We start from the raw sequence: 72,089 nt of genomic DNA, 5'->3' as shown, positions 1-72,089 counted from the left end.
GTGTTGCAAGGCATTCCAGCCGTTAGGCAGAGTCAATCTGTGACTGGTGAGGTTCAGACTGTTGCAGTAGCAGTGGACCTTGCCAGAGAAGCTGAGCAGAGTGTTACAGCTGCAGGCTTCTCCGAGACCACCAACGACGATATCCTGGAGGTGATAAGGGATCCTGATGTGACTACCGACGAGATGGTAGATGATGATGACGTCAGTGAAGAGGCAGGTGGTGCGTCATCCCAAAAAGAACAACACTTATCCCATAGTAATGTTAGGGGTGCCATCGAGTGTGTCGAGAAAGTCAAGCTCCTCCTTTCCGACGACCCTGACGCAAACAGGTATGAAATCTTCACTACCCAGCTGTTGCAGACTATGGAGCCCTACTTCAAGGTTTTTCACGACAACATAAACACCAGCCGTCAGCAAAGCATAACAGAGTTCTTCGCCCGCAACCCACCACAGCCAGCCCAAGCCAGTGATAGTGACAGAGGTAGAGACAGTGATGATGACTTTGAGGGATTTGTCAGGGAGGCCCTGACAAGTGTGGATGACAGTGATGGTGACTCACCTGAGGGCCAGTAGCCTGCCCTCTGCCTCGGAACCAGCCTCCATCCCCGTACGCCGACCCATCTCTTCTACTAACGTAAGTGTTAACCCCAACATTTATTTTTCCTAACTTAACCTTTATTTTTCCTAACCTAACCTTTATTTTTCCAAACCTAACCTCTTCTATATTAATTGTGTGTGCATACCATCATAAAGTTAAGATAATAATTTTACTACAACATAGTTGTGTGTCGTCAAAAAGTGGAGTTTGGGGGTGGGCCCGGTCTCTATTTCAATTAATCCCATATGTTATGTTGTTCACTTTACGCGTTTCTCACTTTCCGCGGTACCCTGTGGGTTGAATTAACCACGTAAAGTGAGGGTTTACTGTATAATAATGCAGGTAATAATAATAATGATACTACAGTAATAATAATAATTATTCATAGTAAATAAATTTTTTAATAAAAAATACACAAAAATATAATAAGAATGATAACAATAATAAAAATAATAATAATAATAATAATAATAATAATAATAATAATAATAATAATAATAATAATAATAACAATAATACTGTAATAATGAAATAATAATAATAATAAAGAAATACAAGAATGAAAAAAGATCAAAAGTGAGAAACATGACCTAGACTTATGAATTATTATTATTATTATTATTATTATTATTATTATTATTATTATTATTATTATTATTATGATTATGATTATGATTATGATTATGATTATTATTATTATTATTATTATTATTATTATTATTATTATGATGATGATGATGATGATGATGATGATGATGATGATGATGATGATGATGATGATGATGATGATGATGATGATGATGATGATGATGATGATGATGATGATGATGATGATGATGATGATGATGATGATGATGATGATGATGATGATGATGATGATGATGATGATGATGATGATGATGATGATGATGATGATGATGATGATGATGATGATGATGATGATGATGATGATGATGATGATGATGATGATGATGATGATGATGATGATGATGATGATGATGATGATGATGATGATGATGATGATGATGATGATGATGATGATGATGATGATGATGATGATGATGATGATGATGATGATGATGATGATGATGATGATGATGATGATGATGATGATGATGATGATGATGATGATGATGATGATGATGATGATGATGATGATGATGATGATGATGATGATGATGATGATGATGATGATGATGATGATGATGATGATGATGATGATGATGATGATGATGATGATGATGATGATGATGATGATGATGATGATGATGATGATGATGATGATGATGATGATGATGATGATGATGATGATGATGATGATGATGATGATGATGATGATGATGATGATGATGATGATGATGATGATGATGATGATGATGATGATGATGATGATGATGATGATGATGATGATGATGATGATGATGATGATGATGATGATGATGATGATGATGATTTTTTTTTGGGCTAATGTGAGTCAGTGACCTGCTCTGCGGGTGGGCTGGTCCCTGTAAAAAAAAAATCTCTGAAATCCGAAAAATTCCAAAATGCATCTGATCCCAAGGATTTCAGATAAGGGATTGTCAACCTGTATCAGTATTTATTATTAAATCCTTAATCCCAAGTTCTCCCACAGACATGACCGATCACCCAAGCGGCTAACGAGCCGATCAGTGGTGAAGAGGATAAAAGTAAAAAAAAAGGTCAGGTTAACAGGTCAAAACCTAAACAAGTCAATAAAAATATGAACATTTCTTTACTTATTCCCACCACCACACATCAAGCAAAACAAATCACAGTAGTCAAATGCAACTCCCAAAACACCAGAGAGAGGGTATACTAGTTAACTTAAGACAGCTGTGCTTAGACTGACTACCGACTACCAGCTGGTCACCAATGTCACCTCTACTGCCAAATACAGTTGTACCCCACTTAACGCGGTCAATAGAACCCAGAGGGTCCTGTGTTAAGTGAAATCCGCGTTAAGTGAACAACAGAACATATGGGATTAATTCCAATAGAAACCAGCCCGACCCCCAAACTCCACTTTTTGAAGACACATAACTATGTTGTAGTAAAAATAACATCTTAATTTTATGATGGTACATGCACACAATTAATACTTAAGAGAAATAGAGAAATACAGTCGCCAAGTTAATGTCCATTCAAATAATGGACTCAACTCCCTCCCCCTCTTCTCACACTACACTGCTGGCTCTTCCCTCTCTGGGGAAAACCACTAAATTTTAATAAATAATACCTCAAACTAAAGTTAGGATAATACAATTGACATTGCTGGATTCCTTGTAAGACCAGGAATATTTTGAATATAAATGTCATATATTTTGCACAAAAGATAACATATTTACTAGAGAAAACATTTTATCTAAAATTTGTATGTCTAATGCAAAATATATGATGTTTATATTCAAAATGATCACCAAATTATAAGAATTCCAGCAATGTAAATTATATTCTGGCCGGGTAATTTGTATGAATTTTATGAGCTAAAACAAATATCTTCAGTTAATAAAAAAAAAATATTCTTCAGGACACTATCTGTCAATCAAAGTACCCTACCTTGCCTCCCCCCCTCTTCCAACTGCGCGGTCAGTCCCAACCCTCCCCCCCACCCCCCACCAATCCTCCCTTCAAGAGAAGAGTGGGTGAAAAAAATAAATTTTAACATTTTGTATTAAATAATACCTCAGATTAAAGTTAGGATAATATAATTGACATTGCTGGATTCCTAGTAAGACCAGGAATATTTTGAATATAAATGTCATATATTTTGCACAAAAGATAACATATTTACTAGAGAAAACATTTTATCTAAAATTTGTATGTCTAATGCAAAATATATGATGTTTATATTAAAAACGATCATCAAATTATAAGAATTCCAGCAATGTAAATTATATTCTGACCGGGTAATTTGTATGAATTTTATGAGCTAAAACAAATATCTTCAGTTAATAAAAAAAAAAATTATTCTTCACGGGGTAACAGATGGTCGGTCGGTCCCTCCCTCCCCCCCCCACCCCCCACCAACCATCCCAAGGAGATGTGTGGGAAAACCACTAAATTTTAATAAATAATACCTCAAACTAAAGTTAGGATAATATAATTGACATTGCTGGATTCCTTGTAAGACCAGGAATATTTTGAATATAAATGTCATATATTTTGCACAAAAGATAACATATTTACTAGAGAAAACATTTTATCTAAAATTTGTATGTCTAATGCAAAATATATGATGTTTATATTCAAAATGATCACCAAATTATAAGAATTCCAGCAATGTAAATTATATTCTGGCCGGGTAATTTGTATGAATTTTATGAGCTAAAACAGGCAGTCAGGCAGGGTGGCGGGTGGCGGGTGGGGCAAATCTAAAAATAGCGTCTCGAGCCGGACACTCACCGCGTATATGTGGAAAAAATCCGTGTTAAGTGAAAGTTCAGCTCTGGCGAGGCACCGCGTATATGATAAAACGCGTTAAGTGAAACAGCGTTAGGCGGGGTAATACTGTACTGAAGTAACATGTCCTGATTGGCTAAAACATAAACTTTATATAAATTATCCTACTGACATTATTTCTGCTTATCTAACCTATATATACAAACCTAATATAATAAAAAAATACAATAAAACATAATACAATGTAATAAACAAAGTTAATACTTAAATAAGGGCTCGGTGTGGGCGAGTAGTGAGCGAAGTTGCCTGAGACACCCACACACCATTCGAAACAACGAATTTTATATAAAGAACAGAAACTAATGGCAGACACTCGTAACATCAACGAATCACAAGAGAAGGAGAAATCAGCTGAGATCGACGCACATAATAGTAGTCTGTTCGTAAACAAAAGATGGAAGGACCTTCTGTAAAGAAGAGGCGATCAAATGTCAGCAAGGTGGAAGTGCTTACCATGTGTGAAATCACCAAAAGAAAGAAAATAATCTTAGGGAAGTTGGACTCGAGATATACAGTCAAACTGAAGAATCATGCTCGGCAAGAGGTTGTGCAAGAAGTAAATATTGTTGCTAGAATCCCCCGCAATGTCAGAGAAGTAAGGCGGAAGTTTACTGATTTTCGTGTAAGCATTAAGAAGAAGGCAGCACAGGATAAGAAATATGTACTATATTGGTGGAACAGGCAAGTTCTAATATTGTTAGACTGGAGGCTGATTTCCGCTCTGTCAAATCAACTCGATGCTGTTTTTTTGAGGCTTGCTACGATTTGAAATACAGTGGTCCCTTGGTTAACGAACACAAGTCGTTCCAGAAGGTCGTTCGTTAACCGAAAATTTTGTTAAACGAAACCATTGTTTCAATGGGATTTTGGGCAATTGGTTCCAGCTCACTGAAAATTACATACAAACTAAAAATAAATGCAGTAAAGTACACTTACTTTGAGGTGTGCATGTAGAAGGCTCCTGATTGATGATGATGATGATTGGAATTTGAAGTGGGGGTGGAGGAGAATGGAGAAGAGAAGGAAGTGGGGGTGGAAGAGAAATCACCCCATGCTTCATGCTGCCATGTCACCCATAAAATTTTAAGTTCACTAGGTGTAATTCAAGATTATTGTCTTTAAATCAACACTGCACTGCTCTATATATTGTTAATATGTAAAATAAATTTTAGAATGACCAATAACTGTACTGTAAAAATGTAAAAATAGTTTATGTTCAAGAGAGTCTCAAGTAAGATGTTACCTCCACTGAGCAGAGACACAAACTGACGCCTGCTGGGTGAGTCAAGTGGCTGTTTGGCGAACAAAAAACTAGTTTCCTGTACTTCAATTATGTTCAATAATTGTTAAAATGACTAAAAATTTTAATATAGAACTTTTAAAATTATTGAATAGTACAACCTTCTTGATATTTACTCAAATGGGAACGAATTTAAGCCCTAGAACCGATTACTGTTGTTACGACCGTGTCGTATTTTTTTGTTATTTCTTTATAATATGCCTCCATGTTGTTCCATATTATTCCTGTAATGATGTGTTATACTGTATTTACTTTTATATAATCAAGTCACCTTACCCTGTGCTGTTAAAGTTTTAACTGTTATTATTTGTTCAAGCCCATCTTATTTCTTCATTTAGTATTGTAACAAGCATTTTTTGTTTCTCTAACGACATCTGCATCGTTAAACGACCCATGTTTCACCGGCGGGTCGCATTGGCGGGAGCCGACCCTATATATAGCACTCCACTAGCAGACGGAGTTCAGTCCAGTCCTCTTGTCATTCAGTTCACGTTCTTTTGAGTGTCACCTGTTACTCATACTTATTTTATTTCTGAGTTGTTCCTGTCGCCACCAATGTGGTATATCTATGTGAGTACCTATTCATGTTTCTTATGTGTCCATCACTGCTTACTAAGTTACATTTAAGTAATTCAGTGTTGTTTCACGATAGTTAATTTCAGTGTTAGTTATTTTATATGTTTATGCAGTGTTAACGTAATCCAATGCTTTATTTTTATTCTTTTGATGTTTCGATGTTTTAGTATCATTTGTGTCTTAAAGGCTTCGATAGTGAATCAATTTGTTGTGAAAGCTTACGAGGCTCTTTATTGTGTTAGTATTTTATTTAATTAAATTCTTAAAGGTTTACTTTATTTATTTTTATTCCCTTTTGATTTACTTCACTTTTCTTTTTGTTTGGTTACTCCTAGAACCTGGATATTAAAGTAAATTAAGAGACGGCGTAACATTGTATTGGTGGACTAATATTCCAGCTGGTGAGCAAGCGAAAACATGTTGAGAAGAATTCTTAAGGAAATCGTTAACCGAATTTTTTTCGTTAACCGAATTGAAGATTCTTATGGTGGGTAATTCGTGAACCGAAATTTCGTTAACCGAAGCGTTCGTTAACGAGTGCCTCGGTTAACGAGATTTCGGTTAACAATTTACCTTCCATAAGATTCTTAACTTCGGTTAACGAGCAATCCCTCGATCAACGAGTTTTTTACGAGCCGACCTCAACATGTTTTCGCGGTCCACCAGCTGTAGTATTAGTCCAACAATACAGTAATCGGTTTTAGGGCTTAAATTCCTTACTATTTTAGTAAATATCAAAAAGTTTATACTACTACAGTATTCAATAATTTTAAAAGTTTAACATTAAATTTTTTAGTCATTTTAACAATTATTGAACATAATTGAAGGTAAGGAAACTAGTTTTATGAGCGCCATCCAACCTGGCAACACACCAAACAAGCGTCAGTCTCTCTGTCTTTTCAGTGGAGGTAACATCTTGCTTGAGACTCTCTTCAACTAAACGATTTTTTCTGTGTTTGCAAGCAAATTATTGGTCATTTAGAAATTTATGTTATATATTGACAATATATAATGCAGTGCAGTGTTGATTTAAAGAAAATAATCTTGAATTACACAAAGAGAACTAAAATTTTATGGGTGAAATGGCGCCATGGGGTGACTTCTCTTCCACCCCAATGCCTTCTCTTCTTCCTTCTCCTACACCCCCATTCTAATTCCCATCATCATCATTCATCATCATCCAGGAGCCTTCTATATACACACCTCAAAGTAAGTGTACTTTTCTACCTGTTTTGTTGAATTTAGGCAAATTTCGGTGAGCTGGAACCAAATACCTAAAAACCCATTGAAACAATGGTTTCGGTTAACGAGTTTTTCGGTTACCGAGCAACCTGCTGGAACGGATTGTGCTCGTTTACCGATGGACCACTGTACAATAGTTGTAAACTCAAGAAAGTACTGTACGGAGGCCTATCATGTTATCATAACCCATATACTGTACATAAGAAAATAGGCGTAGGTTATTGGTTGAGTATGCTAAGAGAAGGTGAAGTCTAGGCAAAAATGTTTACTTGACTTCATAGTTGGTTTTCATTAATGATGGATATCTATGGCAATACCACATTAATAAGGTCTATCTGCAAGTTTACTCAGTCATAAAAGAATATTTGTACAGTCGGGGTCAAAAGTCTTGAACACTTAGCAATATCTATGTCACATGACGGCCCACACCACTGTCTATGATTGGCTAATTAGGTGATACACTAATAAGTTTTCCAATGTCTTAATTTACAATGTTTTTATATCAGTGTTATTTAGTTTGGGTTGTTAAAGCATTATGTAAGAGCCATATTCTGTTTTATAGGGTATAAGGTGTAAAACTTTTAATGTACGTATTATATTAGGATTAGTTGGCAACCGAGCCATATTTGTGTGATGGTGGTGATGGTCACGGCAGAGCAGCGTCAGCCACGGACTGAACCGGACAGCAATAAGAACCAGGAACTCCAGGCCCGGTATACACATGCCGACATGGGGTACAAGATAGCCGCCGAGTTGTGCGTGAAGTAATTGGATATATTTGGACATGAAAACTTGCTCTGTGAATGTAAATAGTGTAATATAGGTAATTTTTACACGCCGAGTTTCCATAAGCCCTTCCTCTTGGTCTGAAAGTCCCGTGACAACTGACAACCTGGCATCTCTTCTGAGTTATACATATATGATTGGGATATACTAATAACACTACTTGTCATCACATACTGTATTATGCCTGAACCACAAAATGGGATAAAACTCTCCTTAATACCTAAGATCTTTGGGTACTTACATGCCAAATACTGTACTGTCAAGTGTTCAAGACTTTTGACCCCGACTGTACAATAAATGTTGACAATGCAAACCTTCTATTTTGGTAAAAATTACTTGAAAAGTTGTAAGAATACAAAAAATGTGTCTCTTCCATTCCACGACAAATATAAACACACTCAAGCCTCTTCTTCTCATAAAAATAATTAACTAAAAAGACAAACTGTAATATCGTATTTTAGTATGTTGATGTACAAAACATTTTCTTCATTATTCTATGATAAAACAAATCTAACACGCTTTATTACAACAGTGGGGTATGCTATAACGAACGGATTCCACTACGAATATTCCTATAACGAACGGTTTTACCTATAAAATTGAGAATGCTATAACGAACGCAACTCCTACAACGAACGCGGATGAATACGGGACTATTTCGTCTGGCACATGAATACAGTGTATTGTTATACCTCGACCCACAACAAGAGCGTCAGGCTCCATCTTTGTCTCATTGTGTAGCCAGTGTACCACTGTTATTGTTGAATTTCGTCTTTTGATGTGGAAATACGAGTTATTTGTATAAATATTTTGTTATACTAGTGTACAATTGTAACAATGAATCGTCCAAAGCGAGTGAGAAAGCTCATAACTCTTGAAACTAAGAAAGAAATCATAAAGAAACGTGAGAATGGAACAAGCATTGCGAAACTTAGTGATGAGTATGGGATGGCTAAATCGACTATATGTACGATTTTGAAGAATAAAGAGGAGTTGAAAACTGTGCAAGTGGCTAAGGGAATCTCTAGACTTAGCAAAGTAAGGTGTAATGTGATTGAGGAGACGGAAAATTTACTCTTAGTGTGGATAAAGGTGAAAGAAATGGCAGGTGATAGCATTAGTGAAGCTATAATTTGTGAGAAGGCCAGACAATTGTTTGAGGACCTTAAAGCCAAGACTCCCAGTGGAAGTGATAGTGATGTGCCAGTGTTTAGGGGTACCAAGGGGTGGTTTACTGGTTTCAGAAGAAGAAATAAATTACACAGTGTTGTGAGACATGGTAATGCTGCTAGTGCAGATAAGGAAGCAGCTAAGGAACACCATGACATTTTTTTGAATGCAATTAAAGAGGGAGGCTTTGTTTCTCAGCAGGTATTCAACTGTGATGAAACTGGACTTTTTTGAAAAAAATGCCTCGCCGTACATACATTACAAGGGAGGAAACTTCTGTCCCTGGCCATAAGCCAATGAAAGACAGGCTTACCCTCCTTCTTTGTGCTAATGCTTCTGGTGACTGCAAGATAATACCACTCCTTGTGTACCATGCAGAAAACCCCAGAGCTTTCAAAAACATTAGGAAGAAGCGCCTTGGTGTTATGTGGCAGTCAAACCCAAAGGCTTGGGTGACCAGGAGTCTTTTCTCTGAGTGGGTGATTGAGGTGTTTGGACCCAGTGTTCGGGAATACCTCAGGGAGAATAATCTTCCACTGAAAGCTTTGTTGATGATGGACAATGCACCAGCCCACCCTCCTAATTTGATGGTTGAATTGCCAGAGGAATTCAACTTCATCACTGTGCACTTCTTGCCACCCAACACAACACCTCTCATCCAGCCCATGGATCAACAGGTAATTTCTAACTTTAAGAAGCTGTACACAAAGGCACTGTTTAGAAAATGTTTTGCATCCACTTCTTCCAGTGATGTTAGTTTGAAGGAATTTTGGAAGAGTCACTTCAATATAGCAGACGCTGTGTTTTTAATTGCGTCAGCCTGGAAAGAGGTTACTATGAGGTGTCTTTGTGCTGCTTGAAGGCCATTGTGGCCTGAATGTGTGCTTCAAAGAGACTTTGAAGGCTTCGAAGAGTTAGAGGAAGAGGCTGTTGTACATGAAATTGTGTCTCTGGACATTTCCATGGGCCTGGAAGTGGATGTTGATGATGTTGAGGAGTTGGTGGAAGAGCACAGTAAGGAGCTGTCCACTGAGGAGCTGCTTGAGCTTCACAAAAAAGAAAATGAGACACTGAAGCGGAACCTAACTTCTGAGGAGTCAGTGTGAGGGGCGGGTCTAGGCCTATCACCAAATGTGAGGACGCGGGTTCCCTCTCTGTATCTACCCCACCCTCGTCTTTACTTACTTCTCTTAGTCTTACTATGTTCCGTCACCTATTCTTTTGGTAGCCTGGACATTCTTTTGGTAGCATGAACATTCTTTTGGTAGCATGGTCGAGGGTCGAGGCACATGGGTATAGTAATTCTGATATCAAGTCACTTGGATGGAAATAAAGGTAAGATACTGTGGGAGAAATGAATACACCTAAAGTATTCTAAAAACAAGTTTATTAATATGCAATCAATGGGGAAAGATATTGTATTAATCATATAACTACCAGGCTCAACTCCTGGGCTTAGTGCAAACTCAGTCCCTTCTTCTTTACTCTTACTCACAACATTACTGGTGTTACATTAAATGGCACTCATTGTAGATTATTCAACATATACGTAAATAATGATACTACTATATACAGGGGTCCACTACCCAACATGGGATAATTATTTCCATCTAATTATCCCTAACATACATGTTACAACACTCTCTGTGGACATATACTTCCAAGGAGTAACCCAGGGTAGAGCACTGGGGCTGTTGTTATTGCGGGGTAGCCAGACACATGGCGGGTCTGGGGTCTGGCCCAACGAAGCCGTGGGGCACATTAATCAGGCCGCATTGGTGCCATCGTTTCGTATATGATCCCCGCTGGTTATTTACTACATCCGAGGCCGTTGTTGAATGGTTGTAAGAATCACAATGGGATCTGGAGACAAACGGGAAGCAGCGCCAGGGAACTGGGGAAACATGACAACACAAACAAACTCTCTTGTCTAGACGACAGACGTATTTACGTTATATTACTTCTACACTGGGTGAATGACAATTCAACTGTTAAATCATGAACACTGGTGAACACTGATATTCACTACAATTGACTGAATTAACTGAATGGCTACACAAAACATACCTGGAGACAAACGGGAAGCAGCGTCAGGGGACGCTGTCGATACGATACGAAGTCTTTAGTTAAGAGGTGAAAGAAGATTATTAGGAGTTGAAGGAAAAGTGGTGAAACTGAAATACAGTAGGAGTAGAAAGAATCTGGGCTCAACCAGATCGCTTCATCTTTGACGCTGTCTCTCCCTTACCAGTAGTATATATACCCCTGAGTTGCCAGTGATCGCTACTCACGCAATGACAATAATTACAAACAAACTAACTATTACTCAATCAAAGATGACCCTCAGTTGACAAAGGTCTGGCGAATTACTTGAGTTGATTTACACAGACTAATTCAAGATTGAGCTTCCCAGGAGAAAGTGGAATAAACCATGCATTGACAACTGTGTTCGAAGGCTGGACTTACTGGGAGGGATCACGAGTGTTGCTTCTGGGGAAAAAACACGTCTTCTCAGGGGTCGCTAACTCACTCATGTTTTGCGGGCGTGGAGTTTAATAAGAATCATTAGTTAAGTAGATCAGCAGTCAACGTGACCATGACATCAGGGGAGGATAAGGACAAGTAGGAAAGCCGCATCATTCCAGCCAAAGATCTCAAGGATGTGTTCTTTTGCTGGAGCAAACTGTCTAAGCTTGCGGAGGAATATCATCCTGATGTTGGTGCTGTGGAAAAGGGCATCAGTGTGTTTAATGACAATGTTATGAACTACTTTTGGAAGGTCCAGAAATCAAGGTTGAAGCAGCCAACCTTGGATTCCTTCTTTAAAAAAGTAGCAAAAGACCCTACAGACAAAGTGCCTGTAAGACAGTCACCAAAGAGGGCTAGGTAGGATGACTCCTCTCCTTCCACCTCTTCTCCATAATTCTCTCCTCCCGCTCCTCCTCTGCCTCCTGTCCTGCATGCTGAACAACACTAAGGTAAGATAAAGTACCGTATTTTTTACATTTTCCACAGAAAATTTTCAGTGTTAAGTGGTTGTATTTGGGGGCCTGGTACAGATTAATCCTATAACGAATGAGGTTCTAGAACCAATTAGATTCGTTATAGCATACCCCACTGTATATATATTCTGGATTTACGCGGTTTTTTACGCGTTTTGTCATTTACGCATTGCCTTGCCAGAATTGAAATGCTTGAATTACGCGGTAAATTTGGTCATTTACTCGGGTGAAGTATGATTTCTTTATTTACTGAAGATATTTGTTTTAGCTCATAAACTTCATACAAATTACCCGGCCAGAATGTAATTTACATTGCTGGAATTCTTATAAGATTGTGATTATTTTAAATATAAACATCATGGAATTTGCATTAGACATACCGGTACAAATTTTATATCGAATGTAACAATTTTCATGAGAAAGAGCCAAAATTTTATCTTTTGTGCAAAATATATGACATTTATATTCAAAATATTCCTGGTCTTGCAAGGAATCCAGCAATGTCAATTATATTATCTTAACTTTAGTCTGAGGTATTATTTATTACTAAACATGTAAGCCTAGTGTTATTTCCCAAACTTTCCTCAGAGAGGGAGGAGCCAGCAGCGTGGGAAGAGGGGGGGGGGGGGTCGGGAGTTGAGTCCATTATTTGAATGGATATTAACCTGTGGCTGTATTTCTCTTAAATATTAATTGTGTGTGCATACCATCATGAAATTAAGATGTTATTTTTACTACAACGTAGTAAGTTGAGTTTTGGGGTCGGCCCAGTCTCTTTTCAATTAATCCCATATGTTCTGTTATTTCATTTATGCGTTTCTCGTTTTATGTGGTACTCCGCGGGTTCAATTGACCGTGTAAATGATGGCCCAACTGTATATAAATACATATATGTACACAGTAGAAAATATTTCAAACAGGATGAAAATTGGACAATTAATGAGTGAAATGATAATTCTCGGCTTGCAAAAAAAAAAAAACTCGGAGGTAATTATTTCTGATACCAGAGGAAGTCAAAGGAAAACCAATTCCAAAGAGAACATTGATGGCTTATTGACCACAACCTACTCCAAGAGTCCAGGAACAGGTAGCCTATGACAAAGGATATCAACAAGTCGTAAAAAAAATGGAAAGAAGTTGACTATGATATTATGGAATATATAATTGATAATGCAGAGTAACAAACACCAATTAATTGGAAAATTTTATAGATACCAACATGGCAGACAATACTGTACCTCCCAGGATGGGGGTCTTAGTCTTGTAATCACTAATTTGGTTCAGAACTTGTCTATTATATAAATTATTGGGATTCATAGTAACTAATGAACAAATAGATTATATAGATTAACTACGCAAAGGTGAAAGCCATATACATGTCTTATGATAATCTATCTTAAATAAACCACAGCACTTTATTTACCAAACAGATTAATCAATTACAACACCATAAAGTATGTTGATCAACTCCACAACCTCGGATAAACAACAAAAATCAGCAGCCTACAGGTTCAAACTACATCAATCTGCTCATCAGCTTAAAAGGATCAAACCACAGCGGAACTATGCTAGACCCATTGGTGACAAAGTTACATAAAGCAAGATATAAATAATGTGTCAAAGATAATAGTGACCTAAATATGGATGATAGTGTTGTTCCTCTTCAGGCAGTGGCACCCACTGCTGTGTGGCATCCTGGGAAAAAGAGAAATAACAATACATAAGACATATGTAAGGCAACATAAAAAAAAGCAACATATAAAAAATTTAACAGTAAAAACATATAGCAACTCAATCAGTGTGATCCTTGTAACGTTCTGAGAAATGATTAACTCTTGTATGAGCAGTAATTAATACCCACAAAGCCAGCAATAAACACACCTTCAAAACACCAGAAGAAGAAGATAGCTTACAAGCACACAAAAGACATATACCTGGAATATGAGATCAGCAAATAGTTCAGCTCAATGAAACATCTAGAAGCCCAAATGGAAAATTTAAAAAAAAAAAATGAAGATTTGCAGTCGGTGAGGATTATGACATAGACCTTCCGAATAATGTAACAACAGACTAACAACAGAAAATGGAGTGCTGCAAGGGTTAGCCAAAATTTCCTACAATTTTTCTTTACTATATTACGCACAACTGCATCTTCATTGTACTGCACACATCATTGTCATTCCTAAAAACCCCATTTAATTCATATTACGCTACATAACATTCAAATCCACCGCTCTTGTAGAATCTCAGAGAACGGGTCATTGATAAAGACTAACTCACCTAATGAATGTCACGGAATTATTTGATGAATTGTACCCAGCTACGGGTTTATAATAGTAATTGTATGTACTCATAGCATTAAGGAGAACTCAAGGTACCTATAGGAGGGTTGTGAGAGTCCAATTGATCTGGGCTAGTGTACTATCCGGGCTAGTGTAGATCGTGGTTTGAAGGTCATACTATTTACATCTGTGAATGTTTAGTGAACATAACTTCCGCAGATATCAGATGAAAATACATGAGTGGGTAGCTGGTTAGCTATCCCTAAGAAGAGACGTGTTTTTCCCATGCAATGTTTACACTCAGGATCCCTCCCAGTAAGTCCCGCCTTCGAACACAGTTGTCAATATGCGTTTATTCCACTTTCTCCTAGCAAACTCAATCTTGAATTAGTTATGTAGATCAACTCAAGTATTCGCCAGACCTTTGTCAACTGAGGGTCATCTTTGAATGTGTAACAGTTGGTTTGTTTGTAATTTCTGTAATTGCGTGAGATAGCCACATCTGGCAACTCAGGGGTATATAACCCACAGGCTGGGAGGATCAACCCTCCCGTGACGCCCTCCAACTTTGTCCTGCAGGTATGTTCTGTGTTCCCTAGCCATTCAGTTTGATTCAGTCAATTGTAGTGAATATCAGTGTTCATGTTGTGAGAGTGTAATTGTTATTCACCCAATGTGAGAAGAAATAAAAAAGTGAATGTCGTCTGACGCTGCGAGACGAAGGATTTGTTGTGATTGTGTTGTCCATGCTTCTCTCCCGTGACGCCCTCCAACTTTGTCCTGCAGGTACAGTGGGGGCTTAATTGAAACCCACAGGTCGCTTGGAGCCGGTGGATATTCAGCAGTGATCAATATATGAGCGATGGCGCTGATTCGGCATGATTAATCGGCTCCATTCTACCTCGTGGAGCCAGACCCCAGACTCGCCATATGTCTAGCTACCACCGATCACAGCCACAGTCCTGAGCTCCAGTGTCCTACCCTGGGATGCTTCCAAGAAGTTATATGTCCACAGTGTTGTTGTATGTGTATGGGGCGTAATTCTGGAATAAGTATCCCATGTTGGGTAGTGGACCCATGTATGAGTTGGTTTCAGTAATAACATGTTGTGTTGTGAGTGCATCTCATATGCACTACCAACAGTTAGTGAAATATCATATGGAAGTTGTAATGTCTGTAATGAAATGTAATTTGCAGTTGAGTAAAGCCTAGGAGTTGCCTTGGAGTTATATGTTAATAATCTATTTTTCCCCACATTGAATCCATTTTAATAAACATTTTCTAGAGTATATCAGGGGTATTCATTTCCCGCAGTAACACCTTTATTTCTGTCCAAGGGACCTGATATCAGGATTGCAATACCCATGTGCCTAAACCCTCGACATGCTACCAAAAAGAACTGAGGTTAGGTAGTAACCAATGAACTGAAGTAAGTAGAAAGAACAATTGAAAGAACTAAGACATATTATGGTTTCACCCTTCTTTCCCTTTATCGATCTGGTCAATGAAAAACCTAACCCAATGCCTAGTCCACTCTGCCCGCTACCTAACGAGCTACATACTGCCCAGAGGGGGTCTGGTGGCAGCAACCCTTAGAAATTAAGAATAGAGTTACGTTATTCCCCTTAGAATTAGTGACCCCCAGATCTGGCAGTATATCATTACTGAAAGCAAAAAAAAAAATGATACGGTACACTCTAAACTTATTGTAATCACATATAACCTACTGTGGATTAAAAGGAAGGAATTGTTTCCGTTATTTTTCGCAAAATTAAGTGAACTAGCTCGCTAAATAGAGATTAATTAAGATAATATGCTCAAACAGGAGGAGGAACCGCAGAAAAATGAGACAGTAAAACTTACTTCGTCATACAGTGAATTTACTACATGATATGTATAAATAAGATAATTAATGATATAACAAACACAATTTAAGATTAACCAAACATTTTAGTAGGAAGTATTTTGAAAACAGTTACAAGTAACATAATGTACACTAAAAATATAAAATTGAAAGTATTTGTACATAGTGATGTTCTTGGAATCGAGTACAGGAAGATAATGGTTTACTTTTACTTAATTTTTTATGTAGTACTTGTACACAAATATGGCCTCTTGTAATTGAACCAAAGTCAGATATATACATACGAATGATGGACAAGATTCAAAATTAGATTAATTATTATGCAGTGCATAAAATAATAAAAAATTGGCAATACAGATTTTAAAAGATGAAGAGAATAATTATACTGCCAACTTGTTGCGACATGAACCCGACAAGGTGTACTTGAAGCCAACAAGGTGTAGTTTGCTTTCGTGCAGCCAATTGTATCACAGGTCAAGAGTCAACAAAAGGTTTAAATTGGACCAGTGTACAGTGCACAAACTGATGGCAGACTTGATGTCCCTCTACCAGTTCAACCTCTACACACTCATGATGCTACACACATTCTCCACGTGGGAAGCTGTGACAAAATTTGGATGTAAGCTAATTTGGATATTATGGTGTTTTGACGGTGAATTAATCATTATCAAATTAGTTAATTTTTTCACATTATTATTATTATTATTATTATTATTATTATTATTTTTACAGTAAGTTCTAGCTGTATGTCGGGGTTAGATTGATGAAAAAGAGACGTTATACTGCCATGATCGTAATGACGGCTAACCTGTTAAACTAATGATCCATATTACGCTTACACGTCCACAAAACCTTCTGAGTCTTCCAGTGGAAATGTCTGCCGTTCTCTCTGCTTCTTTGATGACGTCATCGAGTTGTCGTGAGTTTGTTGACCGAAGTTGTAAACTCTTTCTGCTACCGAGCCCCTGTAAACCTTTTTTTTCACCTATGATTAGTAGAGACTCTGATAATCAAAGTGAAATTGTGGTAGGGAGGTTAACTGAGGAATTAGTTAATATTCTGAAGGGAACCTTTTGAATCTGCTCCTCGCGTTTGTAGCAAGGCGCTGCATGTTGGGACCTGTTGCCATCCAACCTTTTGTAATCAATTTAATTCTTGCTTTTGATAGCTCAGTCAGATCATTGTTTGTGAAGATAACAGTGTACTGCGCACATCATTGTCATCCCTAAAAATCCCATCTAATTCATATTACGCTTCATAACATTCAAATGCACAGCGCTTGTAGAACCCCAGAAAACGGGAAACATTGAGAAAGGACAACTCACCTACTCAAGGTTCCTAGACCAGGTGTGGTATTGTACCCAGGTATAATTATATCATATCAAGTGTATGTATTCATAGCATTAAGGATCACTCAGGGTAGGCATAAGATGAATGTTAAAGTCCAGTTGAGCCGGACTAGGGTACTGTAAGACTAAGTGTGGAGCAGGGTTTGAAGGTCCTACTATTTACGTCTGTGAGCGTGTAGCGAACCTAACTCCAACAGATATCATATGAAAATACATGAGAACAATGATCTGGAAAAAGGATAAATGTATCAGGACTATGTGAGGTGTTGACAGTGATCTAGAAACTATACTGGAAAGGAAATATCGTGTATGCGTCGGTATGAATTTAATACACCTCGTAGCCTCACGTGACATATACCCACGACAGGTACAGTGATCAGAGAACCTTATGTCTGTGTTCAAATAGTGCACTGTGTGAGAGGAGGATCCCTCATTACAGTTTTTAAGTGAAGTTGATACACCCCCGCCATGATCATTCGGCTTTTGTTTCAAGGCGCGTCATGTACCCGCCTCAGATGCCCGTTGATATTAAAATCCCAGGCATTTAACCAAGCACTAGCAAACCAAGACCTGACCTTAGTGTGTAATTTAGGATTAATATATGTGTTTATAAGAAATGAGTGACAATATACCGTAAAGTGTTCAGGTGAGAACCATAAGAAACAAAAGTGTAAATTGAGGATTGGAAACGGTAGGCCTATGTGACGAGAAGCGGCGGGAAGCCGGCCTTAGTCTTTCCCGTTCTGCCGTCACCACAGGTCAGTGCCCTAGCGGGCTATATCCCGCCCTACAATTAAGGTTGATAAATAACAGTTACTACAGTTTAAAGCTTTGCCGGATATATAAGTGTGATAGGGATGTGTTAAGGGATGGGATAACCGCCCGTCAGGCATTATTGCTTAGTCTTTCCCGTTCTGCCGTCACCACAGGTGCCACGTGGTTGGGGTATCTTGCCGCCCGGCCGCCATTGTCTCCTGGAGCGCCACACCAGGTGGGGAATTACTCCCCACTATACCAGTCCACTATGAACCGGTGGATTCCCAGCGCACCACTCCACATGAATAGTCACAACTAAGGAGACCGTGAGAAACTGCGGTCGTCACTTGGAGCGACCTATAATACCAGGCGTAGAAATAGTGCTGGTATGTCTCTGAGGGCGGTGTGCGAACGAGGGGCCCGTTGTGTATACCTAAAAGTCACAAGGAGTCACATACTTGCAGGTATGGAGTGTAACAGGTGTGTTGCGATGGTGTTACTAGGTATGATAACCGACGGTGCTACAAGCCACACCAGTGGAGCAGTCTGATGTGTTAAGGGATATTGTAAGAAGGAACGACCGAGATACGGCGTTCACCGATTGTTGTGCAATAAGTGGGTGGATGACCCGCCAGTAATGTAGGAGTCTGGGGCCCAGTTGGGTAACCAAAATTCCGTTGTTCTTCTGAGGAAGGCCAATTCATGTATGTTTTTTTTACCAGTGTGTTTTATAAGAAATAAATCAATGAAGACATGTTATGGTTTCACCCTTCTTTACCCTTATCGATCTGATCAATGGAAAACCTAACCCAATGCCTAGTCCGCTCTGCCCGCTACCTAACGAGCTACATGCTGTCCAGAGGGGGTCTGGTGGCAGCGACCCTTAGACATTAAGATTAGAGTTAAGTTATCCCCTTAGATTTAGTGACCCCAGTCTGGCAGTATAACAGTAGGGAATGAAACTGAGTTCGTAGTCTCAGTTTCAAACGTCAGTGTTACAGTAACGTAATTCAGTGAAATGGTTGAGTAGGTGTAATCCGTGACTTTAGCGTGGGTGGAAGGCGGCGGGCAGCTCAACTGTCAGTGAGCCGCCACGCTTCCCACCCACAGGTAGGTCATTCCACCTTCTCCGTGTTGTCATTCGCCATTTTTAAGTGATTTGACCTAATTAATAGTTTGATTGCAAGTGTTACAGTAACGTAGTTAATGTGCTTTGAGTGAAGTATTTTACATCCTTAATGTATGTCCCTTTGAAACGTTGAGGTTCGTTATAAACCGTGAGTGAGCCGCCAAGCTTCCCACCCACAGGTCCCTATCGCAGTCTCGGCCGTGTCTGTAGCGTGGATGACGCATCCACTAGTCGGGGGAGATGTCTGAGGTCCAGTGGAGTCGGGTGTCCCCGTGAACCTCGACCGTCAGAGGCTCCACTACCACCTATGGGCCCCATAGCGGGCCTGTATTCCCCTAACGCCATGCCCACGTGGTGAACCCGGATCGTCAAGCCCCGCAAACAACTGCCAGCCCCATCATGGGTGGATGAGTACAGTACATAGCTCAATAGGGCTATTTGTGTGGTGGTGTTAGTCCACCGGAATTATCTGAGTTTGTTGTAAGGTGTCACTTGGTGATGAGACTCCCTTGGCGGCTGCTGGAGTATTGCCCCTGGGGTATTGAGTGTTGTACTGGCAGGTGCCACTGGTTTTATTGGTACTAAGGTGCTGTAAGAGTTTGTGTGTTTTGGTGTGTGTACACCCAGTAGTGGTGTAAGTAAATTGAGCCTGAGGGCATGGTGCCAGGAGTTCCTATTTTGGGTGCTTACAGAGTCTTTTCTGTAACCATTTTTGTGTTTCAATAAACATTGTATTTGTATGTGGGTCTATGATTCACCTATAGTATTCACCGTTGTTCTTTCCCTAATACTCGATACTATAATTACATGGACCCATGGGCCTTCCTCTCACGTCATGCTACCAGGGCAGAGTATTACGTAAGTTGTTGTAAGAGTGCCAAGCCCTTACAGGGGGGCAGCTTGTGGTGAGCTCTCTTACAAATGGTGGCCTCGGTGGCTCAGCAGTAAGTAGTAGCAGCCTCTGCTCTTATAATACGAAACAACGTTAAGCGGATACATTTTCCCCATAAGAATTAGATAATATACAGGAGTTACATTCTTGAGCAACCATTTGCCCATTGAAATACATTACACATACAGAAAATAAACCATCCTTGTGTGATGCATTACTATAGTCACATTCATTGAGATGAATAAGAGAAAAAATTATAACTCATCTACATGACAGAGAAATAAACAACATAAGGTAACCTAAGTTCGAGAGCGGGCTGGCGACAACTATCATAATACATCACCTACCCCTACGAAATTCCACTAGCATTGGAGGTTGTTTAGGCTTAAAGTTATTGTCTTATAAAAACGGCACAGACTACAGTTTACTGAATATACAAATTGCATTGCTGGAATGCTTGCAAGACAGCGAATACACCTTTTCACATATCCGTTGAGACATTGTTACATAACTATTTGACAAATTTCATAACCGAATGACAGAACACATATCGAATGACAAATCTAAAATAATTATTGGTGGTATGTCATTCTCCAATTGTTACATTCTCAAACTATATGTAGACTGTCGGTTTATTGTTCACGTCTGTCAACTTCATAACTTATGTCAATCACTAACGTTAGCATGAACGAACAGTTATTTTAGATTGTCATTCGATATGTGTTCTGTCATTCGGTTATGAAATTTGTCAAATAGTTATGTAACAATGTCTCAACGGATCTGTGAAAAGGTGTAATATGATATAGACATCATATACTTTGAACAAGAGGTAAAAATTTTAGTCCCTGAGCTACATTTAAGTTATGTACATGTTTCTCAACTGATTTTGCAGTACAAATAATAACTTTCATTTATTTTTACTCATTTACATGCACACACCATCATAAATACATATGGTGAAACAAGGGAAATTAAATATTTGTCCTAGGAGAGAGGGTCATGCGCTGTAAAAAGTAGTCATTGACAACTCAAACAAATTAGTAATGAGCCAACGGGATGTTAAAATTTTTTTGAGTCTTTTAATGTTTAGCAACATAGCACAGCAAATTAATTAAGAGGGCCAACGTTAAACGAGAACTTAATGTATTATATTTTCGTAATTATCATTACTTTTATTAAAGATCTACACTTTAGTCATTTATTTATTAGGTGAACGATGAAAAAAAAAAAACTACTGTTGCAAGCAGTGAACTTGGGTGTGCAGTTTAACAATGAAGTGCCACAGAGAAGTAACGCCTCCATAGAACGGGTGTTTTCACAGATGAACATCATTAAGAATAAGATAAGAAAAGGAATTAAACAGAAAAATTTGGAAAACACCCTACATGTCCATGCATTGATGCAAAGACAAAACATATGTTGCAATAGGTTTGCTCCTACACAGACAATGTTGTAAATGTTAACTCACAACATTTATTAAAAAGATCTTGATGATGATGATGACACTGAATAGGATGACTTAATTGATGCATAAAAATATGCTAATTGGCATACAGTAATTAAATTTCGATTTTTCTTAATAAAATATTATATAACAATAATAATACGTAGTATAATAGTGTATGCATGTATGTTTATTTTAGTGATTAAATTATAGGTTTCCCTTTTTTTCTACCTTTAAGAACATAAGAATGGAGGAAATTGCAGCGGGTCTATTGGCCCATACTGGGCAGTCCCGTTTACACCCAACCCCTATTGCTCATATAAGCATCCAACCTATGTTTGAAGCTATTCAGCGTATTCGAGTTAATGATGATATTTGGTAACTTGTTCCATTCATCCACTACTCTGTTTCCAAACCATTGCTTACCTATTTCACGCCTAAATCTAAATTTGTCTAATTTAAAACCATTGTTACGAGTTCGCTCCTGGTTGGATAGTTTGAGTACCTTTGTAATGTCCCCTTTGTTTAGCCCTGACTTCCAATTATACACCTCTATCAGGTCGCCCCTCGCTCTACGTCTCTCGAGGGAGTGCAAATTAAGATGCTTTAACCTGTCTCTATATTCAAGGTTCCTAATGCCCGGGATTGGTCTTGTCATTCTCCTCTGAATTCTTTCCAAGGATTCTAAATCCAATCTGTAATACTCTGACCAGAACTGAACTGCGTAATCCAGGTGTGGTCTCACAAACGCAAGATACAGTTTTAGGATGACCTCGCTAGTCTTGTAACTAACACTCCTTTGTATGAACCCAAGTACTTTATTAGCTTTGTTACGAGCAAAAACACATTGTTTACTTGGCTTCAGGTTCCTACTTATCATTGCTCCTAAATCTCTCTCGCAGTCAGATTCCACAATGGCATCGTTGTTCATTTGATAACTGGTTTCCCTGTTTACATCTCCTATACTGAGTACTTTACATTTATCCACATTGAATTTCATCTGCCATTTTTCCGACCATTCGAAAAATTTCTTTAGATCTTCCTTTAGTTTTGCAGAGTCCTCGTCTGATTTAATTACACGTCCTATTTTAGTGTCATCAGCAAATTTACTTATGTTGCTGTCTATGCCGATATCTATGTCGTTTATGTATATAATAAATAATAATGGTCCAAGTACTTGTGACGTTGCCCCAATGGGACTTAGTGCCGTTAATGCTCACTCCCTGTTTCCTGTCCTGTAACCACGCCCTAATCCATTTAAGGATGTTTCCTTTGATGCCATGTGCTTCTACCTTTCTAATTAGTCTTTCGTGGGGGACTCTGTCGAAGGCTTTGCTAAAGTCGAGATATACCACATCATAATTGTGCCCCTCGTCCACCTATTCGAAAACTGATGAAAAGAATGTTAATAGATTAGTTAGACAAGAACGTCCGCTTGTGAATCCATGCTGGGAATCATTGATCAATCTGTGCTTCTCCAGGTGATTTCGAATAGAGTTTGAAATGATTGCTTCCAGTAATTTGCCTACTATTGATGTTAGACTGATTGGGCGGTAGTTAGAGGATAGTGATCTATCCCCCTTCTTGAAAATCGGTATTACATTCGCTATCCTCCAGGATTCTGGTACTACACCTGTTTTTAAGGACATGTTAAACAACTTTGCTAAGGGCATACTAAGCTCTTCCTTACATTCCTTTAATACTCTGGCAAATATCTCATCGGGACCAGGTGACTTATTAAGCTTTAGTTTGTCTATTTGCTTACTAACATCGTTACTAGTCACTACTATCTCGCTTAATTTGTTTTCTTCACTATCTCTGAATAGAGTCGGTGCCTCTGGTATCATGTTTAAATTTTCGGTGGTGAAAACTGTTGAAAAATATTTATTCAGATTATTGCTCATTTCTCCGTCGTTATCGGTTAGCTCGCCGGTATCTGACCGTATTGGTCCAATCTTTTCTCGTGTTTTAGTTTGATACATTTGGTAGAATCCTCTGGGGTTTGTCTTCGCCTCCCTTGCTATCCTTACCTCTTTATTCCTCTTGGCTTTCCTTATCTCGGTTTTAACCCCACTCGCCAATATCTTATAATAATCCTGGAGGTAAATTTCGCCACGCTTTATCCTTCTACCTATAGCCTTCCTTTGGCCAATGATGTTCTTTAAATAATTATTTATCCATTTAGGGTCATTGTTGTCTGATCTGAGGTTTTTGTATGGTATGTTCTGCCTTTGTGCATTAAGTAACTCATTATATAAATTGTCGTGGAACTCTGCAATCTCAGATCTCGTTATCAGGTCCGAGTCATCTGTCAGGTTCACGGCCAAGCGCGACACCCCCTCTCTCAGCTGCCTCTTTAAACTGTCAAAGCTTGCCCTTCTGAAATCTGGTACTTTAGAGGAATTTTCCTTACTTCTGCCCTGAAAGTCTAACTGGAATCTAATTTCTTTGTGATCGCTGTTTGCAAGTTCGTTCCCTACCTCGACATTGCTAATGAGGTTTACTCTGTTCCACAGAACTAAATCGAGTATATTATTACCCCGTGTGGGTTCGGTTATATGTTGACTTAGGAAACAGTCCTGGATCGTCTCGAGAAAATCCTCTTATTCTGAGTTACCCGTAAGGTCAGTTCAATCTATTTGGCCAAGGTTAAAGTGGCCGACTATACAGACTTTGTTGTGAATGGAAGCCCTGCGCATTTCATCCCAGATAAGTCGCTCATTGACTCTATCAAGATTGGGAGGTCAATATATTACTCCTGTGATTAATTTTTCCCTACAGTCGCTTAATTCTATCCAAATTGTTTCTGTATTCCGCTCAGTTTTTATTTCCTTATTTATTTCACACTTCAGATTTTCCCTAATATAGATTGCTACTCCGCCTCCTTTCCTGGTCTGCCTATGGGTATGGAACAATTTGTAACCCGCAATTTGGTATTCGACCAGCAACTCACGTGAGTCTAGGTTGATCCATGTTTCAGTGAATGCTATTATATCGATTTTTCCGGTACATACCAAAGCCCTAATATCATCCATTTTGTTTCTCATACTTCTACTGTTCGCGTCGTAGACATTTAAGTTAGTTGTGTTCTGAGTCCTCCCTTTACCGCGTTTAGTTTTAAACTCCCTGTTTAATTTAGCTTTGTCATCATTCCTAACACTATTTCCCTGTAATCTTTTACTTTGTTTACCCGCTCCCACTGCAGTTTCCCCCACCCCCGTGCCCATATGTTCCCCTAGCAATTTAAAGACTTCGATATCCTTTGAACTGCCCCCTCTAGAGACCCAGCCGGGGTTGCCACCCCATCCCGAGACAGGTGCACTCCATCCCTAGCATAAAGGTCCCTTCTGCCGTAGAAGTTGTCCCAGTTGTCAATGAATGGGACCGATATTGACTTGCAATATCTGTCAAGACGGTCGTTGACACCAACCGCCCTTGACAACCATTCACGGCCAACTCTCCTTCGAGGCAGGACACCGCATATGATAGGGATCGCTCCCTTAGGCCTAATACGATCTATAGCTGCCTTGAACTTATCAAGAAGCTCCTCGCTCCTACACCGGCCAATATCATTGCCTCCTGCACTGAGGCAGATAATGGGTTTGTTCCCATTACCAGAATCACATGGCGTAGTAATTCCCTCACGGATGGTGTTATGAGGGGCATCACGTGGTGTTGTAATTCCCTCACAGATGGTGTATGAGGCGCCTGATGATGTAGTAATTCCCTCTCAGATGGTGTTATGAAGGGCATCACGTGGTGTAGTAATTCCCTCACAGATGGTGTATGAGGGGCCTGGTGTGGTGTAGTAATTCCCTCACAGATGGTGTATGAGGGGCCTGGTGTGGTGTAGTAATTCCTTCACAGATGGTTTATGAGGGGCCTGGTGTGGTGTAATAATTCCCTCACAGATGGTGTTATGAGGGGCATCACATGGCGTAGTAATTCCCTCACATGATGCTGTAGCAACTCATTCACTACGTGGTGTCGTAGCATCATGGGGACACCACGTGGTCTGTTGTCACAGGACCTCACTCAATCAAGTGGGTGAGGTGTGGTCCCAGGCCTCTCTATCGTGCAGTCTCAGGGGAATTATCACTGGGTGGGACCTCACTGTGTGAAGGTTAGCTTGGGTAAGACTCAACTGTATCTGCCGAGTAGTTTTTCACTGTGTGTGTAATAATAATAATAATAATAATAATAATAATAATAATAATAATAATAATAATAATAATAATAATAATAATAATAATAAACGGTTTATTAATAGAGTTGCAGCCGGTTGCTGAAAATTTACAGACTTACATTTGTTTGTGTTTGTGTGTGTGTGTGTGTGTGTGTGTGTGTGTGTGTGTGTGTGTGTGTGTGATAGATATACAGTATATGTGTCAAGTATGTGCCCTCTCACATAAGTGTACCCCCAACGCCACTGATCAACCATAGATATGCATACATGGAAATTATAATTCATTAATTGATATTTCATTTAAATTCAACTCATATATAAAACGGCGTAAGAGAAGGGTTTGTAGTAATATGAATCAATTAAAAGTGGCAGATCAGTAGGCTTCAAACCACATCTGGCAGATGTGGGACAAGTTAAAACTGTCGGTATACAGTATTCGTTAGAAAACTGTTGTGGTTTGACAATTTATCACTTTATAAAAAATATTAATACGATTTATATTGAAATGCATATACCCTGTAGTAATCTTCATTACAACTTACAACAAACTTTTTATCTGAATAAGTAGAAATCTAGTTACGAAGAACGTGATGATTCTACATCAGATTTCTTGGCTTGACTCAGCATAGCCAGGGAAAACACAATAAAGAATAACTTGCAGTTTTCCTCCCGCTTTCTACTGAGTATGTGCTCTTTGAAGACCACTTGAACAACACTGGAGCTGATTCAGATACATTCAGGAGCCAGTGCATGCCCAGTACTTGTCATTGGCGAAGAAGATAAAGGTAAAGTAAAGGCTGGGTTAGTACTAAGTTTGACACGTCATTTACACGTGTCGTTCCTCCTCAACCAGCACCACTACACTGTTACCTTCTACTACACTGTTACCTTCTGCTACACTGTCACCCTCTACTATTATTATTATTATTATTATTATTATTATTATTATTATTATTAATATTATTATTATTATTATTATTAAATTTTCGCCTCCCAGGCCCCGATGTGGGTCAGCGACCTGTACCCGGGTAGACGTGCACGGCAGCGTCTGTGTTTGTTACTATTTATAGGTTCGGCGTTCAGAAACAAACGACACTATTTCCTTCATGGTGCAGTTACGTGCAGAGCCGACTCCATTCACGCAATACACCACTGTTCGGGAATCGAAGATACACTGTGAGTATTACACGTTTGCCTGTACCACTATATTACCAATGTTTCTAAATTATCAACGATGATGACAGTGCAGCACAGGGTGACAATGTAGCAGGCGAGTGTAGCGGAAGGTGACAGTGGCAGGTAACAGTGTATCAGGAGACAGTGTAGCAGTTGATGAAGGCAGTGTATCAGGTGACAGTGTAGCAGGTGAGTGTAGTAGAAGGTGACAGAGTAGCAGAAGGTAACAGTGTAGTATAGTGTGACAGTGTAGCAGGTGACAGAGTAGCTGGTGAGTGTACAATAAGGTGACAATGTAGCAGAAGGTGATAATGTAGAGGAAGGTAACAGTGTAATAGAAGGTGACAGTGTAGTAGAAGGTGACAGTGTGGTAGAAGGCGACAGTGTAGTAGAAGGTGACAGTGTAGTAGAAGGTGACAGTGTAGTAGAGGGTGACAGTGTAGTGAAAGGTGACAGTGTAGTAGAAGGTGACAGTGTAGTAGAGGGTGACAGAGTAGTAGAAGGTGACAGTGAAATAGAAGGCTACAGTGTAGTAGAAGTTGACAGTGTAGTAGAGGGTGACAGTGTAGTAGAAGTTGACAGTGTAGTAGAAGGTGACAGTGTAGTAGAGGGTGACAGTGTAGTAGAGGGTGACAGTGTAGTAGAAGGTAACAGTGTAGTAGAAGGTGACAGTGCAGTAGAAGGTGACAGTGTAGTAGAGGGTAACAGTGTAGTTGAAGGTGACAGTGTAGTGGAGGGTGACAGTGTAGTAGAAGGTAACAGTGTAGTAGAAGTTGACAGTGTAGCAGAGGGAAACAGTGTAGTAGAGGGTAACAGTGCAGTAGAAGGCGACAGTGTAGTAGAGGGTAGCAGTGCAGTAGAAGGCGACAGTGTAGTAGAAAGTAACAGTGTAGTAAAAGATAACAGTGTAGTAGAAGGTGACAGTGTGGTAGAAGGTCACTGTGTAGTAGAAGGTAATAGTGTAGTAGAAGTTGACAGTGTAGTAGAGGGAAACAGTGTAGTAGAGGGTGACAGTGTAGTAGAAGGTGACAGTGTACCAGAAGATGAAAGCAGTGTAGCAGATGACACAGTGTAGCAGAATATGACACAGTGTAGCAGAAGACGACAGTGTAGCAAAAGACGACACTGTAGCAGAAGGTGACAGTGTAGCAGAAGATGATGACAGTGTAGCATAAAATGATGGCAGTGTAGAAAAAGATGACAGTTGGCAGTGTAACAGAAGATGACAGTTGACAGTGTATCAGAAAGTGACAGTGTAGCAGAAAATGATGCATTGTAGCAGAAAATGATGACAGTGTGGGAGATGACGACAGTTTGGCAGAAGATGATGACAGTGTGGCAGATGACAGTGTAGCAGAAGGTGATGACAGTGTAGCAGACGATGGTGACAGTTTAGCAGATGATGACACTGTAGCACATGACAGTGTACCAAATGATGATGACAGTGTAGCAGACGATGGTGAGAGTTTAGCAGATGATGACAGTGGAGCAGATGATGACAGTGTAGCAAAAGATGATGACAGTGTAGCAGAAGATGATGACAGTGTAGCAGAAGATGACAGTATCACAGAAGATGATAAGAGTGTAGCAGAAGATGAGGACAGTGTAGCAGAAGATGATGACAGTCAAGCAGATGATGATAGTGTAGGAGATGACGACAGTGTAGCAGAAGATGACGACAGTGTAGCAGAATATGATGACAGTGTAGCATAAGATGATGACAATCTAGCAGATGATGACAGTGTAGCAGAAGATAATGACATTGTAGCAGAAGATGATGACAGTGGAGCAGATGATGATGAGAGTATAGCAGAAGATGATGACAGTGTAGCAGAACATGACAGTGTAGCAGAAGATGATGACAGTAGCAGATGATGATGACAGTATAGCAGAAGATGATGACAGTGTAGCAGAATATGATGACAGAGAAGCAGAAAGCGAAAATGTAGGTGACAGTGTAGCAGAAGGTGACAGTGTAGCAGAAGATAGTGCCATTGTAGTAGAAGGTTATGACAGTGTAGCAGACGATGATGACAGTGTAGCAAAAGGTAATAGTGTAACAGAAGGTGATAGTGTAGTAGAAGATGGTGACAGTGTAGCAGAAGATGATGACAGTGTAGCAGATGATAACAGTGTAGCAGGTGATAGTGTAGCAGAAGATGATGACTTTGTAGCAGAAGATGATGACAGTGTAGCAGAAGATGATGACAGTGTAGCAGATGATGACAGTGTAGCAGAAGATGAGTAGAAGATGATGACAGCAGAAGATGATGACAGTGTAGCAGAAGATGTAGAAGATGATGACAGTGTGATGATGGTAACAGTGTAGCAGAAGATGATGACAGTAGCAGATGATGGCAGTGTAGCAGAAGATGATGATAGTGTAGCAGAAGATGATGACAGTGTAGCAGAAGATGATAACAGTGTAGCAGAAGATGATGACAGTGTAGCAGATGATGGCAGTGTAGCAGAAGAGGATGACAGTGTAGCAGATGACAGTATCGCAAAAGATGATGATAGTGTAGCAGAAGATAATGACAGTGTAGCGGAATATGAAGGCAGTGTGGCAGAAGATGATGACAGAATAGCAGATGACACAGTGTAGCAGAAGTTGATAGTGTAGCAGGAGATGATGGCAGTGTAGCTGATGACATAGTGTAGCAGAAAGTGACAGTGTAGCAGAAGACAATGGGAGTGTAGCAGACAATATAGTGTAGCAGAAGATGACAGTGTGGCAGATACCTGTAACAGTGTTAGCAGATGATGTCATTGTAGCAGAAGATGTTGACAGTGTAGCAGATGAGAAACAGTAAAGCAGAAGATGATGACAGTGCAGCTGAAGATGACAGTGTAGCAGAAGATGACAGTGTAGCAGAAGATGATGACAGTGTAGCAGAATATGATGACAGAGTAGCAGAAGGCGAAAATTTTGGAGGTGAAAGTGTAGCAGAAGGTGACAGTGTCGCAGAAGGTGACAGTGTAATAGAAGATGGTGCCATTGTATATGAATGTGATGACAGTGTAGCAGACGATGATGACAGTGTAGCAGAAGGTGATAATGTAGCAGAAGGTGATAGTGTAGCAGAAGATGGTGACAGTGTAGGAGAACATGATGACAGTGTAGCAGATGATGGCAGTGTAGCAGAAAATGATGACAGAGTAGCAGAAGATGATGACAGTGTAGCAGAAGATGATGACAGTGTATCATATGATAGCAGTGTAGCAGAAGATGATGACAGTGAAGCAGAAGATTATGACAGTGTAGCAGATAATGGCAGTGTAGGAGAAAATGATGAGAGAGTAGCAGAAGATGATGACAGTGTAGCAGAAGATGATTACAGTGTAGCAGATGATAGCAGTGTAGCACAAGATGATGACAGTGTAGCAGATGATGGCAGTGTAACAGAGGATGATGACAGTGTAGCAGAGGATAACGAGAGTGAAGCAGAAGATTATGACAGTGTAGCAGAAGATGATGACAGTGTAGGAGAAGATGTTGACAGCATAGCAGATGATGACAGTGTAGAAAAAGATAATGACAGTGCAGCAGAAGATGATGACAATGTAGCAAAAGATAATGACAGTGTAGCAGATGATGGTGACAGTGTAGCAGAAGATGATGACAGTGTAGCAGAATATGATGACAGAGTAGAAGGCGAAAATGTAGGAGGTAACAGTGTAGCAGAAGGTGACAGTGCAGCAGAAGGTGACAGTGTAGCAGAAGATTCTGACATTGTAGTAGAAGGGTTATGACAGTGTAGCAGACGATGATGACAGTGTAGCAGAAGATGATAGTGTAGCAGAAGGTGATATTTTAGGAGGTGGTGACAGTGTAGCAGAAGATGGTGACGTTGTAGCAGAAGATGATGGCAGTGTAGAAGAAAATGATGACAGTGTAGCAGAAGATGATGACAGTATAGCAGAAGATAATGACAGTGTAGCAGATGATGGCAGTGTAGCAGAAGATGATGACAGTGTAGCAGAAGATGAGGATAATGTAGCAGAAGATGATGACAGTGTAGCAGATGATGACAGTGTAGCAGAAGATAGTGACGTTGTAGCAGAAGATGATGGCAATGTAGCAGAAAATGATGACAGTGTAGCAGAAGATGATGACAGTGTAGTAGAAAATGATGGCAGTGCAGCAGAAGATGATGACAGTGTAGCAGAAGATGATGACAGTGTAGCAGATGATGACAGTGTAGCAGAAGATGGTGACGTTGTAGCAGAAGATGATGGCAGTGTAGCAGAAAATGATCACAGTGTAGCAGAAGACGATGACAGTGTAGCAGAAGATGATGACAGTGGGTAACAGGTGATGGCTGTGTAGCAGAAGATGATGACAGTGTCGCAGAAGATGATGACAGTGTAGCAGAAGATGATGACTTGTAGGAGGATGGCAGTGGTATAAGATGATACAGTGGAGCAGAAGACGATGACAGTGTAGCAGAAGAGGATGATAGTGTAGCAGGTGATGATGGCTGTGTAGCAGAAGATGATGACAGTGTAGGGCAGAAGATGATGACTGTGTAGTAGATGATGGCAGTGTAGCATAAGATGATAATAGTGGAGCAGAAGATGATGACAGTAGTAAAAAGAAAATGACAGTGTAGCAAATTATAATGACAGTGTAGCAGGTATATGATGACAGTGTAGCAGAAGATGTTGACAGTGTAGCAGATGAGAAACAGTGAAGCAGAAGATGATGACAGTGCAGCTGAAGATGACAGTGTAGCAGAAGATGTTGACAGTGTAGCAGATGATGACAGTGAAGCAGAAGATAATGACAGTGTAGCAGATGATGGCAGTGTAGCAGAAGATGATGACAGTGTAGCAGAAAATGATGACAGAGTAGCAGAAGATGATGAGAGTGTAGCAGAAGATGATGACAGCGTAACAGATGATAGCAGTGTATGAGAAGATGATGACAGTGTAGCAGAAGATTATGGCAGTGTAGCAGATGATGACAGTGTAGCAGAAGATGATAACAGTGTTGCAGAGAGATGATGACAGTGTAGCAGATGATGGAAGTGTAGCAGAAGATGATGACAGTGTAGCAGAAGATGATAACAGTGTTGCAGAAGATGATAATAGTGTAGCAGATGATGACAGTGTAGCAGATGATGACAGTGTAGCAAAAGATGGTGACGTTGTAGCAGAAGATGATGGCAGTGTAGGAGAAAATGATGACAGTGTAGAAGATGATGACAGTGTAGCAGATTATGATGACAGTGTAGCAGAAGATGACAGTGTGGCAGACGATGATAACATTGTAGCAGAATATGATGACAGAGTAGCAGAAGGCGAAAATTTAGGACGTGAAACTGTAGCAGAAGGTGACAGTGTAAGAGAAGATGGTGCCATTGTAGTAGAAGGTGATGATAGTGTAGCAGACGATGATGACAGTGTAGCAGAAGATGATAGTGTAGCAGAAGGTGACAGTGTAGCAGAAGATGGCAGTGTAGCAGAAAATGATGACAGAGTAGCAGAAGATAAATGACAGTGTAGCAGAAGATGATGACAGTGTAGCAGAAGATGATGACAGTGTAGCAGAGGATGATGACAGTGAAGCAGAGGATTATGACAGTGTAGCAGAAGATGATGACAGTGTAGCTGAAGGTGACAGTGTAGCTAAAGATTATGACAGTGTAACAAAAGATAATGGCAGTGTAGCAGAAGACGATGACAGTGTAGCAGAAGATAATGACAGTGTAGCAGAGGATGATGACAGTGAAGCAGAAGATTATGATAGTGTTGCAGAAGATGATGACAGTGTAGCAAAAGATAATGACAGTTTAGCAGAAGATGATGACAGGGTAGCAGAAGATGATGACAGTGTAGCAGAATATGATGACAGTGTAGTAGAGCATGATGACAGTTTAGCAGACGATGATGGCAGTGTAGCAGAGGATGATGACAGTGTATCAGATGATGGCAGTATCGCAGAAGATGATGACAGTGTAGCAGAAAATGATGACAGTGTAGCGGAAGATGGAGGTAGTGTAGCAGAAGATGATGACAGTATAGCAGATGACACGGTGTAGCAGAAGTTGACAGTGTAGCAGGCGATGATGGCAGTGTAGCAGACGATAGAGTGTAGCAGGAGATGTTGACAGTGTCAGCAGAAGATGATGACAGTGTAGCAGAAGATGTTGACAGTGTAGCAGATGAGAAACAGTGAAGCAGAAGATGATGACTCTGCAGCTGAAGATGACAGTGTAGCAGAAGATGTTTCAGTGTAGCAGATGATGACAGTGAAGCAGAAGATGAGGACAGTGTAGCAGAATATGATGACAGAGTAGCAGAAGGTGAAAATGCGGGAGGTGACCGTGTAGCAGAAGGTGATAGTGTAGCAGAAGGTGATAGTGTAGCAGAAGGTGATAGTGTAGCAGAAGATAATGACAGTGTAGCAGAATATGATGGCAGAGTAGCAGAAGGCGAAAATGTAGGAGGTGACAGTGTAGCAGAAGGTGAGCAGTTTAGCAGAAGATGGTGCCATTGTAGTGAAGGTTGCGACAGTGTAGCAGACGATGATGGCAGTGTAGTTGACGGTGATAGTGTAGCAGAATAAGATAGTGTACCAGAAGATGGGTGACAGTGTAGAAGGTGATGACAGTGTAGGCAGAAGATGATGACAGTGTAGCAGATGCAGACAGTGTAGCAGAAGATGATGACAGTGTAGCAGATGATGACAGTAGCAGATGATGACAGTGTAGAAGGTGAGGCAGTGTAGCAAAGGAGACGCTTGTAGCAGAAGATGACAGACAGTGTAGCAGAAGATGATGACAGGTAGCAAGATGATGTCAGTGAAGCAGATGATGACAGTGTAGCAGAAGATGACAGTAGCAGAAGATGCAGACGTTGTAGAAGATGATGGCAGCAGCAGAAATGTATACAGTGTAGCAGAAGATGATGACAGTGTAGCAGAAGATAATGACAGTAGCAGATGATGGCAGTGTAGCAGAAGATGGTGTCAGTGTAGTAGAAGATGATGACAGTGTAGCAGATGATGACAGTGTAGCAGAAGATGATAACAGTGTAGCAGAAGATGATGACAGTGTAGCAGAAGATAATGACAGTGTAGCGGAATATGAAGGCAGTGTAGCAGAAGATGATGACAGTATAGCAGATGACGCAGTGTAGCAGAAGTTGACAGTGTAGCAGGAGATGATGGCAGTGTAGCAGATGACACAGTGTAGCAGAAAGTGACAGTGTAGCAGAAGACAATGGGAGTGTAGTAGACGATACAGTGTAGCAGAAGATGCCAGTGTGGCTGATACCTGTAACAGTGTTAGCAGAAGATGATGTCATTGTAGCAGAAGATGTTGACAGTGTAGCAGATGATGACAGTGAAGCAGAAGATGATGACAGTGCAGCTGAAGATGACAGTGTAGCAGATGTTGACAGTGTAGCAGATGATGACAGTGAAGCAGAAGATGATGACAGAGTAGAAGAAGGCGAAAATTTAGGAGGTGAAAATGTAGCAGAAGGTGACAGTGTAGCAGAAGATGACATTGTAGCAGAAGATGATGACAGTGCAGCTGAAGATGACAGTGTAGCAGAAGATGACAGTGTGGTGGGTAGGGGGTGAGGAGTGTGTGTGGTAGGGAGAGGAGGGAGTGTGTGGTGGTGGTGGGGGGAGTGTGGTGCTACGGAGGGGGGGTGTGTGGTTTAGGGAGGGAGGTGGGTAGGGAGAGGGAGGGTAGGGAGGGGAGGTGGTGGAGGGGAGGGGTGGGTAGGGAGGGAGGGTAGGGGAGGGGAGTGTGGTAGAGAGGGAGGGGTGGGTGGTAGGGAGGGAGGGGAGTGTGGTGGTAGGGAGGGAGTGTGGTGGTGGTAGTGGTGTGGTGGTAGGGGAGTGGTGGTGGGGAGGGGGTATGGTGGGTAGGGAGGGGAGTGTGGTGGGAGGGAGTGTGGTGGGGAGGGAGGTGGTGGGGGAGGGAGTGTGGTGGGTAGGGAGGGAGGTGGTGGTAGGGAGGGGATTGTGGTGGTAGGGAGGGGTGTGTGGTAGGGGAGAGGAGTGTGTGGTAGGGGAGAGAGTGTGATGGTAGGGAGGGGGGTATGGTGGTAGGGAGGGAGGGAGTGTGGTGGTAGGGAGGGGGGTGTGGTCGTAAGGAGGGAGTGTGGTGGTAGGGAGGGGACTGTGGTGGTAAGGAGTGTAAGAAAATTGTTAATAATATTTTTGTCTTATTTTAGTAGAGGTTGAAGCTGAGAATGATGAAGCACATTAAGCAGTGGGTGACGGTGTTGATGTTCCTCGTGGTGATGGGGCTGCAGCCTGTCGTTTCCTCCTCAGAGAGTTGCCACCGTCTGCCTGGCCTTCACTTCCTGCTGCCCACTACTTCCTGGCGGCCTGCGTCTAAGTTGTCACCACAAGTAGCTGTCAGATCCGGTAAGGCGGATATAATTTTGTCACCTTCTTTGCTCGTGCTGGAAATTATAATTAATTAAAATCACAGAGCTTTTTATCTCAAAATATCTCTCTCAGACGTACGATTTTAACATTTGTCTTGAGAAAGGATTCATTTTAATGCCTTCAAAATTATTGTTACTTTTATATATATATATATATATATATATATATATATATATATATATATATATATATATATATATATATATATATATATATATATATATATATATATATATATATATATATATATATATATAATCAACACCTCACCCCGCCAGGATTAGATCTAGGGTACTTAAGGTTCAAGCCAATATTATAAATATATTTATATTCCTCATCAATGAATTCCGGGCTGCAAATTCTTAAAGCAGGTAAAAACATTGATGAAAATACTGACTGTTTGCCTCTATTATGGTGGGCACAATAATAATGAATGTATGAACCTACTAATGTGTGTTCATACATTCATTATTATTCTGAACTTGATCTCACCCTCCTCTGGATACATATACCTTGTTTTGTACTTCTCCTTAGTCTTTATTCAAGATGTCTTGAATAAAGACGAAAGCTAAGGTACTCCGTTGTTTCCATTTTCCCGTGTGATTTTATCAAGATTTATCTTATCCACGTTTTCATTGTGGATTTACATGAAATATATATATATATATATATATATATATATATATATATATATATATATATATATATATATATATATATATATATATATATATATATATATATATATATATATATATATATATATATATATAAAATCAACAACCTCACCCTGCCAGGACTCGAACCCACAATCTCATGTGTGTGACCGGGAACGTTACCTCTAGACCACCAGGACACTAAAAGCAGTCCTAGACTTTGTTATATTTCACACAAAGCCTGTTCATCGAGCTTATGGTGCCGTGACCTCTAATTGGGGACTACCCTTGCCTCTTAGGTGATCAGAGTAACTTTTTACCAAATCCGGCTTCGAAACACGAGGTTCCATTTATATTTCATTAGCCCATAAAACACGCGGACTTCTACATATAATCAACAACCTCACCCCGCCAGGACTCGAACCCACGATCTTATGTGTGTGACCGGGGAACGTTACCTCGAGACCACCAGGACACTAAAAGCAGTCCTCGACTTTGTTATATTTCACACAAAGCCTGTTCATCGAGCTTATGGCGCCGTGAACCTCCATTTGGGGACTACAACTTTGCTAAAGCAATAATAAGCTCTTCCTTACATTCCTTTAATACTCTGGCAAATATCTCATTGGGACCTGGTGATTTATTAGGCTTTAATTTGTCTATTTGCTTACTAACATCGTTACGAGTCACTGCTGTCTCGCTTAATTTTAATTTCTTCACTATATCTGTATAGAGTCGGTGCCTCGGGTATCATGTTTAAATTTTCGGTGGAGAAAAGTGTTGAAAAATATTTATTCAGATTATTTCTCATTTCTCCGTCATTATCAGTTAGCTCGCCGGTGTCTGACTGTATTGGTCCAATCTTTTCTCATGTTTTTGTTTGATACATTTGATAGAATCCCTTGGGGTTTGCCTTCGTCTCCCTTGCTACCTTCAGTTCATTATTCCTCTTTGCTTTTCTTATCTCGGTCTTAACCCTACCGGCCAATACCTTATAATAATCTCGGAGGTAGACTTCACCACGATTTATCCTTCTACCTATAGCCTTCCTTTGTCCAATAATATTCTTTGAATAATTATTTACCCATTTAGGGTCATTGTTGTTTGATCTGAGTTTTCTGTATGGTATGTTCTGCCTTTGTGCATTAAGTAACTCATTATTTAAATTGTTGTGCAACTCGGTAACCTCAGATCTCGTTATCAGGTCTCCCGGTAAGGTGAGGTCGCCCTCTGTGGGTGCATTGTGAGAGGTCACCTCATGTGAGGTCATGTAGTTCACCCCCAAGCTATCAAAGTTTGCCCTTCTGAAATCTGGGACTTTAGTGGAATTTTCCTTGCGGCTGCCCTGAAATTCTAACTGGAATCTAGTTTCTTTGTGATTGCTGTTAGCAAATTCGTTCCCTACCTCGACATTACTAATGAGGTTTTCTCTGTTTGACAAAACTAAATCGAGTATATTATTACCCCGGGTGGGTTCGGTTATATGTTGGCTTAAGAAACAGTCCTGGATTGTTTCAAGAAAATTCTCTGATTCTGAGTTACCTGTAAGGTCCATCCAACCAATTTGGCTCAAGTTAAAGTCGCCTACTATTCAGACTTTGCTATGTATGGAAGCCCTGCGCATTTCATCCCAAATAAGTCGCTCATTAACTCAATCAAGATTAGGAGGTCTATATATTATTCCTGTGAGAAATTTTTCCCTACCATCGATTAGTTCTGTCCACATTGTTTCTGTATTTCGTTCTGTTTTTATTACCTTATTTATTTAACACCAAATTATCCCTGACATAGGTTGCTACTCCGCCTCCTTTCCTAATTTGCTTATCCTTATGGAATAATATGTAACTTGCAATTTGGTATTCGACAGGTAACTCACGTGAGTCTAGGTTTATCCATGTTTCGGTGAATGCTATTATATCGATTTTTTTCGGTACATGCCAACGCCCTGATTTCATCTCTTTTGTTTCTCATACTTCTACTGTTTGCCTAGTAGACATTTAAGTTAGTTGTGTTCTGAGTCCTCTCTTTGTCGCGTTTATGTTTTAACTACCTGCCTAATTTAGTTTTGCCATAATTCCTAGCACCATTTCCCTGTAACCTTTCACTTTGTTTACCCGTTCTCACTGCAGTCTCCTCCACCCCCGTGGTCATATGTTCTCTTATCAGTTTAAAGACTTAGACATCTTTTGAACTGCCTTCTCAAGAGAACCAGCCAGGGTTGCCACCCCATCCCTCGCATAAAGGTCCCTTCTGCCGTAGAAGTTGTCCCAGTTGTCAATGAATGGGACTGATATTGACTTGCAATATCCGTCAAGCCGGCCGTTGACACCAACTGCCCTTGACAGCAATTCATTGCCAGCTCTCCTTCTAGGCAGGACACCACATATGATAGGGATCCCTCCCTTCGACCTAGTGCATTCTATAGCTGTCTTGAAATTATCAAGAAGCTTCTCACTCCTACACCGGCCAATATCATTGCCTCCTGCACTAAGGCAGAAAATGGGTTTGTTCCCATTACCAGACAAGATATTGTCCATCCTGTCAACTATATCCCCCACCTCATCTCCTGGCAAACACACCCTCATCCTATTTATATTTTTACCATAAAAAGCTCTGTCCAGGTACCATACCTGGGAATCGCCAACAATTAAGGTTTTCCTATCTTCCTTGTCAGCCTTGTCCCTGACTAGGTTAACATCCAATTCGTCTATCAAAGGACTGAAAGGATTGGTACACTTAGCTGTTGTTGTCGTATGCTTGGTGGGTTTTTTCACCATCTTGGTGTGTTTTTTTCACCATCAGTTTGGTCGTCCCTCCTGACAACCTTCCATGCGCCTGAGTTTTCGTCAGACACTGGCTTTCCTTGTCTCGTTTCCTCCTTCATCCTCGCTATCTCTTCCTTTAGTTTCAAGTTTTCTTCCTTGGTCCTCTCTAACTCTGCCCTCTGAAGGGCACAGTCCTGTTCACAAGTAGTACTAGCCATTACTGACAATTAATCCCCCGGAGCTAAGCCTGCCGTGACCTTTCCTCTAGTGAGGTCAGAACACAACTGGGATAATTTTAAATTTTTGAAGATGATGGTTTAACTCTTTGAAGGTGATGGTTTAAATCTTTGAAGACAATGGTTTAACTCTTTGAAGACGATGGTTTAACTCTTTGAAGGCGATGGTTTAACCCTTTGAAGACGATGGTTTAACTTCTTGAAGACAATGGTTTAACTATTTGAAGGTGATGGTTTAATTCTTTGAAGACCATGATTTAACCCATTGAAGACGATGGTTTAATCCTTTGAAGACGATGATTTAGCTCTTTGAGGGCGATTGTTTAACTCTTTAAATTCGATTGTATTGGTTTTTTAACACTTTATGCACGATTGTATGATAACCCTTTGAAAGCAATGGATTAACCCCTTTGTTTTCAAAAGGTTACCCGACTTACAGCCCCTCAAGAGTGTATATCCATACCAGCGTCTGTACCAAGAATCATCTCCCAAGCATGAATCAATTATTGAGTTACTTTGAAGTACTGCTGATTTAGACATGTACATTATACACCATCTATCGTTGATCAGATAACAAGTGAAATATTGCAGATGGTAGTCAGTGGGGCGAGGCTGCAGATGGCAGGTCAGAGCAGGAGTGGTGGCGAGAGGTTCTGTGTGAAGCTGCCAAGTCAACCCCAGATCACCGCTCTTATGTCCTGCCCAAACTGTACAGGTAAACAAACGGGTAATGCAGCTGTTCTGACTGCCAGAGAACACGTTACACTCCCTCAGTCTAAAAAGGAGGAGGGGGGGGGGGGCATGTTATTGAAACTCGGCATGATACTGTTTTTGAGACATATTGATAGTTACTTGGGCGATTTTTGTTTTGATTATTGATCAGAGGTGATTTTTAAGATTATACAATTGAAAGGGTACTACTGAAAGTATTTCTGATCCCACAAACACTCCATTAAACCTCACGGAAAGACACAAAGTACAGAAATATTGACGTGTCGTGTCCAACTATTACCTCCCTGATGTAGGTAGTCAGCAGGGCAGTGTTTTCGAAGATACAGTCGCGTACACACACAAGTATACCTAGTACAGCAGGTGCCGCGCTTTGTGAGACGTGGCAACTCTGCGCTTTTTTACATCGTATAACAACTCCCAGAATGGCCCTAAGGAACGTCACAATAGGAGCCAGACAAAGGATGCGAGATAAACATTCCACAGTGTTGCCACACCTCAGAAAACGCGCCAGCCGCTGTTTAAGTGCAGGCGACTGTAGGACTTGATTACATGTTTATGTTAAGTAGAGGTACAAGTTAATTTCTCCGTATTCCCCATTTATCGGTTCACTGAGTCACGTAGGAATTTATTTGTGAGAACAAACGTGTAACCAATATATAGATGGTTACAAAAGTCACTAGATGTAGACAATATCGCCAGTCTTTTGTGGTGATCTGTATATTAAGGATGCCAACTATAGCCTTTGACCATAGGAAGTACGATATCCTTGTACAGTGACGTCACTCCCTCGAAGACCAACTACAATGTATACCTGATGGAGACGACCTGCAACCCTCGCCCTAGCTACCGAGCCTGGTGCGCCGTGGAGAGGTGAGTTGTGGTGGGCGGTGGAGAGGTAGGTGGTGGTGGTGGTGGTGGGTGGTGGTAGTGGGTGGTGGAGAAGTAGGTGGTGGTGGGTGGAAGAAAGGTGGAACATTACTAAGTTTGCCATAACACTTTGATCATAATAACTAACCACAGGAGTCATTGTTTAACCATATGAATAAGTCATCTCTTCAGTGTATTTGTTTAACAGTTGGGCGCGTCAGAACCCCGGAGCAGAAATTTGGTACATCATGACGAGTCTCACAGCTGACGACTCAGACGGCCTCTTAAGCAAGCTGTTAAGTTGTTACTCCAACCTCCATCTCGTGACTCCTAACCTCAACAACATATTCGTGAACACTCCTTTAAAGAATTTATTCCAGTCTAGTAATTGGGCAAAGAATCCTGGTGAGTGTTATGCCGTGTCCAAGCTTATTGTAGATTCTAGAAGGTGTTAGTTAGCTAAATGTGTGTCCTAGCAGATGTTAGCTTATTGTATATTCCAGCAGATGTTAGTTAGCGTATTGTATATCCAAGCAGATGTTAGTTAGCTTAATGTATGTCCTAGAAGATGTTAGCTTATTGTATAGCCTAGCAGATGTTAGCTTATTGTATATCCTAGCAGATGTTTGTTAGCTTAATGTATGTCCTACCAGATGTTAGATTTTAGATTTTTTTAGATCGCCCCCGGAGGGGGCTAGTTTATTGGGCACCCCCTTACACGATCCAGGACTGTTTCCTAAGTCAACATATAACCGAACCCACCCGGGGTAATAATATACTCGATTTAGTTCTGTCGAACAGAGAAAACCTCATTAGCAATGTCGAGGTAGGGAATGAACTTGCAAACAGCGATCACAAAGAAATTAGATTCCAGTTAGATTTTCAGGGTAGACGTAAGGAAAATTAAAAAAAAATCCCAGATTTCAGAAGGGCAAACTTTGATAGTTTGAAGAGGCAGTTGAGAGAAGGGGTATCACGCCTGGGGGTGAACTACACCGACCTCATCCCACCCATGAACCTGACGGTTGAAAACGTCCTGATAACGAGGTCTGAGGTTGCCGAGTTCCACGAAAATTTAAATAATGAGTTACTTAATGCACAAAGGCAGAACATACCATACAAAAAACTCAGATCAGACAACAATGACCCTAAATGGATAAATAATTATTTAAAGAACATTATTGGCCAAAGGAAGGCTATAGATAGAAGGATAAATCATGGTGAAATTTACTTCCGGGATTATTATAAGGTATTGGCCAGTAGGGTTAAGACAGAGATAAGGAAAGCAAAGAGGAATAATGAGGTAAAGATAGCAAGGGAGGCGAAGACAAACCCCAAGGGATTCTATCAAATATATCAAACTAAAACATGAGAAAAGATTGGACCAATACAGTCAGATGCCGGTGAGCTAACCGATAACGACGGAGAAATGAGCAATAATCTGAATAAATATTTTTCAACAGTTTTCACCACCGAAAATTTAAACATGATACCCGAGGCACCGACTCTATTCAGAGATAGTGAAGAAAACAGATTAAGCGAGATAGTAGTGACTAATAATGATGTTAGTAAGCAAATAGACAAACTAAAGCCTATTAAGTCATCTGGTCCCAATGAGATATTTGCCAGAGTATTAAAGGAATGTAAAGAAGAGCTTCGTATGCCCTTAGCAAAGTTGTTTAAGATGTCCTTAAAAACAGGTGTAGTACCAGAATCCTGGAGGATAGCGAATGTAATACCTATTTTAAAGAAGGGGGATAGATCACTATCCTCTAACTACCGTACGATCAGTCTAACATCAATAGTAGGCAAATTACTGGAAGCAATCATTTCAAACTCTATTCGAAATCACCTGGAGGAGTACCAATTGACCACTGATTCCCAGTATGGCTTCACAAGTGGGCGTTCATGTCTAACTAATCTATTAACATTCTTTTCATCAGTTTTTGAATCGGTGGACGAGGGGCACAATTATGATGTGGTGTATCTCGACTTTAGTAAAGCCTTCGACAGAGTCCCCCACGAAAGACTAATTAGAAAGGTAGAAGCACATGGCATCAAAGGTAATATCCTTAAATGGATTAGGGCGTGGTTACAGGACAGGAAACAGCGATTGGGCATTAACGGCACTAAATCCCATTGGAGCAACGTCACTAGTGGAGTTCCCAAAGGCTCAGTACTTGGACCATTATTATTTATTATATACATAAACGACATAGATATCGGCATAGACAACAACATAAGTATATTTGCTGATGACACTTAAATAGGATGTGTAATTAAATCTGACAAGGACTTCGCAAAACTACAGGAAGATCTAAACAAATTTTTCAAATGGTCTGAAAAATGGCAAATGAAATTCAATGTGGACAAATGTAAAGTACTCAGTATAGGAGATGTAAACAGGGAAACCAGTTACCAGATGAACAACGATGCCAATGAGAAATCCTACTGCGAGAGAGATTTAGGAGTAATGATAAGTAGGAACCTTCAGCCAAATAAACAATGTGTTTTTGCTCGTAACAAGGCTAATAAAGTACTTGGGTTCATGCAAAGGAGTGTCAGTTACAAGATTAGTGAGGTCATCATACGATTATATCTTGCTCTTGTGAGACCACGCCTGGATTACGCAGTTCAGTTCTGGTCACCGTATTACAGAATGGATATAGAATCCTTGGAAAGAATTCAGAGGAGAATGACAAGACTAATCCCGGGCATTAGGAACCTTGAGTATAGAGACAGGTTAAAGCATCTTAATTTGCACTCCCTCGAGAGACGTAGAGCGAGGGGCGACATGATAGAGATGTATAAATGGAAGTCAGGGCTAAACAAAGGGGACATTAAAAAGGTACTCAAACTATCCAACCAGGAGCGAATTCGTAACAATGGTTTTAAATAAGACAAATTTAGATTTAGGAGCAAAATAGGTAAACACTGGTTTGGAAACAGAGTATTGGATGAATGGTACAAGTTACCAAATATCATCATTAACTCAAATACGCTGGGTAGCTTCAAACATAGGTTGGGTGCTTATATGAGCAATAATGGTTGGGTGTAAATGGGACTGCCCAGTATGGGCCAATAGGTCCGCTGCAGTTTCCTCCACTCTTATATTCTTATGTTCTTATCCTGTGCAAGATGAAGCGCAGAAGCGTTTACAGTGCCCATCTGAGAAGCATGCTCAGTTCATGTTATGGGGATCAACCCACCCGGGCACAGGTCACTGACCCACATCTGGGCCTGGGGGGCGAATATATAATAATAATAATAATAATAATAATAATAATAATAAAAATAATAATAATAATAATAATAATAATAATAATAATAATAATAATATTAATAATAATAATAATAATAATAATAATAATAATAATAATAATAATAATAATAATTCAAAGTAAATAAAATTTATAATAAAAATACAAAATTGAAAATAAAATAATAAATTGATAATTATAATAATAATAACACTAATAATAATAATAATAATAATAATAATAATAATAATAATAATAATAATAATAATAATAATAATAATGAAGATATACAAAAATTAAAAAAAAGATCAAAAGTGAGAAACAATATATGTATGTTGTGTTGTCAATAGTAAGAGAAACAATTGAGACCCTGCAATTGTGTGTAAATGAGGCAGAAAGTCAGATGAGCAACCTGGGACTTAGTCCCAATTTTCGTAATGCCATATGGCAGCAGGGTCTACCATTAGACAATACATTATGCTTCCAATATCTTCCCAGATGGTAGTACCTCCCTGTTTGATAGCTGCCTACTACCTACTAGCTTATTGTATATTCTAGCAGATGTTTGATTAATGTATTTCATAGCAGATGTTAGTTAGCTTAGTGTATGTCTTAGCAGCTGTTAGCTATCTTAATGTATGTCCTAGCAGCTGTTAGTTAGCTCAATGCATGTCCTAGCAATGCTAGTTTGCATAATGTATGTCCTAGGAGGTTTTAGTTAGCTTAATGTATGTCCTAGCAGATGTTAGTTAGATTACTGTATTTCCTAGCAGATGACAGTTAGTTTATTGTGTATCATAGAAGATGTTATTTAGCTTATTATATGTCCGAGCAGGTGTTAGTTAGCTTAATACATGTCCTAGTACGTGTTAGCTTAATGTATATCCTAGAAGGTACGGCTCCCGGACAGATGGCCGAAGGACATTTGGCCGACGGATGTTTCACCGACGGACATTTGACCGAACGGACATCAAGCCGACGGACATTTGGCCGAACGGACAATAGACCGAACGGGCAAATGACCGAACGGACATTTGGCCGAATGGACATATGGCCTTTTTAATTTTTTATTTTATTTTTATTTCTTCTTTGCAATGTATTTTTTGCACATTTACTAAAGGATAAAGGATATTTATTGTAAAGTAAATGCTTCTTTCAATGTATTTGCTTTATAAAATAAAGGATAAAAAGATAACATAATTACAATGTGATACATTTGCATGATATACATTTTTTTTTTGGTTTGGGGCGTGGCTAAGAACTTCACCTGACTTAACATGACTAGTTACGTCGCTCTTTCTTTTGTATTTCTGGTGGTGTTGGTGTGTGGATTAGCGGATGTCATGTGTTTGACCTGACCTCATGTTTTGCAAGGTCACCCTGTGTACATAAACCTCTCTCAGTCCTTGTAATTCACTAGTTAAATTGAAATTGGGGAAAATAATGCCGATTGTTTCCGAATAATGCTGATTATTTCCAACGTCTACCAGATATTAAGCACAAGACTGAAGCAATTTTTATATAGCAATTGCATTACAATTAATATCTTTTATCCTTTAGTAAATGTGCAAAAAATACATTGCAAAGAAGAAATAAAAATAAAATTAAAAAGGCCATATGTCCATTCGGCTAAATGCCCGTTCGGCCATTTGTCCGTTCGGTCTATTGTCTGTTCGGCCATTTGTCCGTCGGCTCGATGTCCGTTTGGTCAAATGTCTGTCTGTGAAACGTCCGTCGGCCAAATGTCCTTCGGCCATCTGTCCGGCCACGGAAGGTACTAGTTAGCTTAATGGATGTCCTAGCAGATGTTTGTTAGTTTAATGTATGTCCTAGCAGATGTTAGTAAGCTTAACATAAATAATAATAATAATAATAAACGGTTTATTAATAGAGTTGCAGTCGGTGGCTGAAAATATACAAACTTACATTTGAATTAGACATAATGACATGCATTCAATACATTTACAGGGCTGTACAGTACATTCAGTAAATCAGGAGTTGTATATTATTTTAACAATAGATGGGATGGTGCTGTTCTTATATCTATCGGTGCGGGCTCTTATGGGCTGAATTTTGTTGTAGTGGCGGACTGCACGAGGTGGGTGGGGGACTGCCGGTGGCAGGAGGTGGCGATGACGAGGATGGTGCAGTAGTCCACTGCCAAACCTTGCTAGTGCTTGGGGGTGGAGGTCACTGAGGGATGGTATATCCAGGGTGGAGAGAGTGGAGTAGCCGGAGTAGTCTGCACCGAGCATGATTCTGCAGGCCCTTTTCTGTACCTTCTCTAGCCGACGTTGTTGGGTGGAGTTGAGAGAAGACGACCAGGCTGGTGACGCATACGTTAGTTTGGGGAGAATAAAGGCGTTGTAGATAGTCCTCAGCTCTGGCGTGGGTGTCCCAAATGACCTAAGTCGTCGTAGCATGTAGAGTCAGTACGAGGCTGCCTTGATTGTGTTGTTTACATGGGCCTTCCAGTCCAGTTTGTGGTCTATGGTAACACCCAGGAGTTTGGCAGACTGCACTAACTGGAGAGGATGGGCACCCACTGTGACTGCTGGAGCTTGCACTGGAGTGGTAGCGGTATTGATGTGCATGACTACGGTTTTGGTATGGTTGATGGTGACCTTGTTCTCATTAGTCCATGCCTGTAGCCTGTCCAGGGTGCCTTGTAGCGATGAGTAGTCTGGTGCGGTGTTGTCCACTGTAACCCCCACAGTGCAGTCATCCACGTACTTCCACCTGTGAGGAGTGTCCGATAGAGCGTCGTTGATCAGGATGAGGAAGCACAGTGGTCCCATCTTGGTCCCCTGGGGAACACAGCAGGTGAGGTGTTGGAATGTGGAGACAGAACCCTGGTACCTGACTGCTTGCCGCAGTTCACTCAAGAAATCAGTGAGCCATGAGACTAAGTTGGTGGGTAGCCTTAGTGCAATGGCCTTGTTGATAACAGTGCAGTGATCAACAAGGTCAAAAGCCTTCCTGAAGTCAACAAGGGCAACGGCCAGTGATGTCTTACGTTTCTGCAGGTTTTTGTGCAGGAAATCCAGGAAACTAACTAAGCAATGTGATATAGAGGAGGTCCTTATATTGCCAAATTGCTGTGGATCAATTGACTGATAAATTCTAGCAAATGCACACTCAAAAACAAAGTCTTCACAGAGTAGACTGGGTATGGGGGTAATGGCAACTGGTCTGAGGTCGTTAGGGGACTGTGGGGTGGTGAACTTGGGGATAGGGGTGACAAATGCGGTTTTCCATTCATTAGGGCATTTGCTTTGTCTGAGGGATGCATTAATAATAGAACAGAAGGGGGTGGCAAGTTAGACTGCTAACTCCTTGTAAATTTTGATTGGGAGGTCAATTGGGGTCGTGGAGCATTTGGATTCAAATTTCAGGAGTTTGTTGGCGATTTAAAATGGTTGAACACTGGGAGGGGAAGAGGGGGAAGGTAAGTAAGCCGGGAGGAGAGTGAGGTCAAGACTGGGTAGGGTATGACATATGGTAGCAAAGTGGTTATTAATTATCTCAGCTGCCTCCTCACTAGGTAAATGTGAGATGAAAGGAAGTTTGGGAGACTGACGGTTAAGACCACAGAGATCTTTTACCTTGGAGTACCACTGACCGATGCCGACCTCCTTGGCCGTGCACTTTCCTTGGATAATAAAACTTTTTGGCTGACTTGATTTCCCTGATATCCTGGTTACGTAGACTTTGTACAGGCGGTTGTTGGTGTAGTATGCCTTGTTGCGCTGCTAAATTAGTCTTTTGATACGGGGTGTAATCCACGGGACATCATCTGGGTGGTTCCTCAGTGTCTTGGCTGGAAAGAAGTGGTGGTAGGCTTTGGTGATAGTGTCCAGGTAATTATCCCACTTGTTCTGCTTATCGTCTAACGTGATCACTTCAGTCCAGGGATACCGGGTCACCCATTGTCGGAAACGCCGCATGGCAGAGTCAGGGGTAGGTCGGTAGGTCCTGGTGGCAACTGGCGGTCGTGATATGGTAGGTGTAGGTGACCACAGTAGAGACAGGTGGGGGCTGCGCCCCATGGAAGGCAGCGGCTGGGGGAGAAGGTAGTGGTTACCGAGATCATTCATGATGAGGTCGAGGATGGCATTCCCATGTGTGAGAAAATCAACTATTTGTGCAAGGTGGTGTTGGGTGATGTCACTGATGTCTAACTCATTAAAGTCACCGCATATCACTAGTTTAGCACCTGAAAATCTGGATCTCAGGGAGTCAGCAGTGTCTATTATATGAGTAATCAGTACATTGGCGGATGGAGCGCAGGGGGGTGATAGCAAACATAAACAATGAGGGAGGCAAGCTGGCGGGGGGGGAGGTGGGAGTGACCTGAACCCACAAGTCCTCTACATCTTCAGGTACATTAACACCTAGGGGTGATGGTTTAAGGTCACTGCGACAGTACAGCAGATGTTAGTTAGCTTAACATATGTCCTAGCAGATGTTAGTTAGCTTAAAGTATGTCCTAGCAGTTGTTAGTTAGCCTAAAGTATGTCCTAGCAGGTGTTAGCGTAATGTATGTCCTAGCAGATGTTTGTTACCTAGATACAATTTTACCTGGTACAGTGGTGGTTCCTCAATTGAGTGTTAGCTGGGCACAATTTATCTGGTTACAGTGTTACCTGTCTACAATAAATTGTGTTATGAAACCACATAGTCAGCTACGTGTCTTGTGAGTCGTTAACCAAACCTCCACTTATACACAGCCTGGCCCGCCTACGATCTGAGCAACTTTTTACGGAACGCGTTGGTGTGGCTGTGGGGAGGCTTCTACAGTGACGCCGACACCATCTGCATGAAGGATGTGACACACCTCCATAATGTCATCGCCTACCAGATTATCGAAGAGGGCGACGCCGACAACGCTCTCATGCACTTCGACGCTGGTCATCGCTTTGTTTACATGGTCATGGAGTACCTCGCGAAGAACTTCCAGGTGTGTGTGTTTTTTGGTATGTTGAGGAAGAGTTTTGTTCTCAAGGAGTAAAGTAAAGACCCAACACTCCGTGTTTTCGACTAGCCTGATAATCCGACTTTAAGAAAGACAAAATTTAAGACTGGCGGAGAATTAACGAATAATTCAAGACGTTTAGTTCCAGAAGCGATGGTATGACAAAAGTAATAGTAATTATTTGAGAAAAAAAAAGAAAGACAGAAAAATATAAAATCAATAAGATGAGGCGAAATTCATTTTTATTTTCGTTTTAGAATAAGGTGGGCAAGTGGCAGGTAACCGGGCCAGGTGTGTCCACCAAGACCCTTGAGAAACTGTGCAACACGACAGAATTGGATGACGTTGTGGCCGGACATTCCACCTGCCAGGGTGTTACACTCCTCTCACAGCAAAACATCCAACCAGTGCCGAGCAAGTTCTGGAAATATTACTTCGCTGATGGCTACGGCACGAAACTGGAAGAGGTTAAAAATATATGATCGTATATTAATGTCAATGCGTTAGACTGTTTAAAATATCAGGTGAAATAAAGCTAAGGTGCCTATAATTTTCACGTGATCCTTTTTTTTTTTCTGGATTCCAGAAATTCAAGTCCGTCTTTGTCCTACGCGTGTGGGATCTATACAGCCATCAAGAACCCGTCGTGATTGGTAGGGACAGTATCTACGATGTGGCCGCTAGGACCTTCTGCCCCATCACCTACGGCTACGCCTCCCTTCGCTCCTCCTACTTCTAAGATGTTAACCCAGCTCCTCCTGTTAGCATAAGGGGGTATAAACGGAACACGAGACTCTCCTGAGGGTGTTGCGAATTAGTCACCTTCTATGTACAGAACTAAACAAAGAATGTGGTTGAAATTCTCAGTAATATTCAATGTCATAATATCCTGACCACTGATGTCTGTTATACACACCCTTTGTGACCTCTACTCTGTAATCCTTTTGAGCTACCGTTCACTGGATGAGTATGAGATGCACAATACACTAGCCGCTGTACTTAATTCATGGGAGGGGGGGGGGGGTTGTCTTGGCTCCAACAATGAGTCAATCTTTCACACAATAACTAACTTGCTAAGTTCATTGATAATTTCTCACATAAACAACATGAATGCTCACTTAATATCTTCGTAAACTACTCAGCTCTGTAACAGCCCATCTCCTTAAAACGATAATTTTAAATATTTGGATCACCTGAAAGTGAGCCCCCCCCCACCCCCCCAACGCTGGGGCAACGCTACCAAACTTCCTCACTTTTTATTCCTACAACTATAAATATTCTACCTATATCTCCTGTACGAGTTCCTATTCATTACACTGGTAGGTTTAAGAAATTCCCCCTATCTATACTTTCTACGCAAAACCCCCCCTCATTACACTGGTAGCAGCGTACTTAACGTGAACCCACGCCCTCCCGCGCTTAGCCATTACACCTGGCACGTCTCTCCCTTCATTTAATTCAGTTCGAGTATTGTTTAACCGTGTGCAGTAAAGAACAGTGAAAAGTGTCTTAGTGTGTCATCTGAGCAACTCACATATATATTCCTCATTGTTGCATGTGCGAATTGTTACTAGCAAAACACTCCTCAGAATATGTTCAGTGCTTAATATAATTCGTCAGTGTCCCCGGCGATTTGTAACGTTCTCAGTGTCCTTAGTGCATTTTAATATATATATATATATATATATATATATATATATATATATATATATATATATATATATATATATATATATATATATATATATATATATATATATATATATATATATATATATATATATTTCAGTAGCCCAATAAAGCACGTGGACTTCTACATACAATCAACACCTCAACCCGCCAGGATTTGGTAAAACGTTACTTTGACCACCTACGTGATACGGGTAGTCCCCATTAGAGGTTCACGGCGCCATAAGCTCGTTGAACAGGCTTTGTGTGAAATATAACAGAGTCTAGGACTGCTTTTGTATCCTGGTGGTCCAGCAGTTAGCGTTCCCCGGTCACAGTCATGGGCTCGTGGGCTATGGGTTCGAATCCTGGCGGGTTGAGGTGTTGATTGTATATATATATATATATATATATATGTATATATATATATATTTTTTGGGTGGTCCTTATTTTGGGGCAAAAAACAAAATTTGCCATGTTTTTGTCACAGACCCTGGCATAAGTTTTCATTTGGGGTAGAAACGTTGCCTGTAAAATATTTTTTAAATATCCTAATAATTAGAGGTTGCTCAAGTCAAGTGAAATTTAACAATATTATGCCTATGCTTAATGTTCATAACACATCATTTCCTAGCCATTTCCAAGCCTGGGCCCCCCACCCCCCCCACTTAGTCTAAGTGGGTATTAGCTGCTTAATGCAAGGGTCGCATGAGGACCAGTCTCACTCTTTGTCGCCCAGTAAGGTCTGCTTGAGGGCATTAGGGAATGATTTCCTGTGGTCAGCAACTGCCTGCAGTAGATACTGCAGTTCCTGTTTGTCCTTGGTGATGCGGCCTGAGAAATCTTGGACTAAGGCTACTCCTCTTTCTGCATGATCATTGATCACAGACAAAGCTTGTACACTGGCTTTTGCATTTTGGAAGCCAGGATCATCTTTCCACTGTTCTACTGGGAGGGCCAGGAAATCTGTATTCAAGTTGAGCTTTTTGAAAATGACTTTGTGTTCTTTGTCGTGAAATCATATAGGTTCTTCACTTGGAGTGTGTCTGAATTGATTGTAACTCGTTTGACATGCTTTTCTTCTCCAATAACGATGTCCATAGCTTCCAACATGCGGTCCTTCACTGCTGGGAGAACATCGTCATCAAAGAAGGCCAATGCAACCAACTCTTCTGACAAGTACCAGAGGTGTCTCATCATTTTGTGGAAAGTTGCCTTTGATATGGCATCGCTGATGGTACTGTAGTCTTGTAGAGCTTTAAGCAACATCAGATCTCCTTTTGGTGCCTTTGCAGCAAGTGGAGCAGTTGTCCAAGCCTTCACATATATTCGGGCAAAGAAAATGCAAAAATATCTTAGTCCTCTGTTCTCCTTTGGAGTAAGCTTAAACTGAGAACGGAATAACCACACTTTGAAGGAATGAATGGTCTTTGACATCCATCGTGCTTGGTGCATTGCACCAGGAGCAGAAAATCGTACTCCCCGAGAAGGTGATGTGCCAAGAAAGATGGAGGCCAGCTCTAGCAGCTCTCGATAATCATCTCGAAGCTGTGTCTCCAATAGAGCCTTCTCAATGAAGTTGGTTAGATCGTCCCTAACAGCTCTGACCGATTCTTCTGCCAGATCGTCGGTGGAGGAGTCTTCAAACTTCTGCTTGTCAATTTGTTCCCATTTGGCTTGGAATCTTCTGAACAGCTGTATGTCAGGAGCAGCTGAGTGCCTGTCGCGATCCCAATATCCTTTATATCTGGGGAGTGAAACCTACCCCAAGTTATTATCAAATAAAGGAACAAATAGGGAACACGGCAATAATTATCCCCACAAAAACCTACTCAACTAAATGTACTTGAATAAGTATGAACAAGTTGAAATAAGTAAGTCACAAAAGGGAAGATAATTATTTAATTCAATTTATGTTCTAAAGGGAGTACTGACTATAGCAAACAAGAATTTAAGGGAATAAGTAATTGTATATTAAAATAAGAGTGATGCTGGAAGGGTGAAAATATACCGTAAGGAGTTAGACCAAACGAATACTACTTAACATAACTATATTACACAGACATACAAAATATATATATACAACAATCCCTACAAAATAGTTATTTCCTACCAAACAGGAGATTCCTTACCACCAGGATCCCTTCCTAGGCCTAACTAAACGTGTCACTAATACCTGATACCCCTAGGGCATTGCAGAAGACTGGACAAGGCACTAGACAAGGGTCAAGGCTAGAGAACGAATGGACACGTCTACCATATGCCACGGTTTTCGCTACTGGGGAAGCGTGGGGCACGCCGTGGAGGAGCAGGTCTCATATCACGTGATCCAGGACATTTGCTAGATAATTTATATAATTAATTAATACTACTCTTGATTTGACTTAACAGAGTAACACAATGATGCATTTTAATAACATACATAAATATACAATTAACCTAAGTAACTAAGAACAATAATAATATAATAAGTACAATTAACAAATTATTAATAGCTTGTGTGAAATGGAGGCGTGAACATATGCCTCACGCTATGCGAGTTCCCGAGCGCCACAGGCACGTGACACCTCCCCCCAAAAAGTGAGCTTACAACTAACTTGAAGCGAAAATGGATATACAGCTACACAGTGAAAGTAATAACTAACACAATTGGTTTAAATCAATATGAAGCAAAATAATTCATAATATAAACACAAGGTACTCAATGAAAATAAAACAAAAAAATAATTTGCATATAGACATAGTTTCTAAATAATCAGACTCGAGAAAGTGCATCAGCCAACACGTTCTGTTAACTAGCGGATATGGGAAATGTTCAAGTTATAGGGCTGAAGTGATAGAGCCCACCTCAAAAGTCTTTGGTTGGTATGTTTCATCTTGTCAACAAAAGTAAGTGGGTTATGATCAGTGAACACTTGAACGGGATAAGCAGTGCTGCCAATATATACTTTGAAGTTTTCTAGTGCCATGATCAGTGATAAAGCCTCCTTTTCAATGGTGGCATAGTTTCTTTGATATTTGTTAAATTTTCTAGAAAAATAGCACAGCGGATGAAGCACTTGATCACTCTCACCCTCTTGCAGAAGCACAGCACCGGCGCCAATTTCACTGGCGTCGACATGGAGAGTGAACTGTTTCTGGAGGTCAGGTGCAAGTAGTACAGGAGCATTTGCCAGCAGGGATTTAAGATTATCAAAAGATTCCTGGCAAGCCGTAGTCCACTTGAAGGTTTTCTTGCCACTCAGCAGGTCAGTCATGGGAGAGGCAACGGAGGAGAAGTTTGGACAAAAACGGCGGTAGTACCCCGCCATACCCAGCAACCTCATCACACTCTTCTTATCGCCTGGCACTGGATACTGTTGAATTGCCTCAATTTTGGCTGCTATAGGCTGGACTTCCCCTTGTCCGACCACATGCCCCAAGAAAGTGACGTGGGCATGGCCGAACTCAGTTTTGACGAGGTTCACCGTCAGCTTGCTTGCAGCCAGTACGGAGAAGAGGGCTTGTAGACGACTCATGTGATCGTCCCAGGAACTGCTGAAGACGATGAGGTCGTCTAGGTAACAGCGGACACCTTCCAGACCAGAAGTGATGAAATTCATGAGGCGTTGAAAGGTTGCAGAGGCGTTCCGCATACCAAACGGAAGGACTGTGAATTGGTACAACCCCTCAGGAGTGACAAAAGCAGAGATGGCCCTGGAGCGTTCAGTCAGTCTTATCTGATAGTAGCCCTGGAGGAGATCCAACTTGGTCACGTACCTGGCCTGGCCAAGATCGTCGATCACGTCGTCGATGCGTGGCAAGGGATAACCATCGGGTTCAGTGACAGCATTCACCTTGCGATAATCCACACACAGCCGCATTGACCCATTCGGCTTTGGAACTAGAACAACAGGGGATGCCCATGGACTGATGTTGGGTTCGACGAGGCCTAGCTCTTGAAGATGCTGTACCTCGGCTCGCACACTCTCCTGCTTGAAGGCATTAAGACGGTAGGGACGCTGTTGGATTGGCTTGGCTCCACTGGTCTCAACGTCATGCTCCAGCACTGAACAAGACAGTGGGTAATCACCAACTATAATAAGATACTCCTGTAATAGAGACTTTATATTATTGGCTTGGTCACTAGAGAGATGGCACAACTTAGCACTGGGGTCTTCCAAGATAGTAGAGTTTTCCACTTTTACACTAGACCCATTCATTATTTCAGAAAAACACTGATCTTTATCATCCTTACACTCTGGCACAATGATACAAGTTGGCAAGGATTGATCAACACAAGCAACTGCTTTTCCCAGGGTTTCGTTACGAACATGATATGACTTTAAAAGATTGACATGGATAAGGCGTTTTTTCTAACGCCGTTCAGGGGTGCTAATCACATAATTCACGGACCCCTGTTTTTCTAGTACTTCATATGGACCACTGTATTTGGATTTAAAAGGGTGATCATGTAAGGGCAGGAAGGCCAACACCTGCTCCCCCACTTGGAATTCTCTAGGTTTTGCCTGATGGGCCTTATCAAAATGCAGTTTCATTTTCACCTGAGCACACCTTAAGTTGGACTGGGCAAGTTCTACAGCCAGACGCAACTTCTCCTTGAATTGGACCACATATGAAGCTAAGGGCGTCGCGCTCTGATCACTCAACCAACACTCTTTTAACACCTTAAGAGGCCCTCGCGCCTCATGTCCATAGACGAGCTGGAAGGGCGAGAATCCTAGCGACTCTTGTTTACTGTCCCGAACAGCAAACAAAAGCAGGTCAACTCCCTCGTCCCAATCCTTCCCAGTCTCCAGACAGAAGGTGCGCAACATGAGTTTTAGTGTCTGGTGAAATCTCTCTACCACCCCCTGTGACTGAGGGTGATAGGCCGAAGACCTCAACTGCCGGACTCCCAGGGTTTGCATTACCTGATTAAACAACCGGGAAGTAAAATTGGAACCCTGATCTGACTGCACCACTGTAGGAAGGCCTACTTGAGTGAAGAAGTGGGTTAAGGCTTTGATAACATTCTTCGCTGTGATGCGGCGCAAGGGAATGGCTTCAGGATAACGGGTTGCACAATCAATAATGGTTAGCAAGAACTGATGACCACGAGGGGTCTTAGGTAAGGGACCGACACAATCTATGACCACCTTACTAAAGGGCTCTTCAATGACTGGGATAGGCTGCAGAGGGAATGGTTTAACACTGGGGTTCGGTTTTCCCGCTACCTGACAATCATGGCAAGTGCGACAGTAAGAGCTGACGTCTTTCTTCATCCTAGGCCAAAAGAACTGGGATAAAATTTTTGAATAGGTTTTCCTAACTCCTAAATGACCACCCACCCCATCATGAGCGATACTAAGTATGTCCTGCCGCAAAGGTTTGGGAATAACAACTTGATGATGAACTAACCAAGGGCGATTGGCAGGAGAATTGGAGGGACGGAACTTCTGGATTAATACACCAGACCTAGTGTAGTAGCAATTTGATTCTTGCTCAGCTTCTGTCTCAGTAACTGACCTATTGAGAAAACTTGCTAGCTCAGGATCCCCTGCTTGTAGCTCAATAAACTTACTCCTAGTGATGGGAGAGGAACCAAAACTAGTGACATCTGGGTTCCTATCTCCATCAGAACTAATCTGGAGGTTATCTGGTTGTGGGGAATCCTCAAAAAATTCACTGAGACCAAGATCAGTATGGTCCGGCTGGATAAGATTATCCTCGGACTTCTCACAGTCCTGGAGGGAAACTTCATCAACTTCACTAGTCTCTTCTACCTCTGTACTGTGGCTCATGCTACGGGTCACAGCACACGCAGGGAACAACCCTGGAAAGTCTACTTCTAACTGCACAGTATTATTCTCGGCAGTGGGACAAGATGAGATCACAACATTAGGGAACATCATGTCGCCAACGAGGTCATTTCCTATCAATAGAGAGACCACTTCTGCAGGTAAGCTATCTACTACTCCTAATGTGACATAACCTGACTTTATGGATGACCGCAGGTACACTTGACAAAGGGGAATACGCGACCCACCGGTCAAACCGTTCACAAGCACCCAGCTACCAGTATAGCATGAATCCAGGAATGGAGCAGCTTCTTTAGTAACAAGAGATAAGGCTGAGCCTGTGTCTCTCAAGAGTTTAACAGAAGTGGGTTGACTGAATTGATCCAAAGCTAAGGAACCAGGAGAACAAAATGGTTCAAAGGTTGATATCATAGAAGAGGGGGAAGCATCCAGGGCAACAGTCTGACTGAGGGCAGTGACACAGGGCTCCAATAATTTCTCCGATTGCTCGGCCACCCTGACCAAAAGAGCGGGGGATCCTTGGTGAGAGGAATTTCTTTTCTTTAACTTGAGACAGTCGCTGATGACATGTCCTGGCTTCTTACAGTACCTGCAACTAGAGTTTCTCTCACCAGTAGGAGTAGATCCAACTGTCCCATGGACCATGGGCTCACCCGGGGTAGATGATGCAGAACCTGAGGGTCGGGTCGGTATGACAAGAGGCAGGGACCCCGGTGTAGATGTTGGTGTGGGCCGCTTGAAGGAAGTGAAGGACTGGGACATGGGAGCATAAGACCATGAATTTACATTTCTATTAGTTAAGGAATAATGGTCAGCCACTGGACCCGCATCAGCCAGGGTACAGATACCTCTCTGATCCAAGTGTGCTCGAATGTCGCCTGGGATACACTTTCTAACCTCCTCTAGCAGGATTAGTTCAACAAGCTTGTCATGTTCTACATGGGCAGACTCACTTTCAATCCACCTCCGACAAAGGACCTGTTTCTGCCTGAAGAACTCCACAAATGTTTGTTTGTCAGTCTTCCGGCAGTTACGGAACTGTTGCCGGTAGGCTTCAGGAACAAGTTTATAAGCGCTCAAAACCGCGGACTTAACAAGGGCATAGTCTAGACATTGATCCTCAGAGAGGGCAGAAAACACATCTAATGCTTTACCAGTGAAAGATCTATAAATAAGTTGAGACCATTGAGAAACAGGCTACTTGTTAAGTCGGGTAATTTTCTCAAAAAGAGAGAAGAACTTGTCTGGTTCTTCCTCATTAAATTTAGGAACACTGTTGAGACATTTGTCTACACTGAATGTTGAAGTATTACTACCTTGAGCCAAACCTCGTTGTTTGAGAGTTTCCAGCTCCACCTCGAGTCTTTTGAGTTCAACTTGTAAGGCCAAATTACTTGGTGTAACAATTTCCTCTGAATTTCCCGACGGTTGGGCTATGATTTCATTGTCAATAAGGTAGTTGAGGACAGCCTCTTCTAACCTAGCCTTATTCATGGAAGAGCGGCCTTCTACTTCATAATAAGCAGCGAGGGATTGCCACTCTGCCTTAGTAAGCCCCTTCAGTACTTCGGCTGAAGGTGAAGCCAAAAAGATTTCCAGGTCAAACATGTTGAACTCAAAATCGAGTAGCGAAAAAAAAGTAACCGTGGCAGGTAAGCTAACTAGCTAGCTAATTAATAATATCAAAATGCAATCAACTGTGAAACACAGCAAGGGATTAACCAAACACCTGGTACACAAGATAAGGGTTAACTCACCAGTAGCTTAAGCAATAACAGGAGCAATATAAATGAACACTGTGAACACAGCAACTTGCATCCAAAAATACTTAGCGATGAAACAACACCTGGCGAGTAACAACACTTGATATGACACAACAATGGTGGTTAGTTCCCGGACACAGGCCCCCACTTGTCGCGATCCCAATATCCTTTATACTTGGGATAGGTTTCACTCCCCAGGTATAAAGGATATTGGGATCGCGACAGTGCCCCATTACAGCTTCGAAAGCAGCTCCAGCTACAAGTTCTAGTACATGGTGGCGGCAGGCAAAATATAGCAAATCACGACCCAGCAACTGCACAATTTTGACACACGCACCCTTGTGGTGACCAGTATTTGAGCTTGTTGTATCAAAACACATGCCATGCACGATGTCTACAATGTGCCATTGCTGCAAAGCCTTCACAACAGCTTTTGCTTGTTCATCACCGGTACCAGAGGGAAGTTTTGGAACAGCAAGAAGTTGGGAGGTGCCATTGCCTGAGACAAGAACAGGGAGTCTGTCAACATGGCCCTCATGCCCCGTCAAATCAGGCATCAATTTACCATCCCAGTGAACAATTAAAACTGATTCTGGTTTGAAGTTTGAAAGGATTTCAGCTGCCCTGCTACTGCGATGATGCTGACGTTTCCTCCTGATGCTTGATCGATTCAGAATCAATTTACTGACATCATGGCCCAGACTCCGAGCAGTTTGGGTGACAATGTGCATGGCCATTCTATCTGATGACTTGGTCCGATCTAATGCTGCAGAAAGTTCTGGAGTTAGAACTTCTTTTCGCCCACGCTTCTTGACAGTAGGTGGAGTTTGAAGTGCTGATGGGCCAGGAACTGGGTTGGATTCCTCAGAAGAAGACGTACTACTGCTGTCCAAGACAACGGTGGCCTGGCATTTTTTGGCTTCTTCCTCTGCACTGTCTGCAGCCAACTTCCTTTTCATTGCTTTCTTGAGAGTTTTTTCTCGTCGTTTCTGTCTTTTCAGGAATACTTTGTCAAGAGATGACATTGCCCCACGACGCCCTTTTTCTCGTTGCGCTATTAAGAAATCCTTATCCTCCTGAACTGTCATCATATTCAAAGCATTCACATGTGCAATGTCAAAGAGATCTTCAAATGTATCAGTGAACTCTTTCTCTTTCTGCTTTTGAGTTTCTGTCTTTCTTGAAGAGTTCTTTTTCAAACTACTCCACTTGTCAAACATTTTGTGCACTTGATTCACACAATCTGGTTTGTGGTGTGTGGGAATGTTTGCTTTTGTCCAAAATTGAAGAACTTTGTCTGTGACTTCCCCAGCTGCCACTCTGATGGGTTTTTTCTGTATGCGATGCAGGCTTAAAAAATACTGTAACACTTGCCTGTTTGAAGGTAACTTAGCCCCTGTAATGTCATCACATAATGTCTTTATCAAATACACATTTTCTCGTGTTTTTACTCCTGCATTAGCCATTTTGACCTGAGGAATAAAGAAATTAACTATTAATATAAATTAATAATGAGAATACTCTGCAGAACTGTTTCTAATTTCCCCAATCATCAATCACGACCAGCAAAAACTCACCACAATCGTGCCAAATGCGACGCACTAGTGGTGGGCGTAATCGGCTACAAAGTAATCGACTACATCGATTACTTAATTTTTGACAGCTTTGAGCAACCTCTAAATATTAATATATTTAAAAATAACTCTACACACAATGTTTTTGTCCTAAATGGACACTTTTAGCAGGGTCTGTGGTAAAAAATTCCAAAGTTGAAAAATAAGGACCACCTAATATACTGTATATATATATATATATATATATATATATATATATATATATATATATATATATATATATATATATATATATATATATATATATATATATATATATATATATATATATATATATATATAATATTTGATCTAGTAGTAGTCTAATGTGCTTATCCTTTCGATATTGGTCACATATCTATAGCTCTTATGCGAGGAAGTACTGTTTTTAAGTGTTTAGAAGTGCACCTGTTATCAAAGTCTTTCTACAATATTGATAAGTCATGAAATGTAAGCTGATCTGAAGGAGAGATTAATTATATGAGGATATATTCGGTTTTGTATATGTATTATTAATGCAAAATAAAGTTGATTGCTTGATTGATATAGATTTATAGTAACATATAGAGCTTAGTATAACTTCATGTGTGAAGTGTGGTGTGGTGGAGTGGATGAAGAGGAATACACTAAGGTGGTATGGACATGTGCCGAGGATACATGAAGACAGGCTGACAAAAAGGTTTATGATAGCAAGAGAGAGGGGAATGTTGGGAGGGGTAGACCAATTGCCACCTGGGAAAAAAAGAGTTAGAGCAGTGGTTCTCAAACTTTTTCCAGTTTTACCCCTATTTAAAGTCTGACAGGTTCGAATTACCCCAACGTAAAATTTTACTCCTCACTTTTTATTCCATGTTTATTATACAAAGCACAAGTTGACATAATTAATATACTTACAAATTTTACCCCTCAATTCTATTCAATAAAGTGTATTATACAAAACACAAGTGTACAATTCTAGTCTGTCTTATACAAAAATAAAAAATAGTGCTACAGTTACAGTGCTGTTATAGACTTAGTCTTAGTGAGATGGATGAACTTGTTTTGTCGACACCAGATTTTGGATGCGTGGTTTAGTCTTTGACAGAGCCAGCCTCATATCTGAGCTTGGAACGAGCCGGTTTCTAGTCTTGTACTTGATGTGGTACATTGCCGAGAACCCAAGTTCACACATATAGGTCTTGGGAAATGGAAGAAGTACGTCGATAGCCCGAGTCATTAGAGTTGGGTATCCCACTGCTTCTTGCTCTTAACTCATTGTTTTCACCAATATACTGTAGTATCAGGTATTATGAAAATTACAATGTGACCAAGCTTTCGTTACCTCCAATCACAGAGTCACTGCACAACATATACCCACTCACTGCGGCTTCTGGAGTGATACGGACAGTAAACTGACTCAATTTAAATAAATCTAATCACTAGTGACTAATGGCAACTTGAGGCGAATACTTCACAAGTTGCCAGATGCGGCAAACGTAAGTGTTATAAGTGTTAAGAACATAAGAACATAAGAAAATATGGAGTCTGCAATAGGCCGGTTGGCCTGTGCATGGCAGCTCCATCATACGAGGTTACCCCACCGTGCCAACAGAAGCATATTACCCCAGCCAAAATGTAGTTTTTACTCCAGTTGGGGTAATTACCCCGAGTTTGAGAACCACTGAGTTAGAGAGTTTATTGAACAGAGAGCGGGAAGGGAAGAAGAGTGTTTGAGAGAGCAAGTGAGGTGTGCAAGGATAAAATGGTCTGGAGACATTTCTGCCATGGCCACTAGGGTGTGTCAATTTTGTCAACATGTTAAAAATCAAATTTGGTAGTCAAAATATTGTGCCTCTTTATGTCTAAACTTGAGATTAGCAAACAAAAATGAATTGAAATAACCCTCACCTACATCAATTATACCTTAAAGTTTCAAATATCAGTATTTCAACAAATTAATGAGACTTGATTAGAATTATTCACTTGATATTAACTAATCTCATGTAAGCATATGGATTATGGAGTATTTTATGGTTCTATAGCTTGTGTACAATATGCATGTCAGAACATGAACATGAACAGGCTCTCCGTGTGGGACAGTTTAATTCTTGTTTTGACTTGTACCAAGCGTGAGGATAAGGCGCCCGGCTCACTCTCCTTCTAGATATCATAGACGGTGGTTTGCTCTCATTGCACTTGCACCTACTCTACCAGACGAATTCTACATTTTAATTATTGTAAGTAGGGCATATTGATTGTCGCAGTTACTTATATCATTGTATAAAACATTATGTTCTAAGAAATTATTATGTTATTTCTGTTACAGCATTTTTGATAAACAAATTGATATTTTTTGAAACAACAATTGAATTATGAAACATTGAAATATTTTTCTATTTGTCAGATAGTGTGAAGATGTCAAAATTGAAGACAAGAAGTCAGTTGTCAACCCACTTGAGCCTGCTAGTTGGTAAAGGGAAGGAGCTTCCTGTATCAGAACTTCCAACAGTGAGAGACATGCTAAGATTAGGGTTACTCCTTCGAGAAAAAAATGCAAAGGACAGAAGGAACTATACAGATAAAGAACTCATAAATGACATGATAGTCCCTCTTCTGCATCAATGGACAAAAGCTAATGCACTATTCAAACCACCTGTGATTAATCAGTGTCGAACTATTGAGCTAAAACTAACGAAATTATGGCACAAAGCAGTTGAAACATCACTTGGTAAAGGAAACTTGGCCAGGAAAAATGAATTTCTGCACACACTTGATACTCTGTTTGACATTTTGACCTGCAAGTGCTCCATACAATTATGTTCTGAATCCAACTGTTCTCACTCAGGTAAGAGAGAAAATAATTCCCACATTGATTGTGGTTGTCCTCGTGAAAAGAAGATCCCTGTTTTAGAGCTTGAATTTATAAAGGCACAGAGGACAAAGGCAGAAGGCCAAGGAAGTATGCAAATGGGTTCAATAGATTATTCAGAAACAAAGAAGCAGATTGCTAATGCCAAGAAGAGAGAACAAATCCGAGAGAGGGAACAAAAGAAGAAAATGAAGAGTGAAGAAGCCATCCAAAGAGAGGAAGAGCTGTGTCAAGATGTTTATCACTTCTTTGATAGTTCTTCTGATGAACAGGAAGCAACATCAGATGATAGTTCCAAAGAGCCATCTGAACCTTTACCAAAGAAAATGAAATACAACACAAGAAATATTTCAAACATTGCTTTAGCTAGTATTCGCCACCATGCTGGACTTCGTGAGGCTGCAGAAATTGCAACTGCCGCTTGGATAGATGCAGGCCTCATCAGCCGAGAGGATGTATCTTTGGTGATAGATCATAATAAAATTAGAAGAGCACAAGAAAAAATAATGAAGGAAATATCTGATCAGCATGAAAAAGATTTAAGCGAGGGAGGGCTCTCCTGTCTTTTGTTTGATGGAAGAATAGATGACACAAAAGTTTTGCTAGAAGTAGAGGGAGTGAACAGAAAGTTTCCAGGTCTCATCAAAGAAGAACACTACTCTGTCTGTTCTGAGCCTGGTGGTCGGTTTTTGTTTCACTTTGCTCCCAAAACTGAAGTAGAAGGGAAGAAACATGCAGAGGTCATTGCTGATCATATTTTATGTTGGGTTCAGGAGAGAGGACTTGGCAGTTCACTGCAGGCTGTTGGTGGAGATTCAACTGCAGTGAACACCGGATGGCAGGGGGGTGTAATGACGCATTTAGAGAAAAAACTAGGAAGAAGACTTGTTTGGATTGTATGTGATTTACATACAGGCGAGCTACCTCTTCGTCATCTCATCCAGGAACTTGATGGTCCTACAAAGAGCAACAACAAGTGGTCAGGTCCCCTTGGCATCATGCTGGATGAAGCAACACAACTAGAAATAAATACAACCTTTCCAAAGGTCGAAGTTGGCCCTCCCCTTCCGGCGTTGTCTGAAGGAGTCATCAAAGATCTCAGCACAGATCAATCCTATGCTTATCGTATTGCCCAAGCAATAAGATCAGGAGAAGTGCCTCAGTCATTGGCTCTCTTGGAGATTGGACCTGTCAGTCACAGCCGTTGGTTAACTACAGCTCTTCGTTTCTGCAGGATTTGGATTTCCAAACACGAATTGAAGGGCAAAGTGCTGAAGAATTTGAGGTTAATTGTTGAATTTATTATTGGAGTTTATCTTCCCCAGTGGTTTAGTGTGAAACTTAATCCTATGTGGGTGGATGGGCCCAATCACCTTTTGTTTCAATTGCAGCTAGTAAGAACACAGAGGAAGGTAGTGAGGGACATCGTGTTACCTGTGGCAAGAAGGTCCGCTTGGTATGCTCGATCAGAAGCAGTTTTGCAAGCAATGCTTTGCAGTCAATGTACCAATCTCCGAACCGAGGCTGTAGAAGTCATTCTAAAGATTAGAGGAACGCTAATAGATGACGACCAGTTGGAAGACTGTTCGTTTCATTCAAGAAAAGTTCCCCCAATAAACGTCAATGCCACCAAATTGTCAGAATTGGTTGACTTGAGTTTGGAAGTCTTAGAGCCACCATTGACAACAAGTCTAACTAGCCAAGAATTGAGAAACCTTAAAGAGACTCCAATGCAGGTGCCGAAGTGGCCTTCCCACACTCAAAGTGTGGAGAGATGTGTGAAAATGGTCACAGAAGCAGCGGGCCATGTTTACAGCCACGAGAGGCGAGAAGGTTACATCAAAGCACAAATAGCAAGCAGACTACTGATGACAAGAAACCAAAGCAAAGAGAGTATGAAGGCATTGGTTACTTTCAAATAGACTACGGATAATAAAATATAATAATTTGAAACTTGAAACAGTAACATGTGTGCAAACGCTGGTTATGTTATAAATTCACAAATATGTACATTTAAAAATCCATTTGATGTAGGTAGGACTTATTATAAAAAAAAATTTATGCCAGAATATTGTTTTGCATGCTTAAAGACTACAATAAATTGCTACCAAATTACTCGATTTTCAATTTAGCCAGTTCACCCCCTAAATTGACACACCCTAATTTGGCCACCCCTTGTTGTGGAATTCCCGGGAGGAAACAAGGCGTCGGCGTATATTGATTGATTGATCAAAACAGAGGTGCCGGAGCGGTGCTCCGGTGAGCTTCGGCAGCACTGCACTCCTAGTTTTAACCTAACAAGTCTTATAACCTACATCCTTCTCCCTGTCCTAATCCCCACCTCACCCTCCTTACCCTTCCATCCCCGCTCCATCCCACCCGACCTGCCCCGCCCCGCCCCATCCCTCGTGACCTCACCAATGCCCAGTCTGTTTTGTTCCCGTAAGCTATGCTTTGAAATTGATGGTTCGTGTACTCTGATGTTATGATACTCGAAGAGCTTCACTCAGTGTATTTTTTTTAAGCAAGTATGATTTATAATGTACTCTTTGACACGTTTGATAAATAATATTCAGTATAGTGAGCAGAGCTTCTCTCCCCGAACCAGCCTTGAGGACATTGTCGTGACTGAAACCATAGTTGCCAAACATTGACGTAAGGTATAAAGTAAATATTTTTTTTTTACGGATGCACTTCCAACTAATCCATCATTTCTTTAGGATTGTCTTTCTCTGTCAAATGTCACACACAGTATCGCCCCATGGCCAGCCAGATGTTGGAGATAACCAGATTATTATAAGATCAAGGTTTAGACCGAGATAAGAAAAGTGAAGAGGAATAATGAGAGGCGATGGGATTCTTTCAAATGTATCAAACTAAAACACGAGAAAAGATTGGACCAATACAGTCGGATACCGGCGAGCTAACTGATAACGACGGAGAAATGAACAATAATCTGAATAAATATTTGTTAACAGTTTTCACCACCGAAAATTTAAACTTGATACCCGAGGCACCGACTATATACAGAGATAGTGAAAGAAATAGATTAAGTGAGATAGTAGTCACTAGTAACGACATTAGTAAGCAAATAGACAAGCTAAAGCCTAATAAGTCACCAGGTCCCGATTAGATATTTGCCAGAGTATTAAAGGAATGTAAGGAAGAGCTTAGTATGCCCTAGGCAAAGTTGTTTAACATGTCCTTAAAAGCGGGTGTAGCACCAGAATCCTGGAGGTTCGCGAATGTAATACCGATTTTCAAGAAGGGAGATAGATCACTTTCCTCTAACTACCGTCCAATCAATTTAACATCAATTGTAGGCAAATTAGTGGAAGCAATAATTTCAAGCTCTATTCGAAATCAGCTGGAGAAGCACAAATCGAACAAGACTCCCAACATGGTTTCACAAGCGGGCGTTCATGACTAACTAATCTATTAACATTCTTTCAACTGTTTTCTAAACAGTGGACGAGAGGCACGACTATGATGTGATATATCTTGACTTTAGCAAAGCCTTTGACAGGGTCCTCCACGAAAGACTAATAAGAAAAGCGAAGGCTCATGGTATTGAAGGAGATATTCTAAAATGGATTAGGGAGTGGTAACAGTACAGGAAACAGCAGGTGAGCATTAACGGCACTAAATCCGATTGGAGCAACGTCACTAGTGGAGTACCCTAAGGCTCAGTATGGACCATTATTATTTATTACATATATAAACGACATAGATATCGGCGCAGAGAGCAACCTAAGTAAATTTGCTGATAATACTAAAATAGGACGTGTAATTAAATCTGACTAGGACTTCGCAGAAGAACTACAGGAAGATGTAAACAAATTTTCGAATGGTCTGAAAAATGGCAGATGAAATTCAATGTGGACAAATATAAAGTACTCAGTCTAGGACAGTGTTTCTCAAACTTTTTCACTTCATTCCCCCCATGAGAAACTCTCAACATCCTCGTGGCCCCCCTTCAGTTCTCTCCCAAGCCCCTCACAAATAATGATGAAAATAAACTGTTTTGGTTCTCCCTTTATTTTAATGTTTTCAATCATCAAACAGAATGCATATTTTGTTACAGTTCAATAGGATGAATGACATTGTTTCCTTTTAGTCAGTCGACTGATTCGAGGATGAGTCACTGACAAAGCACATCTCATGTCTGGGTCCACATGTAACCCGTTTCGGCTTTTATTCTCTATTTGAAGAAGGGCGGAGAAACCAGATTCACATAAATAAGTAGTAGAAAATGGCAAGATGACTCGAAGTGCGATCTCACTAACTTTTGGATATGACTGATACATTGAGCACCAGAACAGTCAAAGATTTTTCTTCATAGTGGACTCTGGCAGCAGAATCGTTCTGAGATCAAGGAATTTGTCTGAACAGGAACTAGAATCGTGCAATCTGAGAGAATACGTTGGAAATGAAAAACTAGGTGCTGCACCATACTTGAATATCAAAACTGTACCGTATGGGTATTATGATTACACACAATGAAAAAAAACAATAAGATTTCTCTCCTAACAAAGCAAAGTAGCAAAAAAATTGAATCAGACTTTCCACATTTTCTCCAAACATATACTACTTACATTAGCCTGCCAAGGCGCCCCTAAAATCTTGCCGTGACCCTCTTGGGGGCCATGACCCCCAGTTTGAGAAACACTGTAGGAGATGTAAACAGAGTAATCGGATACCAGATGTGAAGGTTCCAAGTGTTCCCTGAAGAAGGCAGTGTTGGGTAGGGAAATACCGGGTAACACTGAAGTCCATTTATTAACGGATAGGAGAATTACAAGTGGTGACTAGAGTGTGCCATGCACGGCCCACAGAGTCAGACTGAAACTGCCTTGCCATATGGCAGCCTCGGGGCAATGTTGCCACATAACACGTGCAGTGTTGCCACGTAATTATATACATAGGGGCTATTCGGCACAGTAGCTTAGATACATAACCTACATCTCCCTCCCTCCCTCACGCTCATAGTCTTTGTCTTGAGCGGACTACTTAGTCCTAAGTCGCTCCGAGCGTCGAGGTGCACTGTGGGACGGATCCTCGTGAGGTGTAGGTGACTCGTCCTCGGTCAGGGGGCCAGCAGCAGGGGGTGGGACTGTCCGGAGGAAGCGGCGGTTCCTCCACCAGATGCGGCCGCTCGGCATCCTGACCTTGTAGTCCCGCGACCGGCCGACGCCTATCACTATGCCCACCTTGTCCCAACGTGTCGTCGTCGGGTCCTGGACGCGGACAAGGGCACCAATCTCCAGTGGCTGAAGAGGGCGGGCACGGTCGTCATACCGAGCCTTGGCGTCCTGGGCATGTGAAGCGGCGCGGCGGTTGGCTCTGGTCTGCCACTCCTTCGCACAGGCCTTGGCGTGTGCAGGAACACAAGAGCGGAGAGGGTGACCATACAGGATCTGGGCAGGGGAGCGTCCTGTGTGGGTGGGAGTGGACTCAGGTTCTGGGCAGCTCTGTGCGGCAACGCCAGGCGCGTCGCTCGTTGATTCACACACCCTGCTGGCGGTGTACCGAGCAGCCGGGATCTGCTCAGGAAAGTCTCTGGGCACCATGCCTAACTCCTTGCAATGCTCCCACGACAACAAGGGTGTAGCGAGAGTAGGCTGCACGTCGATCCATCCGTGACACAACCTGTCGCCGTAAGTGATCTCCGCTTGAAAGGAGCCCACAGCGTCCGGCATCTGGGTACCGTCCGCATTGTAGTACAGCAGCTGCTGCGGTGGTCCCAGGTCGCGTTTGGTGAGGCCCAGTTTCTGGAGGTGCTCCAACCCAATCACCGTAGTATCAGCGCTGGTGTCCGGTATCACCTCGATGTCATCCGACACATCACCGTGTGTGATGGCGACTCGGATGGTGGGGGAAGGGGTAGCCCTGGGGCGTGTGGTCGATTTCACCCTCCTGATGTGACTCCGCTGCTGCTTGGGGCTGCGTGGGCCATCTGAAGGGGGCTGAGTGCGAACCACCCCGAGGGAAGTGCCCTGCTTTCCTCCTCGTCTCGGTCTTTTGGGCTTGGGTTGGCGGCAGCACTTGTCGTAGTGTCCATAGCGACCGCAGGCCTGACACTTGCGGCCTCGTGCAGGGCACCTGTCTGTGTTAGACCAGTGGCCCTTACGGTCACATCCACGACACAGTGCGTCGGCGGCCGGGCATGTCTTGGGGCCATGCTGCTTTCCACAGCTGCCACAGGAAGCACTGGGCGGTGGCGTGGAAGAACGTGCGGCAGCCTTCACGTTGTTGGCCGCCTTCTTACCCTTCTTGTACTGAGAGATTGCTCTCACAGCAGGTGGGGCCCGTAAGGCAGAGGTGGCGGACTTGGTGGCCTCGAATGACCGACATTCAGTCACTACCACCTGGAGTGTGGAGGAAGCGTCCAGGGGGATGAGTCGCTGCACCAACTCTTCTTGCCTGACACCTGTCAAGATCCCGTGCTTGATCCAGGCTTCCTCACATTCCCGGCTGTGCGCCTTGCAGACGTCGATCTCCTCTGACAAACTCTTCAAACATACAAAAAAGTCGTCAAAGGATTCATTCTCCGCCTGCTTGCAGCTGGTGAAGGCGCGGCGATGCAAGGCCTCGTTATTCCGACCTTTAACGCGCTCCTGAAAAAGGTCGAGCACATCCGTCACTGAAGATGTAGAATTGGGAGGCACTTGCAACGTGTGCTCCAAAACTCTCTGGGTCTCCAGGGACAAACACATCCGCAGTTGGATGAGCTGTTTGTTTGGAAAACGTGACGTCTGGTGAGAGGGCGGGTGGGGGTTGAACAGATGCCTTGGGAGCTGTTGGAGTAGCAAGAGTACCTAGAGGACGCTGGTGTGGTGGAGGAGGGAGGGTACTGGCGCCTTGGTGCGCGAGTGAGGGAGGGTGGGTTAGCGCCAGGGTCGCCAATAGTGCATCAAAACGCGACTTTTCCTCCTCTCTTCGTGTCTCCTCCCTCTGAAGTTCCATCTCTCTGCGTCGCTCGTTTCTGTCGTCCACCCACCTCAGAATTGTGGCAATGTCCGTCGCTGTAGGTGAAGGATGAGGGGCGGTGGGCGCAGAAGCTCCATCTGTGCCCGGTAGAGGAGAAGGTGGTGGGGAGTCGTGTCTCCCATCTTGACATTGTCCCTTCTTACCACCCATCTTAGTATGCTTGAACTGCGCTATTTAGTATATAAAGTGGCGCCTCATCAGCTCGAACCACATATATATGACATAAACAGTGCAGAAATAATGCATAGAGTCCACTGTTCTGTCCGTGAGTGCGTGCGTGTGTGTGTGTGTGTGTGTGTGTCTCAGACAGCAGATGCGGTGGCCTTAGGCTGGAGCCGCCGCGGAGGCAAGAACGTCAGTGTCTCCCCGGATGTCACACGAGAAGGGTGTACGCCTGCGTGCTCCGTGGGTACCACAAAAAAGAGGCCAATGCTCAACTCTCAGCTCTAGACACACTAATACACTGACACTAACACTACCACCGTCACTAAAACGCACTGTGACGGAGCAACACTGCATGTCGCAGCGAAACACAACGCAACACAACACAACACACTAAGAGTCGACGCTCACATCGCCGTCAGTCGCACATCGCCGGCTAACTGTCCATTGTTTACATACTTGTAAGTTCACAGATCCTACTCACTGTGCCATGAAGGTTCCAAGTGTTCCCTGAAGAAGGCAGTGATGGGTAGGGAAACACCGGGTAACACTGAAGTCCATTTATTTACGGATAGGAGAATTACAAGTGGTGACTAGCGTGTGCCATGCATGGCCCACAGAGTCAGCCTGAGACTGCCTTGCCATATGGCAGCCTTGGGGCAATGTTGCCACATAACACGTGCAGTGTTGCCACGTAATTATATACATAGGTGCTACTCGGCCCAGTAGCTTAGATACATAACCTACAAGATGAACAACGATGTTATAGAGAAATCCGACTGCCAGAAAGATTTTGGAGTAATGACAAGTAAGAATCTTAAGCCAAGTAAACAATGTGTATTTGCTCGAAACAAGGTTAATAAAGTACTTGGGTTCATACAAAGGAGTGTTAGTTACAAGACTAGAGAGGTTATCCTAAAATTATATCTTGCGTTTTAGAGACCTCACTTGGATTATACAGTTAAATTCTGGTCACAGTACTACAGAATGGATATAGAATCCCTAGAAATAATTCAGAGGAGAATGACAAGACTAATCCAGGGCATTAGCAACCTTGAGTACAGAGACAGGATAAAGCATCTTAATTTGCACTCCAGGAACGCGCATGGGTGCGTAGTGTCAGCAAAGGCTGTAAGAGACTGCTCCTTAAAATTCGTATTTCTGACGAATTCAGCGAGTCTACCAATCCCAGCCTGTGCAAACAACTATAGTAAGACCCAGTTATCAGCTCAGTGGCATATATTTTTTTTTTACTTCTGGACTTTGTCATTTTTGAGGGATAAAACATCTGGTCCTACCACCCGATCTCTCTGAGCAAAGTTTTTCAAGTTTGTGCATGCGCAATGTGATAGTGTGACGTAGCAGTGACGTCATTACCACTCCACCTGACTGCAGTGTTGCCAACGTGCCCTATGCCCGTCGTTAAACGCTCCCGTTCGTTGGAAACGGCGGCAGTAGGTGACAGTGATGCTGACGACTTTCTTCTTGAAGACACGTCAAAGAAGAAGCAGAAACCTCAGAAGTCAGGGTCTCCAGCAGGGGCCACGGCTCCCCCCTGCACCCCTTCTGGGGCTGTAGAGGGTGGACTCCTCCTGTCATCGGGGTCCCCAAGTGAGCTTACATGTGGCTCAATGACCGACCCTCCACCGATGATGGACATAGGGGATTCCCTTTGTCTCCCTGCACCGTCGCGCCTTCGTCGTCTCGCCTTCCCTCGGGACTTGCCTCTGAGCACACGGACGACCTGGTTCTTCCGTCACTGCTCTCCACTTCAGGACTCAATACTTCGCCTCCGCCGAGGTCCCACAGCCGTGATAGTCACCACACAAATGGACGAGACGGTACGCCTGCTCACTCAGGTGGGCTTTCCTGCTCCCCAGGGGGAGGTGATGCTGAAGTTCACCATCATCACCCCAGAAACTCGTCGTACCAAGGTAATGGTTCGCCACGTACCCTGGGAGATCCCTATCGACAATCTTCGCCCTCTTCTCCACAACTACTGGACATGCAACGCCGCATCAACCCGGTCTCCAAACGTCCATCCAACGAACTCATCGGCTGGTGGGTGGGCCCCCTCCCCCGAAGGTGAATGTAGGACCAATTCACAA

At 41.6% G+C, this 72,089-nt stretch overlaps 5 protein-coding genes across 5 annotated transcripts; all 5 read left to right on the top strand.

The window, feature by feature from the left end:
- The first annotated feature begins 16,825 nt into the window (after window positions 1-16,825).
- LOC121866325 (calcium-binding acidic-repeat protein-like) lies at window positions 16,826-29,837 on the top strand. The gene is made up of 5 exons (XM_042365945.1): window positions 16,826-16,919; window positions 27,532-28,303; window positions 28,528-28,936; window positions 29,082-29,462; window positions 29,562-29,837. The coding sequence occupies exons 1-5, from the start codon at window positions 16,826-16,828 to the stop codon at window positions 29,835-29,837; spliced, it is 1,932 nt and encodes a 643-aa protein (XP_042221879.1).
- Window positions 27,071-50,791, top strand: LOC121866305 (lactosylceramide 4-alpha-galactosyltransferase-like). Its single transcript, XM_042365914.1, has 8 exons — window positions 27,071-27,232; window positions 35,426-35,621; window positions 39,894-40,017; window positions 40,809-40,904; window positions 41,110-41,306; window positions 48,892-49,121; window positions 49,394-49,603; window positions 49,723-50,791. Exons 2-8 carry the CDS (start codon window positions 35,444-35,446, stop codon window positions 49,873-49,875), a joined length of 1,188 nt encoding a protein of 395 aa, XP_042221848.1. The 5' UTR covers window positions 27,071-27,232; window positions 35,426-35,443; the 3' UTR covers window positions 49,876-50,791.
- LOC121866324 (protein starmaker-like) lies at window positions 30,032-31,544 on the top strand. The gene is made up of 2 exons (XM_042365943.1): window positions 30,032-30,938; window positions 31,051-31,544. The coding sequence occupies exons 1-2, from the start codon at window positions 30,032-30,034 to the stop codon at window positions 31,542-31,544; spliced, it is 1,401 nt and encodes a 466-aa protein (XP_042221877.1).
- On the top strand, window positions 32,214-33,656 carry LOC121866323 (acidic leucine-rich nuclear phosphoprotein 32-related protein-like). The gene is made up of 2 exons (XM_042365942.1): window positions 32,214-32,667; window positions 32,741-33,656. The coding sequence occupies exons 1-2, from the start codon at window positions 32,214-32,216 to the stop codon at window positions 33,274-33,276; spliced, it is 990 nt and encodes a 329-aa protein (XP_042221876.1). The 3' UTR covers window positions 33,277-33,656.
- LOC121866322 (histone H2A.Z-specific chaperone CHZ1-like) lies at window positions 34,166-34,823 on the top strand. Its single transcript, XM_042365941.1, has 2 exons — window positions 34,166-34,352; window positions 34,522-34,823. Exons 1-2 carry the CDS (start codon window positions 34,166-34,168, stop codon window positions 34,821-34,823), a joined length of 489 nt encoding a protein of 162 aa, XP_042221875.1.
- Window positions 50,792-72,089: the final 21,298 nt, after the last annotated feature.

This window comes from Homarus americanus, unplaced genomic scaffold (assembly GCF_018991925.1).
Source record: "Homarus americanus isolate GMGI-L3 unplaced genomic scaffold, GMGI_Hamer_2.0 scaffold58074, whole genome shotgun sequence".
Taxonomy (NCBI): Eukaryota; Metazoa; Arthropoda; class Malacostraca; order Decapoda; family Nephropidae; genus Homarus; species Homarus americanus.
This window is presented reverse-complemented; position numbering and strand designations above follow the sequence as displayed.

Excerpts from the sequence above, each read along its gene's own strand:
- LOC121866325 (XM_042365945.1), top strand. The coding sequence starts at position 16,826 with ATGGCAGACTTGATGTCCCTCTACCAGTTCAACCTCTACACACTCATG. Across the intron at positions 28,304-28,527 it reads AGTGTAGCAGATGACACAGT|TGTGGGAGATGACGACAGTT; the intron begins GTAGCAGAATAT and ends AAATGATGACAG. Across the intron at positions 28,937-29,081 it reads TAGCAGAATATGATGACAGT|CAGAAGATGATGACAGTAGC; the intron begins GTAGCATAAGAT and ends ATGACAGTGTAG.
- LOC121866324 (XM_042365943.1), top strand. The coding sequence starts at position 30,032 with ATGAGAAACAGTAAAGCAGAAGATGATGACAGTGCAGCTGAAGATGAC. Across the intron at positions 30,939-31,050 it reads AGGTGACAGTGCAGCAGAAG|GAGGTGGTGACAGTGTAGCA; the intron begins GTGACAGTGTAG and ends GTGATATTTTAG.
- LOC121866323 (XM_042365942.1), top strand. The coding sequence starts at position 32,214 with ATGATAACAGTGTTGCAGAGAGATGATGACAGTGTAGCAGATGATGGA. Across the intron at positions 32,668-32,740 it reads AGATGATAGTGTAGCAGAAG|CAGAAGATGATGACAGTGTA; the intron begins GTGACAGTGTAG and ends ATGACAGTGTAG.
- LOC121866322 (XM_042365941.1), top strand. The coding sequence starts at position 34,166 with ATGACAGTAGCAGATGATGGCAGTGTAGCAGAAGATGGTGTCAGTGTA. Across the intron at positions 34,353-34,521 it reads TGTAGCAGAAGATGATGACA|TGTTAGCAGAAGATGATGTC; the intron begins GTATAGCAGATG and ends TACCTGTAACAG.
- LOC121866305 (XM_042365914.1), top strand. The coding sequence starts at position 35,444 with ATGATGAAGCACATTAAGCAGTGGGTGACGGTGTTGATGTTCCTCGTG. Across the intron at positions 41,307-48,891 it reads TAATTGGGCAAAGAATCCTG|CCTGGCCCGCCTACGATCTG; the intron begins GTGAGTGTTATG and ends ACTTATACACAG. Across the intron at positions 49,604-49,722 it reads ACGGCACGAAACTGGAAGAG|AAATTCAAGTCCGTCTTTGT; the intron begins GTTAAAAATATA and ends TCTGGATTCCAG.